Source organism: Henckelia pumila, chromosome 3, assembly GCF_033568475.1.
Source record: "Henckelia pumila isolate YLH828 chromosome 3, ASM3356847v2, whole genome shotgun sequence".
Lineage (NCBI taxonomy): Eukaryota > Viridiplantae > Streptophyta > Magnoliopsida > Lamiales > Gesneriaceae > Henckelia > Henckelia pumila.
The window spans coordinates 141,460,202-141,532,080 of NC_133122.1; the positions used below are offsets into that span (position 1 = coordinate 141,460,202).

Genomic DNA, 71,879 nt, shown 5'->3' on the forward strand with positions numbered 1-71,879 from the left:
AGTGGGAGATTGAAAGAGTGGGTGCCCGGTTAGCCAACTTGTGGCTAAAGGCTTTTATGACTCTATGTATAAACAATCTTTGTTTAATATAATTTACATTCATTAATGGCATTTTCTTTGTCTTTCTTCATATTGTTATATTGTGATATACTATTGTTGTTTTGATAAATACATTGAATATACTATAGTGTAAGTAAGATGAGATAGTGAATAAAGAGAGATCACTATTATGAAACACATCTTATAGTCACTGTATATTCTAAACAGTTTCTAGTCAATTGAGCCGTTCGCTAATAAGGGTAAGGATCGCTCGAGATTGAGACTAGCATTTGTGATGCCAAGTACCACGTTTCATTGGTAATGAACATGGAGATGTTCAAAGCATGCAAATGGATATTCATATGATGAATGATCGAACTACCCTATTCGGACTTTCCAAGTGGTTATTATTATTTGAGTGGATAAGTCCGCGGTTTTGGTTGTACACCATTAGTCCTTACTACTTGAAATATCATTGAGACTCTATATGCTAGTACTGTACTTTGACTCGTTTACCGACTCTATTGGGGTCATCAGGTGTCGGGATTGGGTACAGTTATGACACATATATGAGTCGATGCTTTGTTGTCAAGGATTCACCACATACTTGCGAGTGTGGATATCCTATGCGATCTGAGGAGATATTAGTGTGACGAATCTCTGGCCAGAGTACATGATGTGTTTTAGGTTACTCGGTTTTCCTAGTAACACATGCGATGTCACTATTTGATCTCCAAGATGTAATGCATAGTTATCGAATCTCGAACGACTCTCAATGCACCAATGGTTGTTGATTCGATCGGGATATATGGATGAAGGGACCGTACTGTACGCTAACCAAAATCTACTGGTTCTTGCAGACACTATCAGTGATACCTAGGGAATCATGGGGCGATGTTGCTAGGCACTCTTACCATGATTCGATGGGTAAGTCGGAAATTGTTGTTCCGAGTCACAAGGAGTTGTGAGCCCACGGCTAGCTGTATCCCTGAACCATTGAGGGTCACACAAGTAATGGATTACTAAACCCCGTTGAGATATTTAAATTTAAAGAGTTAAATTTAATGAAAGAGAAGTTGGACTTCTTAAGTAAAAGGGAGTGGAATTTCTTAAAATGACATAGGGATGAACATTTTTGGAAATCACTGAATTTGGATTCAGAAAAATTATCTTGACTTTAAAAGATGCAGAAATGGTTTCTGTGCACATTGGTAAAATCAGTTTATCAATTGGAGTCACGATGAATTTTATATTAATTTTTATAATAACAGGCTTGGCTTGTTGGGCTTAAGTTATGGATTATGGGCCCTAAGGAGTTAGAGTCCTAATACAATTATAATTTAATCTAGTCTAGAAATTATCTATAAATACATGTGTAGTGTTCGAAAATCATAAGCTTTCAGTCTTGCAATTTTCGAATTACACTCATATATTTTCAAGAGGTTTTTCGAAAATCCTCTACTCTTTTTTGAGATAATTCAGTCTGTAATTTTTGTGAAAAATTACATTCTGAATTGACAGATCAAATCTGTTTATTCTCTTCGATAAACATCTGATTGATTTCTAGTGCAATCAATCAGAGGGTTTTAGTTTTCTATTCGTGGACTTCATTTCGGAGGTTGATCGTGATAGTCATCGGTTCCCGGGATTTACAAGAAGAGCAGATTAAATTCTGTTGGAGTCTATAATCAAGCCTTTGCTTGAATAGGTAAAAATATTTAATTGTGAATTTATATTTTTACTTGCTAGATTTTAATCGTTAGGATTTGATACCCACGATATGAAATCGTTCCATATCGAAAAATAAAATTTTTAAACTTCCGCTGCTCCGGGTATCACATCCGTGTGATCAGAGAACGCGTGTTCCAACAGATTGACGGAGCGTGACTCCAGTGGGAGGCACAAATATGATAGATCCAAGTCAAGAAGTAAGAAAAAGAATATTTACTGCTTTAAATATGGTGGTAAAGGGCACTTCAAAAGAGAGTGTACGAAGAGCATCGAGAAGGGATCTCAAGGAAATGTGGCCAATACTTCAGGTAGTGGTGAAATATTATTCAGCGAAGCAGCAACAGTTGCGGATGACAGACACAAATTTTGTGATGCATGGAATATGGATTCAGGAGCGACATGGCACATGACATCAAGGAGAGAATGTTTCGATCATTATGAACCAGTCTCAGGAGGATCTGTATTCATGGGAAATGATCATTCCTTGGAAATCGCTGGGGTCGGTACCATCAAAATCAAAATTTTTGATGGCACTATTCGCACCATACAGGAGGTACGACATGTGAAGGGCCTGACAAAAAATCTTTTGTCTTTGGAGCAATTGGATGATATTGGGTGCAAAACCCGTATCGAAAAAGGGATCATGAAGATTGTGAAAGGCGCGCTTGTGGTTATGAAGGCGGAAAAGGTTGCTGCAAATCTGTATGTATTGTTAGGGGAAACACACAAAGAGGCGGAACTAGCTGTTGCATCAATTGGTTCGGGAGAAGAATCAACAGTGTTGTGGCATAGAAAGCTTAGGCATATGTCAGAACGAGGAATGAAGATTCTCTCAGAACGAAAGCTGTTGCCGGGGCTTACAAAAGTGACTCTACCCTTTTGTGAGCATTGTGTTACCAGTAAACAACACAGATTAAAGTTTGGCACATCTACTGCCAAAAGCAAAGGCATATTGGAGCTGATTCATTCTGATGTTTGGCAAGCATCGGTGGTATCCCTAGGAGGAGCGAGATATTTTGTCTCGTTTATTGATGATTTCTCTAGGAGATGTTGGATGTATCCAATCAAGAAGAAGTCAGATGATTTCGAAGTCTTCAAAATTTTCAAAGCGCGGGTTGAACTTGATCCTGATAAGAAAATCAAGTGTTTGAGGACTGACAATGGAGGAGAATATACCAGTGATGAATTTGATGCATTCTGTCAGCATGAGGGCATCAAAAGACAGTTCACGAAGGCTTACACACCTCAACAGAATGGAGTGGCATAGCGGATGAACAAAACTTTGTTGGACAGAACAAGGGCTATGTTGAGTACTGCGGGTCTACCAAAGTCATTTTGGGCAGAAGCAGTCAAAACCGCTTCTTATATCATCAACCGTTCTCCTTCAGTGGTGATTGATTTGAAGAGTCCAATGGAGGTGTGGACTGGCAAGCCAGCTGATTATTCTTGGTTACATACATTTGGAAGTCCGGTGTACGTGTTGTACAATGAACAAGAAAGATCAAAGTTGGATTCAAAATCCAGAAAGTGTATCTTCTTGGGTTATGCTGATGGAGTAAAGGGATTTCGCTTGTGGGATCCCACTGTCCACAAGCTTATCATCAGCAGAGATGTTATCTTCGAGAAAGATAAAGTGAAGGGAGACAAAGGCACACTGAATTCAAAAACTACTATCATTCTGGTGGAAAATAAGACAGTCGAAGATCAAGTTTCTTGTGAAGCAGTACCAGAGCACGAAGAACAAGAACCAGTTGAGTCAGAGGTTTCCAAAGTGAGGCAGTCAACTCGAGAGAGAAGACCACCAAGTTGGCTTTCAGATTATGTCACTGAAAGCAACATTGCATATTGTCTATTAACAGAGGATGGTGAGCCATCGAGTTTCCATGAGGCTACTCAAAGCTCGGATGTATCCCTGTGGATAACAGCGATGCAGGAAGAATTGGAAGCATTAGACAGAAACAAAACTTGGGATCTTGTTACACTACCATGAGGGAGGAAAGCTATCCGTAACAGATGGGTCTAAAAGCTCAAGCGTGATGGAAATAACCAAGTGGAGCGGTATCGTGCAATATTGGTTGTCAAAGGGTACGCTCAGAAAGAAGGAATCGACTTCAATGAGATATTTTCTCCTGTGGTTCGACTTTCAACAGTCAGAGTAGTATTGGCATTGTGTGCGGTGTTTGACCTACATCTAGAACAGCTAGATGTGAAAACTGCATTTCTTCATGGTGATCTTGAAGAAGAAATTTATATGCTCCAGCCAGAAGGTTTTGCAGAAAAAGGCAAAGAGAACTTGGTTTGCAGGTTGAACAAATCTCTGTACGGGCTCAAACAGGCGCCGAGGTGTTGGTACAAGAGATTTGATTCCTATATCATGAGTCTTGGGTAAAACAGACTCAGTGCAGACCCTTGTACATATTTCAAGAGGTTTGGTAATGATGATTATATCATTTTGATGTTGTACGTGGACGACATGTTGGTAGCAGGCCCCAACAAAGATCGGGTGCAAGAATTGAAGACACAGTTGGCTAGGGAATTTGATATGAAGGACTTAGGACCAGCAAACAAGATTCTAGGGATGCAAGTTCATCGAGACAGAATTAATAGGAAGATTTGGCTTTCCCAGAAAAATTATTTGAAAAAAGTCTTGCAGCGCTTCAACATGCAAGATAGTAAGCCAGTTTCAACCCATCTTCCTATTAACTTCAAGTTATCTTCTGAGATGTGTCCTAGCAGTGAAGCAGAGAGGATGGAGATGTCTCGAGTACCGTATGCATCAGCAGTGGGAAGTTTAATATTCGCTATGATTTGTACAAGACCAGACATTGCACAAGCAGTGAGAGCAGTCAGTCGGTATATGGCGAATCCTGGACAATAGCATTGGAGCACGGTTAAGAGGATCCTTAGATATATTAAGGGTACCTCGAATGCTGCATTATGTTTTGGAGGATCAGATTTTACACTCAGGGGCTATGTGGATTCAGACTACGCAGGTGATCCAGATAAGAGAAAATCTACTACTGGTTATGTGTTTACAGTTGCAGGAGGTCCAGTCAGCTGGGTTTCAAAACTGCAAACAGTTGTGGCGTTATCTACAACGGAGGCAGAATACATGGCAGCTACTCAAGATTGCAAGGAGGCAATATGGATTAAAAGGTTATTGGAGGAGCTTGGGCACAAACAAGAAAAGATTTCTCTGTTTTGTGACAGTTAGAGTGCCTTGCACATTGCAAGGAATCTAGCCTTTCATTCCAGGACTAAACACATTGGAGTTCAATTTCATTTTGTACGGGAAGCAGTAGAGGAAGAAAGTGTGGATATGTAGAAGATCCATACTAAGGATAACATAGCTGATTTTCTGACCAAGCCAGTGAGCACAAAGAATTTTGAGTGGTGTAGATCCTCAAGTGGCCTAGGAGAAACGTAAGCAGCTGGAATGACAACATTGAAAGGATGTGTGGAGATGTGCTTGATTCGCAATCAAATCTCCAAGTGGGAGAAATGTCGGCAAATGTCGGGAGAAAAGTCTTCTTTGGTGGCCCGTTGAATGATGAATGCATTAAATGCATGCAAAACAAATTCAATTGTGAATTTGCTTTGCATGTTCACATCGAGGGTTCAGACGATTATTTGCATCTATAAATAGATTCATTCTTAGCATTTACCAGTATCCCATCTCAAGTTTCTTCCTTCTGATCTTGAGTGATCTTCTTTCCTTAATTATTTCTATATATCACTACAAGAAAAATGCACAAACACAACCCCTAAAAGACAACGCTTTTAGTGAATAGTGTTGTAATTTTTTGAAAGACAACGCTTTTAGTAAAAAGCGTTGTCGTTATATGTTTTTTATTTAAGAAAGACAACGCTTTATTTACAAAGCGTTGTGGAATAGACTTTTTTTGGGTTCAAAGACAACGCTTTTAAAAGCGTTGTCTATTAGCGTTTTTTTTATGTATAACAACCCTTTTTAAATAGTGTTGTAGAAAATCTATTATTTTTATTTAAAATAAATCATAAAATAAATAATATTAACCAGATCCCCAAATCAAACGCTTCCCGATTCCTTCTCTTCTCGCGTTTGATCCCTAGCCTTTCTCCTTTTCTCTCTTTCAATTGAAAATCCCATGTCAATTTTTGCTCGATTCTTAGATGAATTTTGAAGTGATATCCGACAAGCCTTCTCCAAGAGCTCTAAATTTGCAATCGATTTCCTCGGCTTCTTTTATTTCTTGAGGGAACAACCACCAGTGGAAGAGCTCTAATTTCCTTCCAACTTGGGTTTATATGCGTATACCCTCACGGGACTCACCTCCAAGAGTCGCGAATCCTACGCAAGTGCTGGCAAGAATTTGGTGAGTAGAATGCCTTCTATCTGTTTGACAATTTTACTCTTGTCGCATTTTAATGAGTATGTTTGTTTGTTTATTTGCCATTGTTTCTCTTTGGAGAATTGGTTTCCTCAAAGTATGTGGAAACTTTTATCGTATTTTGTTCCCTTTGATTTTGTATTCTAAAATCTGGCATTTTTCAGTGAGTGTATTGCAGGCTTCGTACAAAACTATGTTATCTATTCGTCCCAAATCCCCAAATCAGACTTCTCCCCCTTCTCGATTACGATCCCTTTCTCTCCTTCTTGATTTATAAAATTTTGTGTCTCACTGTTTATGAACAATCCTGTTTCGCCTTTTTGATTTCCTTTGTTGTTGTAGAGTAGGTGTTTGTGGGTTGCAGGGAAAATAATTTATTTTCTTGATCTTTTTTAGATAAATTCTCTCGATTGTTTCATTATTTAGTGAATGCTTGTTGCAATTGATCTTCCTTCTGCAGCTAGTTCTTCCTTAAATTCCTCAAAGAGTGTCAACATGGTGGAATAAAGTGGTTTCATATACTCCGGCAGTAGATCAATCTCTTTAATATCCCACCTGAAACAACCAACATTGAATTAATTATTAAGCTAGCAATTGGGATGAATTGGTCTTAGCAACCATGAGCAATGGTTAAGTGACACAAACTATAAACATGACCATAATATTGTCAAGTAGATACGATTTATGTTTATTACTTACTAGAGCTATTTATGCTTTCTTTTACCTTTGAATTGCCTTGGTAAAGGCTTCTAATTCTTCCTTTGTACCATAAACGTCAAATGTATCATCGAGTACAGATAGCATTTTCAAGTTTTTCGTCAACATGACTCGGCCTCGAGAATACTTAGGCAAATGATATGTTCCCACATCCCAAAAGTTACACTCAACAAGTCTGTCTCTAGCATAAGGAAGTTTAGATGTAAGGTTCAATTCTTTCCACCACTTGTGAAACAAATTAAAAAATATATAATTAAACTAATGTATTTCAATTTCAAAGTTGATTTAAAATCAAACTATTGTCGTTCAGCTCCTGAACATGATTGCCAACATTTCTGATATATAATAAGAGAACTAAACACGCAGATAGCTCATAAATATGAAAATTTTCATCCGAAGGTAATCCTCTCCCACGGTTAGTTGCATGTATGCATGTGGCCAGATTTAATTTGCACTAATTGTCATTACGTTATTGAGAGCAATGTTACCTCGAGAGTTCACAGAGTTCTTTTTTGTGCAGCATTTGCAATGCATTGTAGTCCAATTTGGCAAACTTGAGAAGCGATTCATCCCTCAAGTATTCATCTTCTTCATAGACACAAATGTAATGGTACAACTCAAATCTTGGATACCCGAAATGTAAAGCTTGGACAAGGGCATGTTCTACTTGTTTCTTGAGGGGAGAATGCTTGAGGTTTGGTGCCATGGATTTGAGGCAGTTTTTAGTGAAAACAAGGGCATCTTCTAGTATGGCCAACCTCGGATGAAAGATTGTTGCTTCACACTTTGTTTTGGTACACGTTTTCATCTGCCTTTTCTTGCTGTGATAGTGTGATGTGGTTGCTGCCAATTTTTTTTTTTTTATATTTTCTCGTCAAAGTTTATGTATTTACCAAAACTTTAGCAATTTTTCGAGGAAGCTTTGATATTCCAATCATTCATGATAACCAACCTGTATAATATTTGGGAAGACAGGGCAGTGATTACAGCAAATAAACTACATAATTTTTTGTTCTTCAGAGAAATAATACAATTACTTTAAGTTGCATTGACCTCTATTTGACATTATAAGATTGTGTTTGAGATTGTTTCTAGGAAGCATTTTTTAAATTTTCCTTCACAGCATTTCAAAATTCTATAATGGAAGAACAGAAAGCAGTTCCTAGAAGCAAATCCCAGACACTACTTTAATCCAGGGAAACATGGCTGTGATTACATCAAAAATTTATTAATATAGAAATTGAGATTATGATTTTGTATTGGTATATTCTGTTGGTTTTCTTGAATCCATATGATTATAGAATCAATTTTCGTAAATAAAAAAATTAATGAAAAACTGTTGTTAACACTTGGCTTCCCAAAATTGTAGAGCCAAAGGGGCGTCCACTAGCTTTGTTGAGACCGAGTGCTCTACTTAGTATAGCATTGAATTTATTAATTCAAGGTAGTCAGTAAACTTTAGAATTGCGAGTTCTATGGAAAAATGGAGATCCCCTTAAATGGGTCCATGTCCTTCAATCATTGCATTTATTCAATCTTTTATTAGAAGCATGTGAGACTTGATTTTGTTCCATGGTAGTAGCTTGAATATCCAGTAAATTATTTACTTATTTGTGATGAATTTATCTTTTTATGAACCTGGACCATTCAAAGTGAATTCTCTTAAACTGAGTTTTCCAAATGGCTAAGAAGGAATGAGTAAACATAAATGTGACTTCTTTTTGGAATTTTTCAATCTGACTTATCACTTTAACTGTTGATTCTTTTTCTTTATTATTTCCACTCATTTATATCCATGATTTTCTGTATGAATTCTTGTCTCAAAACCATATTCTTTTTCTGCAGAAAAATCATATTTATACATCAGGAGCTTCATGTACTAATATTGCCGTAATCAGAGGAGCTCTTCGTGCTAAAAAACCAGAGCTGCTCACTGTCATATTGCCGCAGAATTTGAAAAAGCAACCCCCAGAAAGTCAAGAGTTACTGAATCTGCATTTTCTTTGGTAATAATTGAGGATTGATTGTCATTGGAATTATCAAAACCACAAGGTTTGCTGTAGCTAAAGTTTCATATACATTTTTGTTTAAAATATATGTTCCCACTATGCAAAATATCAATCTACTGCTCTAAGATGCCTTCATATGTCTCAGATTCTTCACCCTTTCATGAGTTTATGTGCCTAGAAAGATGGTCTAGGAAAACTTGTACAACAGATGATAATGATGCAATGATTTATGGATTTCCAGGTACAAAATGTGATAGAAAAACCACACAATGATCATCTTCCATTGATAGAGGCCAGCAGGTATGCTTGTTTTGCTTTTGAGGAAGCACGCTTAATTTCCCATTGTCCTGTTTCTTATTTCCATATGGAGATTAAAATTTAAAGGAGCATCATTAGAAATCAATTTTGATGATTAACTTAATGTCGTGGGTTTGATTCAAGTTGGTTTAAATTATGATTTCTTTTCCATTAACATATAATATTTTTTTGTTTGCATGGGTTGACATTAACTTTTCCATTAACTTTTGTGTTTAAGAGATCTTTCTGTTGATTTAAAATATGAAATTCAAGAAGGTACCCTTCTGTTTAGACATTTTATTTCTTCCAATATTTGGCGATTCTGTAGCCAACTCTATGAACTGCTTTATCTTGTTGCTGACCACTAAGCTGACTATTAAAATTATTTTTTAATTCTTTATTTTGTAGTTTAAATGTGGATGCTTATTTATTTTCTGGTTCATGCTGACATGATAAAAACCGTAGAATATATTATGCCTGAACATGCAAGGCAACTGTTTTAAATTGGCATAACAGCCTTTTTGTTTTTTTTTGGTGATGATCTTTGAGTTATACCTCATTTTTCTCACCAAATTACTACCAACTCCAGCTGATGGCTATTCTAGTTAATGTTTGGCTAACCTATGTAATTATTTGTTTTCTATTTAAATGAATATGCTGCTCAATTGGTGAAACAGAAGATGGATTATTTGTTATGCGTTCCCTGAAATTGCCAATGATATGTATAAAAATCAGAATCAAAAAATACTAAAGTTCTTTAAGAAGTTCCCTGAAATTGCCAATGACGTGCTTTGCGTCCCCTGAAATTGACAAAGAATGGATGTCAAAGTCTTGGTTATCATCAGCTTGAAAATATACATATTAACATTATATATTTTATTCTCTATAGTATTACTTACTAAAAGAATGGACAAAGAATGGATGTCAAAGTCTCGGTTATCAAGGGAATATGAGCATGGAGTAGAGTCTTTCTTGAAATTTGCAATAAAAAATGCCGAGGATCGGGAAGCAATATCTTGTCCATGTACAAAATGTGGTAATCTGAAGAAGAAAAAGGTAGAGACTATAAGGGCACACATGTATTCTAATGGTATAGATTTGACATATCATACTTGGATATGGCATGGTGAAAGGTCTGCGATGAAGAACTCAAATAATGATCGTGATCAAGAAAGGGAAGATGTACCAAAGTTTGACGCCGAGGAACCAATAGATATGGTACATGCTGCATTTGATAGTTATGCTGAGAATCCAACCACATTCAAAAATCTACTTGAAGATGCTGAGAAACCTTTATATCCTGGATGCAGTAAATTTACAAGGTTATCTGCAGTTGTAAAATTATTCAACTTGAAAGCCAAATATAGATGGAGTGACAAAAGTTGCACCGACCTACTCAATTTGTTAGGAGAAATGCTTCCAGATGACAACGAATTGCCTTTATCTTTCTACGATGCAAAGAAAAGCTTGTGTGCATTAGGGATTACTTATGAGAAAATCCATGCTTGCCCTAATGATTGCATCTTATACCGGAAGGAGTATGAGGATATGAACAGTTGTCCTACTTGTGGGATGTCAAGGTGGAAGATGGGCCAAAAAGATACGATAAAGGAAGGAGTTCCTGCAAAGGTTCTATGGTACTTCCCTCCAATTCCAAGATTTGTACGAATGTTTCGGAATAAGGAGTTTTTCAAGGAGCTGACTTGGCATGCTGATAAAAGACTTAATGACGGATACTTACGCCATCCAGCTGATGCACCTTCTTGGAAATTAGTAGATCACAAGTGGCCAAATTTTGCTGCTGATTCAAGAAATCTTAGATTGGCCATTTCAGCTGACGGGATCAATCCCCATGGTATGATGAGTTCTACATATAGTTGTTGGCCAGTTTTAATGATCACTTACAATCTTCCCCCGTGGTTGTGTATGAAGAGAAAATTTATGATGCTCACAATGTTGATTTCTGGTCCCAAACAACCAGGAAATGATATCGATGTTTACTTAGCACCTCTAATCGATGACTTGAAATTCCTATGGGATACAGGTGTTGAAGCATATGATGCATATAGACAAGAAACTTCTCGCTCAGAGCTGTCTTGCTGTGGACCATCAATGACTTTCCTGCATATGGAAACATGTCAGGATGTATTGTGAAAGGATATCACGCATGTCCGATTTGTGGTGAAGAAACATATTGATGAGTGCAATTTATGCACTTATATTTTATATGATTTAGCTTGGCTTTTGTTGTGTTTTGAGCGATATTATGCATTTTCCTTGTTGTTTGTGTTGTTTGCAGGAATTTAAGTGTTATTCTTTTTAATCGGCCAAAAGAAGTGAAAAGGAGGTGAAAAAGAGTTGAAGAACAAAGAAATAAAATTGTCCAGACTAGCGCCCCAGCGCTACAAGCCAAGCGCTCCAGCGCTACACGGAGCCTTCCTAAGGGTGAAAAGTCGAAGAAATAGCGCTCCAGCGCTATCAAACCAGCGCTCCAGCACTGTTGAGGAATTTGGACGGGCGCTCCAGCGCCAATGACTAGCGCGCCAGCGCTGCGCAATCCTAAAATTTGGAAAGTTTTTGATCGAGTTTAAGAAAGGATTTTAAGGCTTATTCTGAGGGATACGAGGGTTAGAGAGAATTTTTCAGAGCATAAGACGGCTATTGAGCGATTGGAAGTGCACAAGAGCTTGAGAATTCGGTACGAAGACGGAAGACGGCGGCATCCGGCGACGGAGAAGCTTCATTCTAATTCGTTCTAGTTTCTCTTTGAACTCTGTTTTTCTTAGTTTATGGATTGTTGGAAAAACATGAGTTATTTGATTTTGAATTGCGTTATGAACTAATTTCTTAGTCTAGAGGTAGACGGATGTTGACTGGAAACCATGATTGACATATTTTGATTTATATATTTAAATTTCTTCACACAGTTTATTTGTGTTTTCCTGATCTTAATGCTTTCAATTTACTGGCCATAGATTGAATGATATTTTATTTAGAATCTATCACTCGAGAGAGGAGATTTTGAATACGTCATAGGAAAATACATCTTTGGTGTTTATACTGTTCGAGAGGCATATAACTCCATAGAAGTCGTTATAAGAATTCTTGTGCTATTTAACGGATTTAATAATTGAACTTTGATAGAGATATTGAGTTTGTTATTGAATACGAATTTCTGCTTGACACTCGAGAGAGGTAGTAGAAAATAATAGGGATTCTTGGCTAATAAACTAGAAGATTTTATAATTGAACAATCATTAGAAATAAATTGTGGTGTACAGTCAAGTGAAGTCGAACCTCTAGCATTCATCACTTATTGAATTTTTTCTCGTGAACTCGTGGTTATTTAGTTTTGTTTCTTGCAAATTTTAGTTTTATAAAAATCAAATCAACTTCGTAGCTCTACATAGGATTAGGATTATATTAGTTGCAAATATTTGATATAATATCATTTATTCATTCTCCGTGGGAACGATCTGGACTTAAATTCCTGTATTATAACTTGACATCGTGCGCTTGCGAGCGAAAAACACGCAACAAGTTTTTGGCGCCGTTGCCGGGGAATGAATTTTATTTGATTTATATTAAATTGTGCTAATTAGTCTTAATTTTGATTTAGAGCATTTTATTTTATTTGTTGGTTCTAATTTTAAATTTTTTTTTATTTTTGTCTATGCAGTTTATGCGAAAAAGCCAAAGTTACGACTCACTGCTCTTTGATCCGAAAATCGAGAAAACTGCTAAAGCTTTGCGAAAAGCTAGAAGAGAAGGGTTGCAACAAATGGCTGAAGAAAGATAAAGGGAAAGAGCTGTCAATAATGCTCAGGTGCCGATCAGAGATCACTTTCGACCGGTGATCAATACACATTATTCTGGGATTGCTCGGCAGAACATCACGGCGAATAACTTTGAATTGAAGCCAGCTCTGATTAATATGGTGCAGCAGAATCAGTTCAGGGGTGCAGCTACTGAAGATCCAAATTTGCACCTGCGTACTTTTTTGGAGATTGCTGACACAGTAAAGATTCATGGTGTTACTGAGGACACCATCAAACTACGATTGTTCCCGTTCTCTCTTAGGGACAATGCTCGTAGTTGGTTGCAATCACTACCTCTTGGGAGTATCACTACATGGGATGATATGGCTTCCAAATTTCTGGCTAAGTATTTTCCACCTGCTAAGTCGGCTCAGTTGAAAATAGAGATTACTACATTCAAACAGCAAGTTTTGAGCAGTTGTATGAAGCCTAGGAGCGGTACAAGGAGTTGCTTAGAAAGTGTCCAAACCATAATTTTTCGAACTGGGAACAGATTGAATTATTCTACAATGGTTTTAATGGGCCAACTCGTATTTCTGTGGATGCTGCAGCTGGAGGTTCGATATTTTCTAAATTTCCTGAACAGGCTTATGAGATGCTTGAGCAAATGACTGTTAACAGTTATCAGTGGCCGAGTGAGAGATCTGCAATAAGGAAGCCTGCTGCTGGAATTCATGAAGTGGATGCATTCACTGCTTTGACTGCTCAAATGGCTACTATTTCTACACAGTTGGCTGCACTGACCAAAGGGAATCAAAGTTCTAATGAGACAGCATCACTGGCGACTGCCGTAAATTCTGCTGATGGATTTGAGAGTGTGGAGCAAGCTCAATATGTGAACAACAGGAATTACAACAATTATCGTGGTAATCCTGTACCCAATCAGTATCATCCTAGTTTGCGTAATCACGAGAATTTTTCTTATGCAAACAATAAGAATGTGTTGAATTCTCCACCGGGTTTAAATACTCAGAATGGTGAGGGTAAGGCATCGTTGGAAGATTTGGTGGGTAGTTTTATTGCAGAATCATTCACAAGATTTAAGAGGAATGAAAATAGGCTTGACAGTATGGAGACACACTTGACCAATGTGAGCGCTTCTATGAAAAATCTTGAAACACAAATTGGTCAACTGGCTAATGCATTGAATAATCAGCAGAGAGGTGTGTTTCCTAGCAATACTGAGGTTAATCCTAGGGAGCAATGTAAGGTTGTTACTCTTAGAAGTGGTAAAGAAATTGGGACTGATAATCCAAAGGCAGTGGATGATGAGTGTAGTAGCCCATAACCAAAATCAGTAATTGAGGGATTAATCATAATTACTTGGGTAGAGTTCGGAAGCTCCGAAGGTGAGTTCGGAAGCTCCGATCGGGATCGGAAGCTCCGAACAGGATCGGAAGCTCCGATCGATATTACGTCAGGCATGACGTGTGGTTGGATCGGAAGCTCCGATCAGGACCGGAAGCTCCGATCACCCCTATCCGGAGTCATCAAGTGATATTTTGACACGTGGCAGATAAGGATCTTTGGAAGCTCCGATGACAGGATCGGACGTTCCGATCGAGGTTCGGACGTTCCGATCAAGGATCGGAAGTTCCGATCGTTGTCTATAAATAGAAGGCCGAGACTTCACTTTCATTTGCCAATTCCGAGTTCTCCTTTCCATTCTAGTCCTTTTGGAGCTGTTCTAGTCTTCTTAGGCTTGGTCCGGAGGTCGGCGAGGCGTTCGGTAGTCGTAGCGGAGTTGTGCCCAAGTTCTGGAGGCATCGACATCAAAGGGCTAACGACGGACGAAGGTATAGCTTTTGCTTCCTATAAATATTTAGGAGTATGCAATAGCTTAGTTTAGGCTTTTAGAGCACTTTAATGATAGTAGTATCATTTGGCAGTGTAGAGCAGACTATAGGCGTGGACCTAGAGTTGGTAGAGCTTGCACTGTTTTGAGGTACGAAAGTACTGTTCGAGATATCCTGACTGAGTATGCATGTATTATGTGACTGCATGATTTATATGCCATGATATTATGCTGCATTCATTTGCATCTTGCTGTATCTCTTTCGAGATGTCTGTTAGTAGGGTTGTACCCTATCCTGTTAGTGGATGGACTTCCATCGATTTGGGTCCGGCGTATCCACGGTTATCTCGGTATGGGAGCCACCTCCTGAAGCGACGGCACAGCGTGCTACATACCAGGGCCCGATCTGTCTCTGTTATCTGATCCTTGACCTTGAGTCTATAGGAGTTCACTTTGCATGCATGTATACTCATACTCTCGCACTGAGCGTTTTATGCTCACGTCTCGTACTCTGTATTTTCTGGACACCCTATTCCATGGGGCAGGTTTGCGATTGGACGAGGAGGGTGGATCCAGGAAGGGCTAGTCAGTGGTTGGCCAGCTGGAACTTCGCTTAGGTTTTATTACTGTTGTTTTGGGTTTATACAGCTATTCAATTTGGTTGTATATTTTTGGATAAATTACAGATTCCTTTACTTGGGATTGTATAATGTTAATGGTTTCCGCAGTTTTATTCTGATATCTGTTTTATTAAGTTAATTGCATGCATAAGTTCTGTTTAGTAGGTGATCCGGGTAAGGGTCACTACATTTATGGTATCAGAGCATGCAAAAGATTTCTTGGGATTTAGTCTCATCTTGAGGTATTTTTGTAGATGTCAAATCGTGACGACCAGAGTTCTCATGGCAGTGTTGGTGGGCGTTGGGGTGATGCCGACCGGGAGCCTCGTCGAGAACGGCGTCATCGTCATCATGACGACGAGCGTTTCACTGTGCGTCGATTCTTAGCTATGGGTCCCAAGCCCTTAGTTGGAGGTGAGTCTCCGGAGGATGCGGAGAACTGGTTAGACCGCATGGAGACGACTTTTCAGACTTTCCAATGCACCGATGAGCAGAAGGTGGAGACCCTTGGCTATCTTCTGGATGGGCGTGCGCGCAGGTGGTGGAGGTTTACTTCTACACCTTTTGTTGCGGCGAGAGGAGTGGCCACCTGGGCCGAGTTCCGCACAGCTTTCCAAAAGCGGTATTTTCCTCCTGCACTCCGACAGTCGAAGGCAGGCGAGCTACTGAGTCTGCGACAGGGAGCCATGTCTATTGATGAGTATCAGCAGAGGTTCTTTGATCTGCTATCCTATTGCCCTGAGATTGCTGATAGCTCAGAGATGAAGTATAATCTGTTCCTTCAGGGCCTTAACCCTGAGATCCATGACCGTGTGGCGGTTGGTGACGACATGTCCTACGAGGGTTTGGTGAGCCGTTGTCACCAAGCGGAGGACAGCATTCGGCGGAACAGGTCTTTCCCTCAGTCGAGGCCTGCTAGTTCTTTGGGTCCCCGTGCCCAAACTTTCAAGAAGTCTGGATCTTCTTCTTCCTCTGGTTCGGGAGGTGTTGTCCGTTACGGTAAGAAGGAGAAGTGTGATCACTGTGGGAAGAACCATCCATCCGACAAGTGCCGTAGAGCTTCTGGATCTTGTTTCCGTTGTGGAGAGACTGGTCATATCCGGAGAGATTGTCCACTGTCTGGGGGAGTCGGTTCTGGATCTGGTTCAGGATCGGGTTCTCAGGCCACCGTACAGCAGAGGTCGCAGGGACAGTCTGCTGGGAGTTCTCATTTGAGGCCACGAGCTTCTGGCCAGGTGTTTGCCCTGAGACATGATCAGGCTGTGGAGGAGAATGAGAAAGTCATCGCAGGTACATTTTTGCTTTATGGTATACCTGCTCTTGTACTTATTGACACTGGTGCATCTCATTCCTTCATTTCTGCACGTTTTGTTAAGAGGCATAAATTACCATGCATTGCACTAGACGTAGTGATGTCTGTTTCTACTCCGACGGGCCAATCTGCTTTGGCTAAGCGTCTAGTGATGGGTTGCCCTTTAGAGTTCGCAGGGAACATTCTGTTAGCGAATCTCATGGTCCTGGCGATGGACGACTTTGATTGCATTCTGGGAATAGATGTGCTGACTACCTATCGAGCTTCAGTGGACTTCTATCAGAGATTAGTACGCTTTCATCCGGAAGGGAGTGAGAGTTGGTTTTTCTATGGTGAGGGAGCGACCCCCGATGCCTTTGGTATCAGATTTGAGAGCCTGTCGAGCTCTAGAGTCTGGCGGGGAAGGCTACCTTATCTATGCAGTTGATTTGTCCGCTGAGAGTATTGGGATAGAGAGCATTCCTGTTGTGGATGAATTTTCAGATGTGTTTCCTGATGAGATTCCGGGTTTTCCTCCTGCTAGGGAAGTCGAGTTTGGCATAGAGTTGATGCCGGGTACTTCGCCTATTTCTAGAGCACCGTATCGTCTGGCTCCGTCAGAGATGCGTGAGTTAAAGAATCAGCTACAGGATCTTTTGGACAAGGGGTACATTCGTCCTAGTGTATCTCCTTGGGGAGCTCCTGTTCTCTTCGTAAAGAAGAAGGATGGGTCGATGCGGCTGTGCATTGACTATCGGCAGCTGAATCGAGTCACTGTGAAGAACAAGTATCCGTTGCCTCGTGTTGATGACTTGTTTGACCAGCTGCAGGGCACATTAATTTACTCCAAGATTGACTTGAGATCTGGGTATCATCAGTTGAGAGTCCGTGATCAGGACGTAGCCAAGACTGCATTCCGTACTCGCTATGGGCATTACGAGTTCCTAGTGATGCCATTTGGTTTGACTAATGCGCCGGCTATATTCATGGATCTAATGAACCGTGTCTTCAGGGAGTATTTGGACAAGTTTTTCGTGGTCTTTATTGACGACATCCTGGTTTATTCGCGTAATATGGAAGAGCATGTTTCTCACTTGCGGTTGGTGCTGCAGACTCTTCGAGATGAGCAATTGTACGCCAAGCTGAGCAAGTGTGAGTTCTGGATGGATAGAGTGGTTTTTCTTGGCCATATCATATCCAGGGAGGGGATTTCTGTTGATCCAAGCAAGATTGAAGCGGTACTTAATTGGTCGCGTCCGACGACAGTTGCTGAGATCCGTAGTTTTCTGGGTCTAGCAGGGTATTATCGTCGCTTCATTATGAACTTCTCTCAGTTAGCTCGACAGTTGATGCAGCTTACCCGCAAGGGTGTGGATTTTGAGTGGTCCTCCGAGTGTGAGGAGAATTTCCGTGAGCTTCGACGGCGGTTGACTTCTGCGCCGGTGTTAGCATTACCGTCAGGATCTGGAGGGTATGTAGTTTACACGGATGCTTCTCTTCAGGGGTTAGGTTGTGTCCTGACTCAGAATGGGCATGTGATCGCATACGCTTCTAGACAGCTGAAGCTTCACGAGGACAACTACCCAGTCCATGATTTGGAATTGGCAGCCATTGTGTTCGCTTTGAAGATCTGGCGTCATTATCTTTATGGCGAGAAATTTGAGATCTTCACCGACCATAAGAGTTTCAAGTATTTTTTCACTCAGGCAGAATTGAACATGAGACAGAGACGTTGGATGGACTTGCTTAAGGACTATGATTGCGAGATTAAGTACCATCCGGGAGCTGCTAATCTCACCGCTGATGCTTTGAGTCGCAAGGTGCGACTATCCGCACTTCAGACTTGTTCGATGTCTAGTGCGATCAGTGACTGTTTTACTTCAGGTTTTACCTTCAAGCATAAGAAAGGTATGCAGAGTATCCAGATGTTTGCGATATTATCTGAGCCAGCCTTGTATTCGCGGATCCGAGATGCTCAGATGTCTGATTCAAAGACCCAGCGTTTAGCTCGTCTAGCTAACGAGGGTAGCTCGTCTGGATTTCATTATCAGTCAGATGGCTTTCTGTGTTTGTCTGGTAGGCTTGTGATTCCACAGGATGAAGAGTTGCGAGAGGAGATTTTATCTCAGGCACATCGCACTAAGTTGAGTATTCATCCTGGGAGCAACAAGATGTACAAGGATCTACGTACTCGTTTCTGGTGGAAGGGAATGAAACGCAGTGTTTATCAGTTTGTTTCGAGATGTTTGGTGTGTCAACAGGTCAAGGCAGAGCACCGACGACCTGGAGGATTGCTTCACAGTCTGCCTATTCCTGAATGGAAATGGGAGTTTATCACTATGGACTTTGTGACCCATTTGCCGGTATCCCTGAGGAACTGTGATGCTATCTGGGTGGTGGTGGACCGACTCACCAAGTCAGCGCATTTCATTGCCTATAGCCGAGAGTACTCTGTGGATCGCATGGCACGGATGTACATTCAGGAGATCGTCCGACTTCATGGAGTGCCTGTAAGCATTGTCAGCGATCGGGACCCCAGGTTTACTTCTAGATTCTGGGGGAGTGTTCAGCGTGCGATGGGTACTACTCTCAGTTTGAGTACAGCCTATCATCCAGAGACTGATGGTCAGTCAGAGCGCACTATCCGTACGTTAGAGGATATGCTTAGAGCGTGCGTCTTGGATTTTGGTTCAGCCTGGCAGGATCATTTGCCGTTGATCGAGTTCGGTTACAACAACAGCTATCACACTAGTATTGGGATGGCACCTTTTGAAGCGTTGTATGGGCGACGTTGTCGTACTCCACTCTTCTGGGAAGAAGTGGGGGAGAGACAGGCTGAAGGACTGGAGTTTATCCAGCAGGCGATAGACATTGTTGATCAGATCAAGAAACGGATTAAGACTGCCCAGGATCGTCAGGCCAGTTATGCTAATATCAAGCGTAGGCCTTTGCAGTTCGAGGTCGGGGAGAAAGTGTTTCTGAGAGTGTCACCTTTCCGCAAGATTCTCAGGTTTGGCCTTAAGGGCAAGTTATCTCCCAGATTTATCGGTCCGTTTGAGATCTTGGAGAGTATTGGCGATTTGGCTTATCGACTAGCATTGCCACCGCATCTATCCAGCATTCACGACGTGTTCCACGTATCTCTGTTGCGACGGTATGTGGCGGATGAATCTCATATTCTGCAGCGATCTGAGGTTCAGGTAGACAAGGATTTGACTTATGTTGAGAAACCTCTTCGCATCCTTGATTATAAGGATAAGGTTTTACGGAACAAAGTCATTCCTTTGGTTTTAGTTCAGTGGCAGCGCCGAGGCACTGAGGAAGCTACTTGGGAGCTTGAGGACAGGATGCGTAAAGAACATCCTGAGTTGTTTTGATTTCATTCTTTAAGTTGTATTCAGTTGCAAACTCTGTAAACGTTTGATTTGAATAAAGAATGTTCTGATTTCTGTATTTGCATTCGGTACTTAAGATCTGATTTCGAGGACGAAATATCTTAAGTGGGGGAGAATGTAGTAGCCCATAACCAAAATCAGTAATTGAGGGATTAATCATAATTACTTGGGTAGAGTTCGGAAGCTCCGAAGGTGAGTTCGGAAGCTCCGATCGGGATCGGAAGCTCCGAACAGGATCGGAAGCTCCGATCGATATTACGTCAGGCATGACGTGTGGTTGGATCGGAAGCTCCGATCAGGACCGGAAGCTCCGATCACCCCTATCCGGAGTCATCAAGTGATATTTTGACACGTGGCAGATCAGGATCTTCGGAAGCTCCGATGACAGGATCGGACGTTCCGATCGAGGTTCGGACGTTCCGATCAAGGATCGGAAGTTCCGATCGTTGTCTATAAATAGAAGGCCGAGACTTCACTTTCATTTGCCAATTCCGAGTTCTCCTTTCCATTCTAGTCCTTTTGGAGCTGTTCTAGTCTTCTTAGGTTTGGTCCGGAGGTCGGCGAGGCGTTTGGTAGTCGTAGCGGAGTTGTGTGCTAGTTCTGGAGGCATCGACATCAAAGGGCTAACGACGGACGAAGGTATAGCTTTTGCTTCCTATAAATATTTAGGAGTATGCAATAGCTTAGTTTAGGCTTTTAGAGCACTTTAATGATAGTAGTATCATTTGGCAGTGTAGAGCAGACTATAGGCGTGGACCTAGAGTTGGTAGAGCTTGCACTGTTTTGAGGTACGAAAGTACTGTTCGAGATATCCTGACTGAGTATGCATGTATTATGTGACTGCATGATTTATATGCCATGATATTATGCTGCATTCATTTGCATCTTGCTGTATCTCTTTCGAGATGTCTGTTAGTAGGGTTGTACCCTATTCTGTTAGTGGATGGACTTCCATCGATTTGGGTCCGGCGTATCCACGGTTATCTCGGTATGGGAGCCACCTCCTGAAGCGACGGCACAGCGTGCTACATACCAGGGCCCGGTCTGTCTCTGTTATCTGATCCTTGACCTCGAGTCTATAGGAGTTCACTTTGCATGCATGTATACTCATACTCTCGCACTGAGCGTTTTATGCTCACGTCTCGTACTCTGTATTTTCTGGACACCCTATTCCATGGGGCAGGTTTGCGATTGGACGAGGAGGGTGGATCCAGGAGGGGCTAGTCAGTGGTTGGCCAGCTGGAGCTTCGCTTAGGTTTTATTACTGTTGTTTTGGGTTTATACAGCTATTCGATTTGGTTGTATATTTTTGGATAAATTACAGATTCCTTTACTTGGGATTGTATAATGTTAATGGTTTCCGCAGTTTTATTCTGATATCTGTTTTATTAAGTTAATTGCATGCATAAGTTCTGTTTAGTAGGTTATCCGGGTAAGGGTCACTACAATGAGGAAGTTGATGAGATTGTGGTGGAGTCCGAAAATTCTGATAGCAAAAATTCCAGCAAGTCTGCAGTTGTTCCTGAGAAACCGCTTGTGTCAAAAGCTGTTCTACCATATCCTCAGCGGTTCAAGAAGAAAGCGTTAGATGAGAGGTTTTCTAAGTTTCTTGACATTTTCAAGAAAATTCATATTAATATTCCATTCGCTGATGCTTTGGAGCAGATGCCACACTATGCTAAATTCATGAAGGATGTGATGGCGAGGAAGAGAAAGCTTGAAGAGTTTGAAACAGTGAAGTTGACAGAGGAGTGCAGCGCCATCCTACAAAAGAAATTGCCACAGAAACTGAAAGACCCAGGGAGTTTCACTATTCCTTGTATTATTGGTGGTGCGACTGTTAATAGGGCATTATGTGATTTAGGTGCAAGTATTAATTTAATGCCTTTGTCTATTTTCAGGTCTTTGGAGCTTGCCGAGGTGAAACCAACCACGATTACTCTGCAATTGGCTGATCGTTCTCTTACTTATCCTAGACGAGTTGTGGAAGATGTACTGGTAAAAGTAGATAAGTTTATTTTTCCTGCTGACTTTGTAGTGCTTGATATGGAAGAAGATCAAGATGTCCCTCTAATTTTGGGGAGACCATTCTTGGCGACTGGCAGAGCGTTAATTGATGTGCAGGAGGGTGAACTAACTCTACGAGTTGGTGGTGATGCTGTCACTTTCAATATCTATAAAACCATGAAATACCAAGAGGAGGTACATTCTTGTAATCGCATTGATTTATCTAATTCTTATGAGAATAATTTTTGTGCAGGATTGGAATTGGAGGACGTTTTGGCGAGGTGCTTAATTAATTCCATAACCCAATTTGATGGGGATGATTGGGAACTTAGAGAGCAATTTCTCGCTCTTGAAAGTTTGCCAAAGGAAAAAGATGGCCAAGAAAAAATTGAATCATTGTCTTCGGAAGTCGAAAAAGAGGTATCAGTTTCTACTCCTGAATTGAAAGAACTGCCTGGTCATTTATGTTATGCATTTTTGGGAGAAAATTCGACTAACCCGGTAATTATTTCATCTTCTCTTACTCATGATGAAAAAGATAAATTATTAAGAGTTTTGAGAAAATTTAAATCTGCGTTGGGTTGGTCAATTTCTGATATCAAGGGAATTAGTCCCAATATTTGCATGCATAAGATTTTAATGGAGGAGTCATATAATCCCTATGTTGATCATCAAAGAAGGTTAAATCCTGCGATGAAAGAAGTGGTGAAAGCTGAGGTGTTGAAATTATTGAATGCGGGTATTATTTATGCTATTTCTGACAGTTCTTGGGTGTCACCAGTACAGGTTGTGCCGAAAAAGGGAGGTATGACTGTAGTTAAAAATGAGAAAAACGAGTTGATTTCAACTCGTACTGTTACTGGTTGGAGAGTTTGCATTGATTATAGAAGGTTGAATAAGGCTACTAGAAAAGATCATTTTCCTCTTCCTTTTATTGATCAGATGCTTGACAGGTTGGCAGGTTATAAACATTACTGTTTTTTAGATGGCTATTCTGGCTATAATCAAATTGCTATAGCGCCAGAGGATCAAGAGAAAACAACTTTCACATGTCCCTATGGTACTTATGCTTTTAGGAGAATGCCATTTGGTTTGTGTAATGCACCGGCTACTTTTCAGCGGTGCATGATGGCAATTTTTTCCGACATGGTGGAAGAAGTCATGGAAATTTTTATGGATGATTTTTCTGTGTTTGGGTCTTCGTTTGATCATTGTTTGCACAATCTGACCCTTGTTTTGCAGCGTTGTCAAGATAAAAATCTAGTGCTTAACTGGGAAAAATGCCACTTCATGGTGCAAGAAGGCATCGTACTTGGGCATAAAGTGTCATCTAATGGGCTTGAGGTGGATCGAGCAAAAGTGGTTGCGATTGAAAAGCTTCCACCGCCAAATAATGTGAAAGCCATTAGAAGTTTCTTGGGACACGCCGGGTTTTATCGTCGCTTTATTAAAGATTTTTCTAAAATTACTAAGCCTTTATGTAATTTGTTAGAAAAAGATACATCATTTATTTTTGATAATGCGTGTTTGCAGGCGTTCACGAAAATCAAGGAGGCACTAATTTCTGCGCCTATTATGATTGTGCCTGACTGGAAGGAGCCGTTTGAAGTAATGTGTGATGCCAGCGATTATGTTGTAGGAGCAGTTTTGGGACAACGAAAAGATAAGATGTTTCGGGCGATTTACTACGCCAGCCGCACTCTAGACGGAGCACAACAAAATTACACCACTACTGAAAAAAAGATGCTGGCTGTGGTGTTCTCCTTCGACAAATTTAGGTCGTATCTCATAGGCTCAAAAGTAATTGTTTATACTGACCATGCAGCTATTCGTTATCTCTTTGCCAAGAAGGATGCCAAGCCAAGATTGATTCGGTGGATACTCTTACTACAAGAGTTTGATTTCGAAATTAGAGACAAGAAAGGGAGTGAAAATTTAGTAGCAGATCATCTGTCTCGCTTGGAGTTGGAAGGAAAAGTTGAACATGAACTCATTAAGGAGCAATTTCCTGATGAACATCTTTTTGAGGTAAATTCTAAACTTCCTTGGTTTGCAGATTTTGCTAATTTTCTTTCGTGTGGTGTTATGCCTCCAGATCTCAATCATCACCAAAGGAAGAAATTCTTTCATGATGTCAAGTTTTATCTGTGGGATGATCCGTTTGTGTACAAGAAGTGTTCGGACCAAGTGATAAGGAGATGCGTGGATGAAGCTGAAGCAAAAGAGATTTTGGAACAATGTCATTCTGCACCGTATGGTGGTCACTTTGGAGCCACACGGACAGCCGCCAAGGTACTTCAGTCTGGTTTTTATTGGCCAAATTTATTCAAAGACAGTTATACCTTGGTAAAATCATGTGATAGATGTCAAAGGATGGGGAATATATCTAGGCGTCATGAATTACCTCTCACAAATATTTTAGAGGTTGAATTATTTGATGTGTGGGATATTGATTTTATGGGACCATTTCCTATATCCTTTGGGCAATCGTATATTTTATTGGCTGTTGATTATGTTTCGAAATGGGTGGAAGCAATCGCCACCTCCACTAATGATGCTCGTGTAGTGGTGCAGTTTGTGCAGAAAAATATTTTCACGAGGTTTGGAACACCAAGGGCCATTATCAGTGATGAAGGTACGCATTTTTGCAATAAAATCTTTAATTCATTGCTGACAAAATATGGTGTTAGGCATAAAGTGGCATGTGCATACCATCCACAAACAAATGGGCAAGCTGAAATATCCAACCGGGAAATTAAGCAAATTCTGGAAAAGACTGTCAACACGAACCGGAAGGATTGGGCAGTTAAGTTGGATGATGCACTATGGGCATACCGGACCGCGTTCAAAACTCCTATTGGCATGTCTCCATACAGGTTGGTCTTTGGTAAAGCATGCCATCTGCCAGTGGAGTTAGAGCATCGAGCGTATTGGGCGGTGAAAAAGTTGAATTTTGATATGAAAGCTGCTGGAGAAGAGCGATTGTTGCAGTTGCATGAGATTGAGGAGTTTCGTAATCATTCTTACGAAAATGCCAAGCTCTACAAAGAACAAACCAAAAAGTGGCATGACAAAATATTACTGAAGATGGAGTTCGAGCCTGGACAACATGTATTATTATTTAACTCTCGTCTCCGCTTATTTCCAGGTAAGTTGAAATCAAGATGGTCTGGTCCGTTCACCGTGGTGAAAGTGCATTCCTATGGCGCCATTGAACTGAGCTGTCAAGATGGTCAGACATTCCAAGTCAATGGGCAGAGGTTGAAACATTATTTTGGCAATGAAGTGCGGAACATGGAGAAAGTTGCTTTGATAGACCCTGCATAAACACTCCAGAAAAGTCGGGCTGACGACGATAAACCAAGCGCTCTTTGGGAGGCAACCCAAATTTTTTTTTTTTTTTAAATTTTGTTTAATTTTATTTTATTTTTTTTAGTTACTTTTATTGAATTTCAGTTATTTTACTAATTTTGGTCCTAATTCGGAGTTTTATTGCAGGTTCTGTTCTTCACAAAAATCACATTTTGGAGTATGAAATTCGAGAATATAGCGCTCCAGCGCTCTCCATATAGCGCTCCAGCGCTGTTCTTACGTTGGATTTTTTTAGAAAAGTCGAAAGTTTAGCGCTCCAGCGCTAGTATGTGAGCATCAAAGTCGAAGATATAGCACCCCAGCGCTCTCAATATAGCGCTCCAGCGCTGTTCTGTATCATCAAGGACGAAAGTTTAGCGCCCCAGCGCTCTTCATATAGCGCTCCAGCGCTGTGTCTGAAAAACAACGGGCGCTCCAGCGCCACTTATATAGCGCACCAGCGCTATCGCGAAAATTTTGAAAAATAAAAGGGGATCTCAGAATTCATTCAGTCATAATCCTTCAGATTTCCTAGCCTTGTTCGCCGCCTCCAAGAAATTGGCCCCTGCAATTCGAGAAAAAATCCCACCTGAAACTCTCGGCTACACCATACATCGCACAAATTCATCCTTTCCTCGCATCTTGTTTGAATTTTCGTCATCCGGGTTTCAATATTTTCGCAGCTAGGGATTTCAAGAAAAGGGGCGTCGATCTCTATTATTTCTATCGAAGAAGTGAGCTTCGAATTCATTGAGGGGCGAAGCCGAGTTGTTCTATATCTTGTCAAACTTTCTCTATTCCGCCGGACTCGACACCAGCCGAGGTAAATTGAACATTTTGGGGCTGAAAAATTCTGCCGATTTCTTATATTGGAAGGGCTCCGTGCTGCGTATTATTTACATGTTTATGGTGCTTTTAGAATTGATCATCCGAAATTGTTGTGAGAAATTCGTACATGGATTGGAAGTTGATCATTAGGTGGTGCATAATATTTGCTTATTTGTTATTGGAGGGGCCAATTTATGTGACATTGTTGTTCTGCTAAAGATTTGCGATTTGTGCGGTTATATCGGGTTGGTAGACTTGTTATTGTTGGTTGTGCGGCGTGGTAAATTGTTTAGATTGGTTGGAGATTAAGCGGCATAGTGGGCGGTGGTGTACTGTTGTGTTGAAGTATTGCTTGGTTCAATTGAGATTGCACTATTGTAATGGCTCCGAGAAAGAAACAAAAGCAGGGTGCATCTTTGTCCGGTACTTTTGATGCCCATCGGTTTTGGGATGAAGAGGCCGCCAAGAATTATTCTCTCATGGTGAGCAAGAGAATGGTTAGAGAAAGAGGGTTTGATCCTAATTCTCCTCTACCTTTGTGGGATGTGCGACAAGCAGCTGTTGCGCGAAGATGGACGAATTTTGTCCAACATCCCGGTGATGCTGTGATTTCTTTGGTCCGAGAATTTTATGCCAATCTAAAATGTAAGCATGAGCAATTCCATGTTCTAGTGCGAGGTAAGCGAGTGGCATTTGATGGGCACACCATTAATACCCTCTATGGTATGCCATCTATAGATGAGGATGAGTATTCGGCATTGAAGTGATGTGGACTATGATGAGATTATTGCCACTCTTTGTGAAGAAGGGGCACAATGGAAGATGAAGAATGAAGCAGTGGTATATTTTCCTTCCGGGAAAATGAAGCAAGACACGAGGTCTTGGTTTTTTCTGATAGCTGCTCGTGTGTTGCCCACTGGCCACACTTATGAGGTGACAGCGAAACGGGCTGTGCTGACTTACAGTATTGTCACAGGAAAGACGGTGAACTTGGGGAACATCATTCACGATTCCATTATTTCGGCGGTAAAGGGCACCACGACTGGTGGATTGCCGCACCCTGCTCTGATCACCGCGCTTTGTGCACATGCTGGCGTTACATGGGGTGCAGATGAAGAGCTTTTTAAGGTTCAAGGACCTATTACTGGGACTACACGAGAGAATATACCACCCCCTCCGCGAGCAGCCGCACCTCGAGATCGCCCGACGAGTAGCAGCCAGCCACCACCACTACCACTTACTGGAGCGTATGAGCATTTTGATGAGCGATTGACGCGAGTGGAGCAGCGGCTAGAACTTCATTGTCGTCGGACTGATATTTTCATGGATTATATGGTGGATTTCATGACGACTCTAGCCCAGCGATTTCCTGGCTCCAGTGAGGATCCGCAGTTTCCCCCACCTCCTACGTGGCAACCCCAGGATGATGACATGGGCGATGACCACTGATGGTCGTCGCCATAGGTACGTGTCTTCCCTTGTTCTTTTATCGATTCATTGTACATTAGGGACAATGCACGAATCTAAGTTTGGGGGGGTCTTGAACTGTTATGTTGGTTGTGATTTGGATGTACAATGTTTGATGTTTATGTGGTTGTTGAATTGTTGGGTTGGCGAAAGTGGTTGGGTTGAAACGTAGTATGAAATTTGGATAGTTGTTGTTGCATGCTGAATCAGTCACTAGTTCCTGCATTTGTGTTTTTAGTTTCTCGTTCGTATTATGTTTTTGCTTGTTTTGTTTTGTGTCAGTTTTATTGTTCAGTTGTTCGTTTTATTTTAATGTTGTCTGTGTTCGGTGGTGTGGTTGTTTATTTGAGAAAACAAAAACAAAAATATGAAAATGAGAAAAGAAAAAGAAAAATGGCCTATGACGATGAAGTTGAAAAAAAAAAAAGAAAAAAGAAAATATAATCTAGTGTTGGCGACATTGGATCTTGAGTTCTCACTTTTTCTGCACTATAGCCTTGACTGTCGATACTCCTGATAAGTAGAGAAAATTGTGTGGATTTTGTGAGAAGATTAGCTGATTTGATTCTTAACTTTGGTGATACATACTCGAAACTGAGGTAGATTTTTACAAACAGAGAAATGATTTAGGCAACTTTGTTTTTGAGCCTGCAAGCCTTTGATTTGTTAGTCTTTCATTTGTAGCCTTGCGAAAAAAAAAAAACAAAAATCCAATTGGATGAAAAAGAAAAGATAGAAAAAGATGGAGAAAGTAAGGTGAGGGGAGGCATTGAAAATGGATTGAAATTTGAGTCCAAAGAAAATGCAAAAAGGTGTAGAATGTATGGAGTAGAGGAGTCAGACAAATGTCTAACAATGCCCTGCAACTGATAAACCTAGCCTACTCAATACCGTAGAAAATTATAAATATCCAATTCTCTTTGCTTGAATCTTATATGCTTACATTGACTATGGATACTTCTCTGCTATAAAAAGTGCTTGCCCAAAAGAACCCCCTGATAAGTCCTGTTGATCTTTGGGAGTAACGGTTGAACTTGGTGGAGAGTGTGTTGAAACTAGAGAGCGGGGTTAATGACTCTTTGAGGCTTACTGATTGCATGATTTGACCGAAAGTTAGGTGGGTAGACAAGATTGGCTAATCACACACACACGAGAACTCTTGAGAAAATTAGCTACACATGGATTAATTGTTGAACATCTGAGGCCAGTTGGGTTAATAAGTTTTACTGTTTTCTTGTGTGTTTTTAATTCCCTGTGCGTCTTAGTATTTTGTTTGTGTTGTTTTGTTTTGCTCGGGACTAGCAAAAGTTCAAGTTTGGGGGGATTTGATGAGTGCAATTTATGCACTTATATTTTATATGATTTAGCTTGGCTTTTGTTGTGTTTTGAGCGATATTAGGCATTTTCCTTGTTGTTTGTGTTGTTTGCAGGAATTTAAGTGTTATTCATTTTAATCGGCCAAAAGAAGTGAAAAGGAGGTGAAAAAGAGTTGAAGAACAAAGAAATAAAATTGCCCAGACTAGCGCCCCAGCGCTACAAGCCAAGCGCTCCAGCGCTACACGGAGCCTTCCGAAGGGTGAAAAGTCGAAGAAATAGCGCTCCAGCGCTATCAAACCAGCGCTCCAGCGCTGTTGAGGAATTTGGACGGGCGCTCCAGCGCCAATGACTAGCGCTCCAGCGCTGCGCAATCCTAAAATTTGGAAAGTTTTTGATCGAGTTTAAGAAAGGATTTTAAGGCTTATTCTGAGGGATACGAGGGTTAGAGAGAATTTTTCAGAGCATAAGACGGCTATTGAGCGATTGGAAGTGCACAAGAGCTTGAGAATTCGGTACGAAGACGGAAGACGGCGGCATCCGGCGACGGAGAAGCTTCATTCTAATTCGTTCTAGTTTCTCTTTGAACTCTGTTTTTCTTAGTTTATGGATTGTTGGAAAAACATGAGTTATTTGATTTTGAATTGCGTTATGAACTAATTTCTTAGTCTAGAGGTAGACGGATGTTGACTGGAAACCATGATTGACATATTTTGATTTATATATTTAAATTTCTTCACACAGTTTATTTGTGTTTTCCTGATCTTAATGCTTTCAATTTACTGGCCATAGATTGAATGATATTTTATTTAGAATCTATCACTCGAGAGAGAAGATTTTGAATACGACATAAGAAAATACATCTTTGGTGTTTATACTGTTCGAGAGGCATATAACTCCATAGAATTCGTTATAAGAATTCTTGTGCTATTTAACGGATTTAATAATTGAACTTTGATAGAGATATTGAGTTTGTTATTGAATATGAATTTCTGCTTGACACTCGAGAGAGGTAGTAGAAAATAATAGGGATTCTTGGCTAATAAACTAGAAGATTTTATAATTGAACAATCATTAGAAATAAATTGTGGTGTACAGTCAAGTGAAGTCGAACCTCTAGCATTCATCACTTATTGAATTTTTTCTCGTGAACTCGTGGTATTTAGTTTTGTTTCTTGAAAATTTTAGTTTTATAAAAATCAAATCAACTTCGTAGCTCTACATAGGATTAGGATTATATTAGTTGCAAATATTTGATATAATATCATTTATTCATTCTCCGTGAGAACGATCTGGACTTAAATTCCTGTATTATAACTTGACATCATGCACTTGCGAGCGAAAAACACGCAACACATATTCAACAAGGTTGAAACATAGCAGGAAAATGTCGTACACAGGCCATAGAAGGTTTCTACCTGCAAATCATCCTTATCGAAGGCAAAGAAAGGCATTTAATGGGTACCAAGAGTTCAACCCTGCACCCAAACCATTGAGTGGCGATGAAGTGTTAAAAAAAGTCGATGGAATTCATTGTCATTGGGGAAAAATGAGAAAGAAGATTCAGTCCACGAAGGATGATGTAAAACCATCCTTCAAAAAGAAATCAATTTTCTTTGAACTTGAGTATTGGAAACATCTATATGTTAGACATGTTCTTGATGTGATGCATATAGAAAAGAACATCTGTGAAAGTCTTCTCGGTACGTTGCTTGACATTCCGGGAAAAACAAAGGATGGAATTGCAGCTAGATTAGACCTTGCTGAAATGAATTTGAGGACAGATTTAGCTCCAGTGATGGGGGAGAAAAAATCTTTTCTGCCAGCAGCATGTTATACATTTACAAAAGATGAGAAAAGAAAGATTTTGAATTCTTTGTGTGGAATGCAATTACCTACATGTTACTCATCCAACGTTAAAAACTTTGTTTCGATGAAGGAGTTGAAACTTGTTGGCCTTAAGTCACACGACTACCACACTTTAATGCAGCAATTACTTCCAGTGGCCATACATGGTGTCTTGCCCAAACATGTCAGAGACTCTATCACTCGTTTGTGCTTCTTCTTCAATGAGCTATGTAATAAAGTGATGGATCCCTCAAAGTTGGATGAGCTGCAGAGAGAGATTGTGATCATATTGTGTTTACTTGAAAAGTGTTTTCCACCTTCATTTTTTGACATAATGATTCATTTAACAGTTCATCTTGTGCGAGAGGTGAAATTATGTGGCCCAGTTTGGTATAGGTACATGTATCCCTTTGAAAGATACATGAAGATTTTGAAAGGTTATGTGCGAAATCGCAATAGACCGGAAGGTTGCATGGCTGAATGTTATATTGCTGAAGAGGCGGTTGAATTTTGCTCAGACTATCTTGGTAGTTTGCACACAATTGGGATCCCTACAAGTCATCAACAAATAGAACTTACTAAACCTTTGTCGGCTGCAATTGTGCAATCCATTGCTGAGGATGAGTTGCAACAAGCACATCGTTATGTATTGGAAAATGATGTTGACACTGATCGCTATATTGAGTAATTTCTTCCACTTACTAATATGTTCATTAAGTTTTCTTAAATCTACATGTTTGCTTACTCGTAATAATAATTTGAATAGGGAACACATGGCATATTTGAATGCAAGATTTCCACAAAGGGCTAAGTCCAAGAGGTGGTTACAAGATGAGCATAACCGAACGTTTAGTACCTGGTTGCTTGATCGTGTGAGTTCATTTATTATCACAATTGGCGTACATTTATTATCATGACTGTGCATAAATAATAAGTTATCACATAAATAATATAGGTTGCACGTGTTGATGATCATTCCACTTATCAAGTATCCGAAAGATTAAAGTGGATGGCGCGTGGACCTTCCAAGCAAGTCTTAAAGTACTCTAGTTATTTGATTGATGGGGTTACTTATGCTACAAGAAAGCGTGATGATATGCGAGTTGTTCAAAACTCCGGAGTCAGCTTAGTTGCAAAGACAATGCAAGTTTCTAGTGCAAAGGATAAACATCCTATCGTGTCAGATATGGTTTTTTATGGAGTAATACAAGAAATATGGGTGGTTGATTACCACAAATTTCAAATTCCGATGTTTAAATGTAATTGGGTGGAGAATAGTAATGGTATCAAGGTAGATGATCTTGGATTCACGTTGGTCAACCTCCATAGAATTGGATACAAATCTGATTCATTTATTTTAGCGAGCCAAGCGAAGCAAGTTTTTTACATTGAAGCTCCTGAAGATCCTTTATGGAGTGTTGTACTTGCGACTCCAAGTAGGGAGTACTTTGAATACACAAAGGGTGAAGAGTTGGAAGAAACTGCAATGCATTATCAGTCTTCTAGCAGAGGGTTAGCACCAATGGATGTTGATGTTGCAGATGACAATGAACCATGCATTCGTGAAGACTGTGATGGGATTTGGGTTGAAAATAATTAAGTACTTAAGTTTCACATTTGAGATGAGTTTGTAAAAAATTTACATTGAGATGTTATTTACGCTTTGAAGATGCTTGTTTGACATTGTTAGTTATGATCAGATATTTTTTGACATTCAGTAATCGAACAATGGCAAATTAGTAGTTCTTGGATATTGAGAGTACTTCTATCTTACATGAATTGTTCTTATTTTTTGTTGTTGCCTATATTTCTTTCTTATTTCTAGACAATGCATTTATTTGTGATTACATAATGCGTCTAAAAGTTGACAGGAAAGAGTTCGACAACTAGCGAATACTTATCAGTGCTTGTATTTGCTGTAGGTTTTGGCTTCTGAAAAGCTGTTGGAGAACAAATATAAAGCTGCCCAACGAAGCAAAGCAGTTACTGATTAGCGTCTGCTGTTTCAAAGTTTTTTCTGCTTTTTTGGGGCTAAATCTGGTTTGAACTGTAGAATAGCAAGCACTTATTTTCAATATATTTTAATTGATTTAACGGTTTAATTCATCTTTTAATTTCTGTCCGCTGTCTTTGATTTGAAAACAGGCCATCGACAAAGTTCCTTTACTCCCAGGTTTTCTTGAGCTCGTAGGGATAGTGTATTCATCTGTGAGTATCTTTATTTTTGTGAATGGCTTATCTATGTAGTTTATACCAATAATGTTGCATACTCGTTGGTTTTCCCTAAATTAATGTAATTTTGGTTTTTTTCTTTTAATGTGGATATCCATATATCCTTCAGGATAAGCCCTTAGATGATTGGCAAGGCCCCACAGTAATACTTTGTATATTGCATGGATCGATGTCAGCTGAGTGGAGATAAGTTGAGCAGGGAAATGTCCCAGCTCAGTTTGATCCTTTAATTCCAGTTGAGCTGAAAAACTCAACCCAGATGATACCTTGAACTTAGTTGAGGAACTCTTTAGCTCAGCTCTTTCTTTTATCCCTACGAATTTGTGATGACTAGAAAGGTGGCTTGCAATACAAAGAGTTGCACCATCAGCCAACAATTAGTATAAAAATTAGGTCTGCTTATGTTTTGTGTGCTGAACTTTTTCATCTTATATTGATGTTAAATCTATCTGTTATGTGCCATTCGTCTCATAGATTCTATTAACTTCAGTCTTGTTAAAACTTTTTGTTAGAATCACTCACTTTGCTAATGGCAGATTAAATTTTTTGCAGAATCAGATTAGTGAAGTTGGTTCTGCCCTCTACAATTGCAAACAATAAATATTAGTGAAAGAAGCAAAAATGGGAAAGGGTAAAGAGAAATTAGAATATGCTGCCACTATTTCAGACGCAAAGTTGGGCAAGGGTAAAGAAAAAGTAGAATATGCTACCACTAGAGAGAGTTGGTATGGTAACACTGGGTTGGATTCTGCTGACACCGACACCACTAGAACTCCTAGAGGTCGCACAAAAATGGATAGTCTTGCAATACAAAGAGTTAAAGGAATTAAAAAGGATGTTGCATTCAACAAACTGGGACAGCCAGTTGGAGAAGCTGCTATTGGAATGCAGAGTTACATTGGCGTGGTTGCACGGGAAAAGGTCAAGATTTCTTACAAGACATGGAAGCAAGTTCCAATAGATGTTAAAGAATTGATATGTGATTCGGTTAATGTAAGTAATTTATCATGTATTAAAATATAGGATATATTTAATATGTTTATGTTATTAATTTCTAATGTATTCTCGCTTTTGTTATTTGTAGTTGTCATATAATGTTGACGCAAAGTGGAAGAAGGGTTGTTTGAGATCAGCAAACAGTAAGTGGCGTCAATACAAAGCCCATCTTACGCAGACGTTTATTTTAGGCAAGCTTGATAAACCTGAGGAGTTGTATGAGCCACCTGCTATTCATGGTATACCAAAAGATGATTGGAGTGCGTTTGTCATCAGTCGTATGTCTGGAGACTTCATTGTAAGATTCTTTATTATTTTATAATTTGTACATAATCAACCAAAAGTCATTCTTTAACTATTATTCAAATTTGACTTGTCGCATATTTGAAATGACTAGAAACTAAGTGAGCAACAAAAAGATAGAAGAAAACAAAACGTATATCCTCATCGGCTTTCACGCAAGGGATATGCACGATTTGCGTCTGAAATAGTAAGTATTTCTTTACAAACCATCCAAATTATTCACATACAATTTATTCACATGTGTTATTGTATTTTTCTTCCTTGTAGGCGGCTGAATTAGGTGACGATGATGACATTAACAGGGCTATTATGTGGAAGAAAGGATGAGCCAACAAAGCAGGAAACTTTTAAGGGGAGGATTTGACGCAAAGAGTACAAAAGATTGTAAGTGAATTCACATTTTAGAAAATCAGCATGTTTTTTGAAATGACAATTGTTTTAGTAATTATTCTTTTAATTTGCATGACAGGATGATTATATCCAACAAAAAAGAGATGGTGTGCTGAGAATTGAAGGGACAAAAGAGGATATCCTTTCAAAAGCACTTGAGACCAAAGAATATGATGGGCGTGTGAGGGGGATTGGAGGTCATGTCACTCCAACCTTATATTTCAATGCTGGCAGAACATTGAAGAGCAGTGGAGTTCCCACAGATGTACTCGTGGAGCATGAAAGGAAGTTGATGGAAGCAAATAGAATAATTTCAGAATAAGGTGCACGCTTACAAAGACTTGAGGAAATGATGCATAACATGGGTGCACGCGACATTTTAATGGATGACAAAGGCAGTTGCTCAGTGAAAAATCAAGTTAACCAAGCCAAGATGGAAGACAATGATTATGAAGACGTGCTGATTTTGATCAAAGCCGATGCTTTACAGGTATGACAATAGTTTGAGTCATATTAAATAGATGTAATAAAACTTATTGACATGTCTATTTGTCTTTTTTAGGGTAAATCAGCTGCATTAACTTTGGAATCTAGCACAAATATTGTTGCTTATGGTACAATTATTTGTGTTGATCCTCAAAAGTTGCTTCATGGGGTTCCATTACCAAAGAATTGCTACCGAGTCTCTATTGATGTAGTAGTTGATAAATCAGCGCCTTTGCCATTTCCTATTGCAAATGAATGTGAAGTAGTGGGCGATGCTCTTGGAACCCATGTGGCTTGGCCACAACACTTGATAGTGGAGCAAGATAAGGTATATGTGATATTGCAACTTTATTCATTATTCAACCTATCTAACTTGTATGTATTTACAATTAATAGAAGCCTCGAAAGAAGGATTTGGCACCACCCAAAGAGAAACATGTTGTGTCACCTTCTGTCCCACTGTCACTACATATGATGTATTGTTATAGCAAGCATGCTTTGGGTGAAGGAAGATTTATATCACTGCGTTTAGATCGTGAGGTGTTCGATGATGATTGTGTAATTATTTTGCACTGTGAGGACATTGATGGTTTGTATCATGTTGGGCCAATATCAGGCAATTGTGTAATTGCCTATATATGGTAAGTTTTTTGGGTTTTAAGCTAAGTAATACATCAACTTCATATTTTTGCTTACATTCATTTTATTTTATTATATTTACAATGAAAGGTATCTTTACAAAAAAATGTTGGAAGATAACAAGGAAGGAAAATTCATATTTGTGAATCCACACAGAATCTCGAATATGGGAGAAACTACGCACGACAAAAAGAGTAAGCTTGAAAGGTTGAACCAAAGGGCGAGTGCTTTAGCAGATAGACTGAGTGGTGCATCGGTTGATCAACTAGTTTTGGCGCCATGTAATATCGGGTAAGTAAATATTTAAATATCAATTTGGTTGCTTTATTTCGATTATTTATTGAATTAGAAGCACTAATTATGTTTTTTTTGCGTAGCTATCATTGGATTCTCACTGTTATTCAACCATACAAGGATGTTATTTATGTGTTGGATTCCTTAAGTCACCGCATTCGTGATGATGATTGGAAATATGTAGTGGATATGTGAGTTTATATTTATTTATTTTTATCAAATATTTATTTCACTCATACAAAAACTCATATATCAAGTATATTGAAGGGCCTTGCGATTGTTTAACTCAAACAAAGGAAGGAAGGGTAGAAAGAATGCTATGTGGGTAGTAGTACAAGTATGCATAATTTATGTTTAATATATTATGTTTAAATATCTAAATTTGTCACCAAAAATTTTTCTCTACTACCATAGGGTCCTCGGCAGCCAGATGCAAAACAATGTGGTCTTTATATGATGAGATATATGAGACAAATTATTCAAGAAGTTGAGAATATCGAGAACGTTTCACTACGATCAATATTAATCTTTCTTAACTCAAATAATTACAACTAAATTGTTTTAAATTTGCAAAGTTATTGTTATATGATTTTTTATTAACATAATATATGTGACAGTTCTCAAAAGGTGAGTACTCGTTAGAAGAAATTAAAGAGGTGCTTTCAGAGTTGACAGAATGTATACAAGAACACGTTTATGAATAGGTATGCACATGTATTTTGTGTCTTGAATAATGCAACAACTATCATAATGCATGGATGCATTGAATTAATTAAAGCCTTGAGTGCATGGAGTACATGCATGAATTTGGTGGTTTGGGCACATGCAACTACTGTCCATATTTTTTTTTCAAGCAGACAGTAGGCGAGGCCTTCTGAAACTGGTTCGAATGTGTGTTGTTTACGTTATTTTCATGCTTCTTTTTCCTTTGCGTCTGTGATTCCCTTAGCGGTTCCTAGTGCGATATTATACCTATACTCCCAATTCAAATGCTTCCCAGATTGCTCCTTAGATGTGAATAGAAACTTGTCTAAAGAACTATTTCTCATAAACTCATATACTAATAGCCTATGCCTCCCTTCTGATCAGAATCCTATCAATCTCATCAGATTCAACTGGTGGGTGCTACTGATCGTCGCCACCTCCATTCTGAACTGTTTCTCGCCTTGCTCGATCCCCTCCAACTGCTTGACTGCCATAACAGTTCTATTAGCAAGAACCACTGCTATCCATTTGATCGATTAAGTAAAAATTCATATAATTAGTTGTTGCGCATGCATGATATAATTAATGTTCCAGAAAGTAGGCGAGGCCTGCAGCAGGCTTATCTTATCTTTTGAATCATCATTGATTTTCTTCTTGTTCTTGGTCATGATTGACTAAAGGGTCCAATAATATTCCCAATAATAAAATGAAAAAATCTTATTAATGTGTGATGAACTGTAAATTTACATAAAAATGAAAGCAGCCCATGTTATGAGGTTTACATTTGTTAGTCTATTTTTTGTTTCATGATGTTTGATATGCTTCCACTGTGTTGTCATTTATAAATTTATGGTTAGATTTATATGGTTTGATATGATGTTATATTTAACATGTGTTATCTAATGTTGTATTTCAGAAGTCTGGTTCTTACTGGTGGCGGAGATCGTCTGGTTCTTACTGGTGGCGGAGATCGTCGCTAACTGTGGTCGCATTTAGAAAAATTGCATTGTTAGGAACAATTTTCTTTCAATATTGCAGCACCATCTTTGTGGAGATAGCTAGCGTTAAATGCTTGTTGATACCTTGCAATTTCAATATATTGCAGCACAATGACTCTATACTTTTTTATGAGAATATTTTGCCACAGATTTGCAATTTCATGTATTTTAATAGTGTTATTTATATAGAAATTTAAATTTGAAAAAAAAAATCGAAAACAACGTTCTTAACGACAACGTTTTTTATTGGTAGCACAATGATTTTTTAAGCAACATCTGCCAAGCACAACGCTTTTTTACACGGAGAAAGCGTTGTCGTAGCTTCAATCCGCAATGCTTTATCTGCGTTGTGATTTCTACAAACAACAACGCTTTTGCAGCGTTGTCTTTTATACAATCTACAACGCTTTTTAAGCGTTGTAGATTGTATAAAAGACAACGCTGCAAAAGCGTTGTTGTTTGTAGAAATCACAACGCATATAAAGCATTGTGGATTGAAGCTACGACAACGCTTCCTCAGTGTACTAAAGCGTTGTAATATCAAAATACCACAACGCTTTTTAAGCGTTGTCGTATCCAAATACCACAACGCTTTTTAAGCGTTGTGTTTTCCGAAAATCACAACGCTTTTTCCGCGTTGTCTTTGAGCGTGGTCTTTTACAACACAGGCTACGACAATGCTTTTTTGGGGTCATTAACAACGCGGAAAAAGCGTTGTCGTAGGCCATTTTTCTTGTAGTGTATATTTGTGAGATAGGTTTTCTTCTGTATTAAGAGAGTGAGTGTCTCTTTGGAAACACAGAGAGAGGTTGTAATTTTCCAAATATTATAGTGGAATCTTTTGGTTTTGCCCGTAGTTTTTACCCTAATAATTATTGGGGGTTTTCCACGTAAATCTTGGTGTCTATTTATTCTTCAATTTTCATAGTTTCTATCTCGTGATGCCGCACTTGGGACCAACAGGCTTAACTCTATGATATTCGACAGTTTTAATTACATCCCTCAGTGATGGGTCAATATTGTTTGAAGTTCAAGTAATTTGACAGCCCTTGAGCTGAAAATGTCCATGCAAAGCCTACAGAAAAAAATTGGCGAGAGATATTTAATGGATTGAATTTTTTGACGGGGAATTCATTCGTAAACTTACAATAATTAAAAATCTAGGAGAAATTACAACTTGTGAAATTTGTTTGTCATCCACTACTGGGATTTTTTTCCCTTTTTTTTACCCGAAATCTCTAAACCTACCAAATATTGCTTATTTGACACTAATATAATATATAATACTTTATGTTTTTTGGTAATACATAAGCACAATTATTTATATATATATATATATATAAAATGTGAGAATCCGCTATCAGTCTAACACTATCATTCGATGTCGAACTAATAAACTAACGCATTAACCAAGTAAAACAAACTCAGCAAATTCTGTGCAACATAATCGCCCAAGAAGAATTTGACAAGGAAAACCGAAACTTCTTCCATTTGTAAAAAATTTACTTATTTCATCAATTCAGTCACCTCTTGGAGCATACATAAACATAATTATTATCCCATGCGTGTAGGGTAGCCTCAACGTGGGACAATGGGATTTTTTGAGAAGAAAGTTGTAATCCAAATAATGTATTTCGTAACTTTAATTAATATAATATTTTCCGTTCATCAAAATTCGTAATTTTGCACTCAATCGGAGTCAAAATAATCAATTAGGTACAACAAATTAATGATTCTTAAAATCAAAGACGTGTATGGATGGGTCTCTTAACTAATTTGACATCAACGAATCAATTTTTGTTTGTGAAACACAAATATTGCTTCACAATTATCTCTGTTTTCACAATATTACAACTTCAATTCGATTCATTTAGGAAATTTAGGCAAATAATTTATAAAATTTTATCTTTCTTTTTTGAAATTATAAAGTTTTATCTTAATAATATATCATAAAATGTGTTATCAAAATATATATATATATATATATATATATATGTCATGATTGATTGATCGTTTTATTTTATACTGAAGATACTTATAATAAATATATCATAAAATGTGTTATCAATATATATATATATATATATATATATATGTCATGATTGATTGATCGTTTTATTTTATACTGAAGATACTTATAAAAAAAATTATATTTCAAAATATAGTTGAATTTAAATGGTAATATAATGAATTTTTCACACATGCATTTATAATTTGATATATGTTTATTAATAATATCTAATACATATATAATAGAGAAGATATATTTGATTGACAATATTAATTAATACGCAATATAATATATATCTTACTATATTATTATAGTAGACACATTCTAATTAACTAACTTTCAATTAATTGATGAAATATGATTTGAAATTACCATTATATCCTAACATGATTTTTAATTAAACCAAAATTATTAGATAAATTAGACATTTTATATGACTTTCTCTTTTAAAGCCATTATATGTTTTATTATTGACCAAAATAACGCTCACTTCCACTTTGTGTCATTTAATTTTTTTATTTACGAAAATAACACTCATTTTTTAAAATGGATATATATATATTGCGTTTTTTTTATTATTTGTTTAGGAAAATAGTATATTTTCTTGTATTTTTTAAATTTTTAAATTTATTTTTATTTTTTGTTTTTTTTAAAAAAAAAACGATTATATGAGCACGCAACGCTTGCAGCGGATACTAATGATTAATTAATGGTGGGGGGTAATGAAGTAGAAAATGAAGAGTACCAAAATAAATTCACAATTCAAAGTGGTATATTTATATGTAATAATAATAATAATAATAATAAATATGTTAGATCGAAGCTCAATATTCACTCACGGGTCAAAACTGTTGAAGTTGATTGTGATTTTGAATGAAAAAAATTATAAAATATTGTTTAATTTCTTGTAATAAAGTAAATGGCACTATAAAATAGGCCCTGATGTGTAAAATATTAAAGCACACCATTGATCCGATCCCTCTCATGATCAACAAGAAAAGCATATATTTTTTTCCTTTCCTATCTCAAACTCACAATGAACATGGAAAACCAGCTTGAAGCTCTCTATTTGGCAAACTTGCTTTTCCGATCCCAAGAACAATTCGCCAGGCCAAACATGTTGTTCCAAACCCAAGAATCGCGCAGGTGCGGATATATATATATATATATCGCAAAACACGATAATTATACTGATACATATATATTCCTATTAACTAAGTTTCTTGACGAGATTGATTCTGTTCGATTGTTGTTGTAGTCACGTCCATGAATTCGGTGCCGCGGCGTGTTACGACTCGGGAGCTTCCGATCCAACTCAGGAAGCATTGGCTTCAAGGAACGTTGCTTTAGAACGGAATAGGAGGGAGAAACTCAACCAAAAGATATGTGCACTTAGAGCTGCGGTGCCTATCATTACCAAGGTGCTTGTTAAACACATGATCATTCTTCATGTAAAATTTCTTTCTAGGGATAAAATTGCATACACTACCCATTTGCAATCACGAGACTGCCGACGTGTTTTCAAATTTTGAGACTCGTATAAACGAGGGAGTCTGTGCTCAAAATTTAAAAACATAAGATGTATATACCCAAGATTTGACAATATATACGATGAAATAATTATTATTTTTTTTTCTCGAGATTTCACATTGGTATATATATAGTGTGTCAATAGATACAAATAATGTATGCCATGCTTTAATTTATAGTTTTTTTTACCTGATATATAATTTGACAAATGGTGAAACAAATTTGATGTAGATGGACAAAGCATCAACCATCAAAGATGCAATTGAGTACATTCGATCCCTTCATGAACAAGAGAGGATAATCCTAGCAGAAATTTCAGATTTGGAAAACTCCAAGCCATCAAATGGTCACGAATTCGATCATCAAGACGCCGCCGCCGCCGCATCGTCTTGTTATAGACCAAATGCACCAACAATGGACCAAGATTGCTTTAATTTTGCGGGATCAGCAATTATTTCATCCCCTATTGAAGTTTTTCAGGTGGGTTTTTTGATGGTTTTGTTATATATAGTTGACTCGACTCGGTTCTAAGTATAGTTCTTGGCCCGTCACGCGCTTTGGTTCATGGCCCGGGTGGAGCTCGAACTTGAAATTACTGATAAAAATTTACTTAGATTTATGAAGGGGCTGGGCCATATGCCCATATAATATATATACATACTTTTAATATTCAACAATTATTTAAATAATTAGTGAGTACGTAACTAAATAAGTAGATTGATCGAGTTCGGGTTCGAGTTGGGATGAACATGTATGTAATTGTTGGTGTGCAGTTAAAAGTAGTGAACATGGGAGAGAAGACAGTAGTAGTAACCTTGGAGTGCAATAAAGGAAGAGACACGATTGTAAAGCTATGTGAAGTGTTTGAATCGTTGAAGCTCAAAATCACTACTGCCAGTATTTCTTCTTTTCCGGGAAGGCTTCTGAAGACTGTGATCTTTGAGGTACTTTATTCTTTTCACTTCTTCCACTCTCCTTTACACTTCTTCCACTCCTGGATTCTCATGAATATGATTTAAAATCAAACTCTTCAATCAATCAATATAAAATCTTTTAATTGAATTTTTATCTCTTCAATCAATCATTATAAAATCTTTTAATTGAATTTATATATATATATATATATATATATATATATATAAACAAGGAAACAAATAATTAATTCATATTATTGGCAATTATTGATATATTGGGGGGTCCACAAATTTACGTTATCATAGATTATTCTAATAAAGACATGAGCTTATGAACAACAAGAATAATGCATTTCTTTTGACAAGGGTAATGATACCGCAAAAAATATTAGTAATATATTAATCTCCCTAAATATCGGAGATATTGAAGTTTGCGAAACGTGATTCATACATGTATTTCCAAAGAGTCCAATTTCATGAATTTATATTCATGATATGAATCGATTTGATCTATATCTATCGTAAAAAATAATATTTTTTTATGAGTCGATGTCAAAGATCAGTCTGACAAAATTCATTTGTGAGATGATCTCATAATAGTTTTTGTTGTTTTCAAAATTTCTAGGACATTGTTTGGCAATGAGAAAAGTAGTCGTGTGAATTGACTCCTTTCTTTAGGTTTCCATCTTTTTGTGGTCCGTCGTCCACTGAAGATCCCACAATAGTAATTCCAGTATCGTCACCATAAATTATGATAATCTTTACTACAATGTGATTTAGGCCGCATATAGTAAAGTAAATTATTATACTATCTATATTTCACCGATTACAAAATCCCTATTTTTATTTTTATTTCAAATATCATATTAATATACATTTAAATAAATTTCCTCTGTAACTATAATATCTTTTCCACTCTAGCAAAATTTGTTCAATAATCAAATCATATTTTAATTTACAAAATATTATATACGGGTTACCAAATGTAAATAAAAACTAATTAAGAGACAAGATTTGTAGTCCAATTGATCTCATTATTTTTTTAACTGGCTGTGATTCGAGTTTGAGTCATCTTCACCCTTAGCTTGTACTTCAAAATAAATAAATAAACTTACATTTTATAATGACGACATTATGCTAATTATCGTTACACGATGTCACAATGGAATTTCATATATATAGATGGACAATATAATATTCTTCTCTTTTGTATTTATTTGTTTGGTTTTTTCAGGCCGACGCTGAGGAAAAAACAGTTATAAGAGCAAAGATAGAGGCTGCCATATATAACATCTCTGAACTATCCACACAGCCCTAGGGGCGATCAAGATGTGGTTTTTTCATAAAATTATCATCGAATTATTGTGTTCGGTTTAAAAAAGATTTTTGAAAATTATAGTTTTAATTTAATAAAATTAGATTTGCTGTTTAACGGTTTCGGGCGGTATTTAGAGTTTTTTTTTTTTAAAAAAAAATTCTCTTGATCGTTGTTACTAGATCAAATATGGTGACACGTTGATTGATAGGTGGTGTCTATTTAACACAAATTGCATAATACAATAGAAGCTAAAATAGAAAAGTAATATTTTTGATATAAAAAAATAGTTTTTTCATGAGTCGATCATAGAGATTCATTTCACAAAATTAATTAGTTAGACGGTTTTGTAAAAGTTTTTATGTAAATATAATTATAGAATAATTAATTAAGCGACCCGGCTGGTGTGATTTTAAAAAAATGGCACCGCAAAATATAATACGGTTCTGTCTAGTTTTTATTTTTTAATCACGGTTTTTTTAAAAAAAAATAGCAGAATATCGATGCGACGCAATTCGGTTCAGACAGTTTTCAAAAACACAAACTCACGTAAGACGATTTCACCGATCAATTGTGTGAGACGGATTTCTTATTTGGGTTATTCATAAAAAAATTTATTATTTTTATTGTAAATATAGATAGAATTAACATGTCACGGATAAAATCCATTGCAACTATTTTTTTTTTAAAAAAATACTTGATCTCCACTTCACATCCCTAGGAGCACTTCAAAATGGCAAGATTTTTTTTTTTTTTTGAAGGTAAAGCAAGAATATTATTAATATGAAATCGCATCATTCGAAACAAGCTCTACCATCCAAGTAGGAAAATTTTCTAGTTCCCAAACAATCAGGACTGGAAAAGAAATAGCAAAAGAAGCAATGGAGTGAGCCACTAAGTTTGCCGATCTTCGAATGTGAGTTAACTTAGTACCCTGAAAATGACTCAGTTGATTTCTAACTTCTCCGGCCTTAGCACCATTATAACTGATGTCTGTCTCTAAGCTTGTGACCGCTTGCACCGCTAAGAGAGAATCTGAAGAAACTTGATATATCGGAAAGCCTCGAATATGGGCTAATCTCAAGCCATCTTTTATCGCCTCTAATTCGACAAAAACAACAGAGGGAGGCTTCTCAATTCTTCGTCCAAAAGCAAATATCAGTTGCCCTTGATGGTCCCGTATCACCCCGCCAATTGCAAAAGAGTTTGATTTATAATTTACTGTCGCATCAATATCAAGCCTGAGGCAATAAGGTGGTGGAGCATACCAGTGCGTAAGGGCCGAGAGACTCGAAGAAGGTGGAGTAATCTGTACTGCTCGGCGTGCATTATGGAACTCTTGTAGCAAGGGAACGCACCAGTCCACTGAGATCCCCGAGCCATCTTGTTTGTGTTTATGAATGATCCGATTTCTTTCACTCCAACAAGCCCATGTACGAATTGCAAAGAATTCAAATTCATGAATCTCCAGCTTTTCCATCAGCCATAAAAACACATCCAAGATCTGAAGATGTCTAACCTGCTGCAGTAAAGGCCAAAAATGAGTTTTCTTCCAGCAATTTTTCATCAGAGTGCACCAGAATAATGCATGGACTGTAGTGTCTTGGCCAAATTGACATAAAGGGCTTCCGCCACTCACCGGTACATGGTGTAATGACAAATTATATCCCGTCGGGATTATGTTATGAAGAACTCTCCACCAGAAAACACGGACTTTAGGAGGGAGAAGTCTCGGAGATTCGAATTACGGTCCGGAATCCACTTATCCTCGTAAATCCTAATATTTTCCCAATTTCCCACCCTCCACTTCAGGCCCTTTTCCACCAGAGATCGGCCCCAAAGAAGCGATCTCCAAATGGCTGATGGCTTACTACCTGCTCCAGCTTCCATGATATCTGTGTGTCGAAAGTATCTAGCCTTTAAAACTCGAGCAACTAGTGATGTCGGTTTAATTAGGATACGACATATTGTTTCGCCAGTAGTGCCCTATTAAAAGAAATTAGATTTCGAAACCCCATACCTCCCATACATTTAGGGCGACAAAGAGCTTTCCACGATTTTCAGTGTATTTTCTTTTTGCCTTCATCTGAACCCCACCAGAAATTTGCACACTCTTTTTCTATTTCCTCACAAGTTGAAACAGGTAACCGAAAGCAGGACATAGAATAAGTTGGTATTGATTGGAGAACTTCTTTAATGAGGATTTCCTTCCCGCCCACTGAATAAAATCGACTGTTCCAGCCCCTTATCCTCTTTGTAACACTGTCTACTAAGTAATGGAATTGGCCTTTCTTGTGTTTGGTAGTGAGAGTCGGCAGCCCAAGATAGACTTCATGCCCCTGAACTATCGGAATTGAGAGTGTCTTTTTAATCCACTGAGCTATGACTTCTTCAGTTTTTGGGCTAAAAGAAAGAGATGATTTATCATAATTGATGAGTTGCCCCGATGCTCGTTCGTATAGGGATAAGCAGTTGTGAACTCCCCTACACCCCTCTTGGGTAGATCGGAAAACAATAAGGCTGTCATCTGCAAAAAATAGATGTGAAATCGACGGACATGAGGGGGCAATGCGGACACCTGAAAATCTCTTTTGGGCTTCATGCGCAATGAGGAGGGAAGACAAACCTTGGGCACAGATAACAAATAAATATGGTGACAGAGGATCTCCCTGGCGGATACCTCGAAAAGGAGTCACACTTCCCACCAACTCACCATTTAAAGAGTACGAATATCGAACCGATCGAACACAGCCCATAGCTCGGTTCACCCAAATAGAATCAAATCCCAATTTAAGCATCATACTTTCCAGGAAACCCCATTCCACCCTATCGTATGCCTTACTCATATCCAATTTAAGCGTTGCATAGCTCTTACCTCCCATTTTTTTGTTCCGTATCCAGTGATTAACCTCATAACCCAAAATGATGTTGTCAGAAATTAGACGGTTAGGAATAAAAGCGCTCTGAAAATCATTAACGATGCTTTTAAGAACAGGTCTTAGCCTATTTGTCAGAGCTCGTGCGACAATCCTATAGCAAACATTGCACAAACTGATAGGCCGGAATTCCTTGATCATCAATGGGTTTTTAACTTTTGGAATCAAAGTAACCACAATGTCATTCCACTCTGCCAGATATTTTCCTTGATTTAGAATCTCCAATACAGCGGTTGTAACTTCAGCGCCAATTACCTGCCAGAATTTCTGATAAAAGAAAGCAGACATACCATCAGGGCCCGAAGCTTTATCTGGGTGTAGATCAAAGAGCGCATTTTTAACTTCTTCTGAAGTAAAAGGTGCACACAACAAATTGTTCATCCTACTGTCAACCACCGTCTCTACACAATCCAAGACCCTATTCATATCTAACTCTGACGGTTTTTGCGAAGTGAAAAGAGTTGAAAAATAGTTCATCAAGATTTCAGACATGATCCCCTGATCAGTGCACCAATCTCCATGCACAGACACCAATCCACTAATTAGATTTCTGGCTCTCCTAATTGATGCTTGACGATGAAAAAACTTAGTGTTTCTGTCTCCATTAGTGAGCCAATTAGCTCTGCTTCGTTGTTTCCAGTACATCTCTTCTTTGGTAACGAGTTTCTCTAACTCCTTCTCAATCTTGGAAATCTCCAGCTTTGCATTCTGCCAACTATCAAAAGTTTTTAATTTATTCAAGGCAGCACGTTTGTTCTTGATTTGGCTAGGAAAATTTCTGAATCTGTCACCAGCCCACGCTTGGATAGTGGCCTTACACAAATTAATTCGTTCAGATAGAGACATTGAGTTATTTTCCTTTGACCAACCTCGATCAATTATATCAAAATAGTCTGTTTCCGTAGCCCACATTGGTTCAAAACGGAATTGAGAGCTGCGTTTTAAGCTTGAATGATGGTGCGAGCCCAGTTCCATAAATAAAGGCCGATGATCGGAATGATAGAATTCAAGAGATTGAGCTCTCGCAGTTGGAAACATAATACGCCACTCAAAGTTACCTGTATAGCGGTCCAGTCTTTCAAAAATTAGGTCCTCGTTGGATCGGCGATTAGCCCATGTAAAGAACTCCCCATTCCTATAGAGATCCTGTAAAGAGCAATCATCCAAAGCATTTCTAAAAGCTTGGATCTGGCTGTGCTGCCGAAGATTTCCCCCCTGTTTTTCTACATCCGAACAAATTTCATTGAAATCCCCACCGACCAACCAAGGAAGATCTTGCAATTCCCGAATGCCATGAAGACGCCTAAGCAATTCCCATGAAAAGTGCCGATAACTAGCATCGGGATTACCATAGAACCCGGTAAAACGCCATAATTTGTCCAGGTACTTTATAGAACAATCAATATGTCCTGACGAGAATGACCGAATCGTAACATCAAAAGGATCCTTCCATAATAAAATAAGCCCATCGTTGCGCCCTCTACAGTCAACCACAAACATCCCACTGAAACCAAGTAACGGTTTCCAAGACTTGCAATTAAACTCCCGCATTTTCGTCTCGGATAAAAAAAGGAGAGCTGGGTCCTTTTCGGTTATGAGCCATTTAAGTTCACGGAACGCGCGTTGGTTCCCAAGCCCACGTGCGTTCCAAACAATACAACTCATATTTTTCGGCGGGGTTGCTTAGCAACCTCCGCCGTTTCTCCATATGTGAATATGCCGTCCAGCTCATCAATCTGACGTTTCTTTGAAGGACTGAGCAGTCCCTGATTTATTCCCACGTCCATCATCTTCTCCCCCCGATCTTCCTCATCAATTCCAGGAGCTTTTGAATCCAAGTTTCCAGCCTCTCGGTCTATCCTCTGCCATTTCTTTGGCATATAGTTATTTAACTTATCATTACCAGCTAGCGGCTCAGTACAAGAATCTTGATAATAAGCTATCCCTTTGCCCTTATCTGTAGAGGTTGAAAGTTCACGAGGAGTCATTTCTGTATCCAGAGGCTGCTCGTTCTCAACAAGATCCCAGCTTGCAATATGGGTATTTTTCACCTGCCCTGCTACTCCAGATTTTTCAGGACAATCCACTGTACTTTGCTCACCATTTTTAACAGTTTCTAAATCTTGGATTATACGGGTAGAGCCCACCTCCAGCTCTAAGGTTTTTAGTGGTTGAACAAGAGCATTTTCCTTACTAATCTCGAGCATAGGATCCAAACAAGAAATACCAGCGGACTCTAATTGAGCATTCTCCAATTGCTGCTTTTTACTACTTTTTAGAGTAAGGGCTGCACCTTGCGCAGCTTTCGAAGCTGATTCTCTGCTGCTCTCCGCCCTACCTCCCTCATTAAGATCTTTTGAATGGCTGCTCATCTCCCGAGTTTTGTTAGGAGATGAGGCCCTGGCTTTTGCTCCTCCTCGAGAAATAGCTGCCCTAAGCCAGTCACCAAAAGGTAGTCTACTGCCTTCTCCAATCGGCTCTTCACAATCTCTGAAGGTATGGCCAATACAACCACATTTATAACAGAAATCTGTTAGACGTTCATAGGCCAATGTTGGGCTTTGGCCCAACTACTTCTATTATTCCCAGCCCATTTAATTGGGCCCTTGTATAAAGCCTACTCCCCAAAACCTTATCTGCTGATCGAGAGAGAGTGTGAGATCGAGAGAGGGAGAGCTTGAGCAGCCGAAGAAAAACCTTGTGCGTTTTTGGCTTTCTTCGTGAGCGTTCCATCTTCCTCTCAAGTGACCTTGTGTCCTTCATTTTCTCCTTGAGCCTTGTGTTGCTCTGTGTGAGTCTCTCTCTTGTTCCTCCCTGGTGTCATTGGGTGTTCTCCTACTTAGTAGGGGGTTCAAGCGTGAACAGCAGGGTCATGGGAATCCTTGTGTGCCTTGCCTTGGCTTGCTGGTTTATTGAGAGAGACGGTTCTAGTTATCTAAGCCTGAGCTCGCTGATTTCTTCCCATTATTTTTCCTGTTCGTTCTTTTGGTTTTCTTTATTGTCTGGTTTCTGCTGCTGGCTTTGGTTTGTAATTGTGCAGGTGATAGGTACATATAGGATGGCTAATCGGCTCAAGCTCAAGGTGGATACCTAACAGTGGTATCAGAGCCACTGATTCGCCGAGCCACCGCCGCCCAAAGGACAGCAGCCGTTCGTCGTCGTTTCTGGGTGCCATCGCCGCCAGCCTCTGCCCGTCGCTGCCCCTGCCCGCTGTCCATCGAGCCACTGGTTAGTCATCAAGCCAGCCGAGCCGCCTGGACAGCAACCGCAGCCAAGACGCCTGGACTTTCGCCGTCGCTGGATAGCCCACGTTCCGTCACTGCCGTGAGCTTGATGGCTGTGGAATCGAAACTCTAAGTAAGGGAGTTTCGCGCTGGTATATTGGCTTGACCTTGAACTTTTTTTTATCGCATTAGTAGCCGCTAGCCGTGGTTTAGGTTCTGGGATTACGTGCTGGTAGAAACTAGGACTTACGTGCTTACTAGTTGCTTTCGCTGTGTTTGTTGAAATCTCTGTGGTTTACTGCTTTTCTGTGTGAAAAAGTTTCTGTGATTTTTCTGTGTGAAAAAATGTCGTTCACTGGTTTTAATCTTGAACCTTTTAATGGGAAAACTGATTTCTCAATTTGGCAGCAGAAAATGAAAGGAATTTTAATACAACAAAAATTTTTCAAAGCAATAGATTTATCGTATCCTGCTGCCGAAACGGCTGAGAAAAAAGCTGAAATGGATGAATTTGCTTAATCCTCTATTATCTTGAATTTATCTGATTTTGTGCTAAGAAAAGTGGGTAAACTGAAATCGGCCAAAGAACTTTGGGAAAAATTAGAAGAGCTCTATACGGAGACTTCACTACCGAGTAAATTGTTTTTACTTGAAAAATTTTTCCGTTTCAAACTCGATTTGAACAAGGACATTGATGAAAATATTGATGTGTTTACCAAACTAATTCAAGATATTAAGCAAACAGGAGATAAACACATTGATGATTACACACCTATTGTTCTCTTGAATGTTATTCCTGATTCTTACAGCGATGTTAAATCTGCTATTAAGTATGGTAGAGACAATATAACATTAGAAACTGTTGTGAATGGTCTGAAAAGTAAAGAGATTGATTTGAAAACGAATAGGGGTGGTAATAATTCCGGTGAGGCTATGTTTGTTAGGAGAAGGTCTAAAACTCGTTTTCAAAGACACTCAAACAACCATAACCAATCTTCTGTGAAAAATAGAGGTAAGAGTAAGCAAAGATCTCAGTCGAGGCCTAAAAATAGAAAATGTTTTAATTGCGGTGAAACAGGTCATTACATTAAAGATTGTTCAAGGCCTAAACAAAAACAAAACCAGAATTACAAAAATCAGCATGATGATATTGCTAATATGGATTCTTCTAGTGAAAACATGGGTGATGTTTTTATGGTGACTGAAGTATGTGATGTGCCTCTGTGAATTCTGTGCATTCAAGTGTTTTGTGTGAAAATGAATGGCTTGTAGATTCTGCGTGCACTTTTCATATGTCTCCATTCAAAAATCTATTTTCTACTTATAAAGAAGTTAAGCATGGGTCTGTTTCTATGGCTAATGAAAAGATGCGTCAAGTTGCTGGTCTTTGTGATGTATGCTTGAAATTTGATTCAGGCTATGTGCTGACTTTGAAAAATGTTAGACATGTTCCTGATTTATATAATAATTTGATTTCCTGTGCATCTTTGGAAGATGACGGTCTACATGGTAGATGGGGTAATGGGGTAATGAAAATCTTGAAAGGTTCTTTGGTGATTTTCAAAGCTGAAAAATTGAGAAACTTGTATGTTTGCCATGCTGAACCTGAATCTTGTATGCAAAACTTTGTGAATGCTGTCTTGAGTGATAAAACTGATTTGTGGCACAAAAGACTTGGTCACATGAGTTCTAAAGGTTTAGAAATTTTGCATAAAGATGGTTACTTTGGTACTGAAAAATTGTCTTGTGTGCCATTTTGTGATGCATGAACATCTAGGCAAACAATATAGAGTCAAGTTTTCACATTTCCCAAGTACCAAACAATATGTCACTTCTGAAATTCTTGAATATTTGGATGCTGATGTTTGGGGTCCTGCTAGTGTGCCCACACATGGTGGAAATCAATATTTCTTATCTGTGATTGATGATTTTTCAAGGAAAGTTTGGGTGTTTTTATTGAAAAAAAAATCTGATGTGTTTGAGAAGTTTAAAAACTGGAAAAACTTGATTGAAAATCAAACTGGTAAGAAAATTAAAATTCTAAGAACCGATAATGGTCTTGAATTTTGTAACAAATTGTTTGACAACCTGTGTACTGAATCTAGTATTCAAAGACACAAAACTGTCCCTTATACGCCTCAGCAAAATGGTGTTGCTGAACGTATGAATAGAACTTTACTTGAAAGGGTGAGGTGTATGCTTGCATGTTCTGGACTTTCAAAAAAGTTCTGGGGTGAAGTTGTTTGTACAGCAGCTTATTTGATAAATAGATCCCCTTCTGTGCCTTTGAATGGTAAGTGTCCAGAATTTGTATGGTCTGGTACACAAACTGATTTGTCAAACTTGAAAGTTTTTGGTTGTTCTGCTTTTGTGCATCAGAAACAAGATAAACTTGAACCTAGATCAATAAAATGTGTTTTTCTTGGCTATCCTGATGGGTTAGGGTTATAGATTGTGGTTAAGGGATCAAGCTGGTTTTAAAGTGTTAATCAGTAGGGATGTTGTTTTCAATGAATCTGATTTTCCATGTTTATCTGCTCCCTTACCCATTCCCCAAGCTGCCACTGCTCCAAACAAGGTGGAGCATTTGCCTGGTCCAAGTCTTGTTTCTGAAAATATGCAGAATGTGCCTGTTGTGGATGAAGTGTCTGATAATCTGTCTGAAAATGCTATTGATGAATCTGATGTGCATGAGAAAACTGCTGAAAATGTACATGAAAATGAATTGAATGATTATCAATTAGCTAGAGATAGATCTAGAAGGAATATTAGGCCTCCACAACACTTTGATAACTTTCACATGACTTCTTATGCATTCAGTGTATTTGAATCTATTGATAATGTTGAACCTAAGTCGTATGACGAAGCTTTAAAATCTGAAAATTCTGGGAAAAGGTTAAATGCGATGAAAGAAGAAATTAATTCTTTGCATGTTAACAATACTAGGATTCTTGTGCCTAAACTTAAAAATTGTTCTATTGTGGACTGTAATTGGTTGTTTAAGGTCAAGAATGAGTGTGAATCTGTCAGATTTAAAGCTAGGTTAGTAGCTAAGGGTTTTACTCAAAAAGAAGGGATAGTGTAAGGCCCGTAAATATTAAGTTCTTAATGACGGGATTTAAAATTTAAATTCCGGATATGAGAAAATATTTATTTGAAGAATTTAAGAAATGTGGAATTGCAATTTCGGGTCAGAAATATTTAATTTGAGGATTTTCTGATTTTAAGAAGTTTATTATCCGGAATTCTTAAATTAAAAGATTAAAAATATTTGCAATTGATATTTATGGAATTTAAAATGTGAATTCCAAGATGAGAAATATCAAGAATGAAGTTTGAGGATAAAATCCGAGAAAGGGTCAATTTGCAAATATTGAGCAATTCAGGGACTAAATTGCGATAATGTCCGAAATGATTTAATTTTAATCCAAGAATATTTAATTGGAGAATATTTAGAGTTTAGACTTGAATTCTAATATTTTTAAATTATTTAGGATTGAAATTGAATTAAATCGCTTGTCCGGGGACTGAATTGCAATTAGGCTAAAGTACAGGGACCAAAATGCAATTATCATGCAAGTGGCCATAAAAACGTGTAAAGGGAAGAAAATCTATCAGAACATTCAGCCAAGGGACCGAGAGAAAGAGGAAAAGGGTTCCAAGTTCAATTTTCAACCTTTCAACTCCGATATCTTTTGATTCGCCCGGTAGAATTTCCGATTAAGCATATATTTGCGATCACAGCTCCGAGTGCTACGTTTTGACGTAAGTTTTATGAAGTTCTACCATGTTTGAATTTTATATTGTTGGTAGAATTAAGATTTGATTGTATAAACATGTTCTAGCATATACGACGATAGTATATCTAAGACGGATCGAGAAAAGATCGTCGTTTGAACATGTTTCCGATTTTTGAAAGACTTATTCAGAATCTGAAAATTATCAGCTGCTATGTACGTGAAGTATGTAATGAAATGGTGATGATTATTGGTTTATAGGATTGTAATATTGATGTTTAAGCTTTTGGAACAATTGAAATCGTATCGTTACGCCGCCGGTTTAAGATTTTGAATTGATATGTATTATCAATGTCTAGAGCTCATCTTCAAGAGTAATTGTAGATGAATGGACTATAATATTATGTTTAGAATGAAGCTAGAATGATATTTGAATCGAAAGAATTATCGAACTCGAATAGTTGCGACGTCGGTTTGAATTTCGATTGTATTAGTCAGATTTGAAATGTATCAGCTTTAAAGAAACATCGATTCAGATTGGAAATTGATGTTTAGCTATGTTATACATTATTTCAGATTGGAATTGAAGCTTATCGAAGTTGAATCGACGAGTTCGAGTTCAAATGACTTGAAGTTTTTGAAGTTGAATCAAGAATACCTTCAAGTAGCACTGATTGAAATAAGCAGAATTTGATGTCAGATTTTGACAGCTTGTTGTTGAGCAAGAATGGACAGAGCGTCAACTAGTTGAATCAGAAATGCAGGTATGAATAGACATTATAAGTTGGGCAGAATAACTCGAGATAGTTTTTGCTTATCGAGTTGCTTAAAATCACATACTTGTCTATTTTTATATATGTTATGGTTTATGTTTACATAAATGGGATAGATTATTCAGGATAGCTATTTTCTTGAATTTCCCAGAACATTTATGTAAATGTTTACCTGTTTAAGCTGATTTGTATTAATTGCTGTATTGAACATGTTTTACATGTTTTATGAAATGCTTGCAGATTTGTTGCTATCTTTATGTGATTAGCTGCTTTGTTTTGTTTTGTTGGTTATTTGAGCAAGTGTTCAAGGTGTGTTATAGCTTTTAATGCATACAGCTTATGTTGCATTCATCTTGAACTCCAGCCTTAATAGCACAGAGGGCAGCCATCGCCTAGAGTGCAAATGATGTTTGGAGAGCTGTAATGGGTGGCATGGAATATAGATTTATTTCTAGAGTCAGCTTGACTCATGGCACAGATTGTGATTTATATTCAAAGCCAGAAGACTCACTATAGTTGCACCAAAGTCAGAGGAGTAAAATACTTGATGCTGCCTCGAATGGGAGTGTCGGTAGTTTAAGAGCTATTTTATTCCTCGGGATCCCAAAGAACCAAGCTTTATTGGTATCAGCTTTGCTAGCCTATTCCTTGGCACATGCATTGCATTTATGCATTAACCTAGAGACTTCTATGGTTTAGATTATGCGTTTATAAATGCTAGCATGTTATGTTATTATATGTTAATTCCAGATGTGAATTAGTTTATAAGTTTAAATGATATATATGCATGCTATTTATACTGAGATTTATTCTCATCGGAGCTATCCGGTTGTTGCTTTGTTTGTATGTGTGCATTGCATCAGGTTGGGGGCATGAACAAGCTAGAGTTGGCTTGGATAGCAGCAAGAAGAGTCTTAGCAAGTGAGGACACGGGTTTAGCAGCAAGTCTTGTTATTGTGTTATTGATTCATGCTAGTTGATGTATATCATGTTTAGAAGTTTATAACAGTTTATAAGATAGCTTGTAGTTGTTGTTATAGCATGTATGCAAAAATAGGTTTGGTTTTACAAGGCTTGACAGGAGTTTTTGACAGCAGAAGTTGTTGTAACCTGTGCTCGCTCGATCGGTAGAAATGCAGGCAAGTTTTACCGATCGAGCGAGGGGCTCATTTTAAAAAAAAAAAATTTTTTTTTTTTGTTTAGCTCTTGGTTTGCATATGTTTTTATGCTATGATTAATTGTTTATTAATCGTTTATTGCCCTAAGATGAGTTTAGCAACCCGGGTCCCCACAACAGGTGGTATCAGAGCATAAAGTCTTGGAACATAAAGTCTTGGAGCGTAAAGTCTTGGACTAAGATATAAGTTGAGCGGGGTAGATTGAGTCGCATGTATTTATAGTATTGCATGATTATGCTTTACTTGCTTTTGCTTCTTTGTATGCGACTATGATTATTTGATTGAACACTACTTGCTTTATTGAGATAAGAATTACATGCTTATATGCTGATATGTATGCCTGATTTCTTGAATTCATTAGCATAAATGAATTCGTTGCAAGCATGTATTATTTGAAAAAGCATGATACTTTGCAAGTATGTGTTCTAGTCAGAAGCATGAGATTATATGTACTGTATACGGCAATTGTATTTTATAATCTCTGCTATATATATTGCTTCTGTTATCAAATCAGACAGGTTGTGCAGATAGCATAAGAACCTCAGATAGAACAGAATAGCAGATAGCACAGAACAGTGTTGAGGTAAGTATTTGAATTCAGTACACTGAGGAGTATGTTAGTTGAACAACTCCAAAGCTATTGATCACCAACCAGAAAGATACAGCATAAGCTATGTCTAGAAAGGGGTTGAATTGACGAGCGGGATCAGCTGTTCAAGAGAAGCATATTCAGATGAACATAGAATCAGCTTGCTTTTATATCAACTCCGGGACTTAGCTAGAAGTTGGTGAAGCCAGCAAAAAGTACTGAAATTGTTTAGCAAATAAGTAAACAGAATTGTTTATTTCTGTATATGCTATAGAAGATAGAACAGTAGATTTTGCAGAATAGAAGTACAAGTTGATGTCAAGCCAGAAAAATAAAATAAAATAAATCATGAACCGGTAGTATGAGGCAGAGTTGAATTCTTATTCACGCCTCATAATTATGATCATCACCAGATATTCCATAGCAGTATAGATATGCAGCAAGAACAGCAAGAAATAGTGGCAACATCAGCAAAGATTGATTCCATCTCAACGTCAGCAAATGAATAACTATAAGCATAAGTCCCCTAGCTGAAACAGAGCAAAAGAACATTTGAATGATAGATAATTGCTTAGGCAATAAGCAAGTACAGAAAATGCGGCTCAAGTTGTATCAGATAAGAATCTTACAGGTAAGTGAGTTAATTCTAGTTAACCACTTGTATATTGATTATATAGCATACATTCATAGATCAGTGATTTGTTATGCTATAATCTGTATCTGATGAGCCTTTATTTATTGTATTTGCTGAGATTTTGTCTTTAAGTAGATGGAATGCATGTGCAAGATTAGTTATAAACGATGCAATACAGAATTGAGGAAATAAGATTGAATGTACTGATATCAGATATGGGATATTAAGCTAGAAATTTGTGCAATGGTAAAGCAATAGAAATGTATAGACATAAGATTTTGTTATTTCGGTACTGATTAGATCATGTTGACTGTAGAAGAATGTCAGTAGAAGTCTAGTCGATATACTGAACTAGTACAGCATTAACCTAGAATTGACAGCTATGTCAGTGGTTAGAATGTACAGAAATAGTTCAAGCCTATTTTGACTTTTCTATGACATGAATGCAATTCTTTTTAGAGTGGTGTCTAGTACGAAAGGATTATGACAACTTGTATAGAAGAGCATTACTTGATCTGAAGAACTTCAGAAACAGCTAGCAGATTGAGTAGAAAAGAATTATGTAGTACCGAAATGATTCTATGACGATAAGTTATGTCGAAAAGATTATATTCGACTATTGTCAGCTCAGAATTAATAAATAAACTCATATCATTAGAGAATCAGAAAAATCAGTTGCAGTTGAGTTATATCTTCAATTTTGCTGAAGCTATTACATCATAGAAATCATGATTCTTGAATTTCTTGCTATCGATTCTGAGGTTTTTGCATTCGACCTCGATCGAGTTTGATGGACTCTTCTTTCTTTGCTAGAGTCTGATTTGATTCATTCTTCTTGATTGTTGCCGCAAGTGATATGGTGTCACTTAGCAGATTTTATCATTCAGAATACGTAATTTTGAATGATTTTGATTTGAGCAAGATTCTTTGCGCTGAGATTTGAGAATTTTTGATGATTTGATGTATTTATTCAGTGTATTTTGAAGTATTTGGCTCGTAACTGATAGAAATTATGATTTAGAATATCAGCAAGATTTTTGGATTTTAGCTAATTGTTGGAATTATTGGGTACATATCTGTATTTGTTGTAAGTTTGTGCTTGACAGATATTTAAAAGATCAGAATTGTTGCGATCCAAACTAAACTCGATTGTTTTGGAAAGATAAAAACAACATTGATCTTAAAGCAATCAATAGAATATTGATTGAAAATGCACGATTAAGATAAGAGATAAGACAGCAGAGCAGAACAGATGAATTTTTGCATTGACTAATTGTTGGATTATGCCAGATATTCTAGATATGGAATATCAGATTCTGAAAGAGGCATATGCCAACAGATGAATATCCATTCAGTTGTCTAAACATGTATGATTTACATGTAGTATTTCTTGGAAATAAGTATTGGTGAAAGAAATGAAAGCAGATACGACAGAATTGACGTTACCAATAGTAGAATTCCAGTAAAAGAAGCAGAAAAGAAGAACTCTAGTGATTTATGTAACAGATTAGTTACATAAAAGTTGAAAGAAGATCAACTTTACGAACAACTTTAGTTCAAATCTACTTGAATCATCATGATTGTGCAAATTTAGATTGTATTCGATTTCGACAGATTCAAGAATATGGTGTATTAGATATGATACAACCATAAAAGATAATGGTTATGCATTTAGCAAGATGATCAGATTACAGGAATGCGTGAAATCTATTGTCCAGATAGAGACTTTAGATTGGTTTTCTAGATTGTGGCAGTGATTGTCAGAGGTTTTGAGTGTTTGGTTGTATAAGATTTCAGTATACCATCCTCTGATTAGTGGACTATCAGATGTGATTATCCAGATTTTCGAGGATATGCTCAGAACTAGAGTACTAGATTTGGTACTAATTGATTGATTATTTGCCACTTGATTACTATGATTCCTGTAAGAGCTCATGAATAGCTATAAAGGCAGTATTTTGATGATTGATTGACCAGAAATACAGAAATGTCTTTATATAGAAATGATCTTTCAGAACTATCAGCTATTTGACCAGCTATGGGTCAAGAAACGATAGAGAATGGAAAGATTGTTTTGAACAGAGTAAGAACAGAACAGCACAGACAGAGCTAGAAAATGGGCAACAGATATAGAGATTTGAAGCCTGAGCATAATGATCAATTCAGAAATTGTTTATCGAGCATCAGTAGATTCATAAAGAGATTTCAGAATTGATTTCTATGAGTATTTGATCTAGCTTATTGATTAATACTCAAGCATGAAGTATCAGATAGATGAATTGTTATCCGTATGCATTGGCTGAAGAATATTAGCTAGAACATGTATGTGTATTCAATTCAGATGCAACAGAAGTCAATAAGAGTGTAAGCAAGACAAAGTAATTGATGCAGAGTTAGATCACAAGAAAGAGCAACTTAGATCTGAGTTGACTCGATGATTGTAGTGCAAGAGAATAGATATGATTGTAGAAACAATCAGAAAGAAGATTAAGCTATGATAGAAGAGAAGATATCAGACTAGATATCGATAGCTCAGAGAATTGAAGTTAGTATTACTTCAGTCAGTTGCACAGCTTATGAGAATTAGCAGTAATATCGAATGCGATTTCGAGGACGAAATCATTCCTTAGAGGGGAGGAAATGTAAGGCCCGTAAATATTAAGTTCTTAATGACGGGATTTAAAATTTAAATTCTGGATATGAGAAAATATTTATTTGAAGAATTTAAGAAATGTGGAATTGCAATTTCGGGTCAGAAATATTTAATTTGAGGATTTTCGGATTTTAAGAAGTTTATTATCCGGAATTCTTAAATTAAAAGATTAAAAATATTTGCAATTGATATTTATGGAATTTAAAATGTGAATTCCAAGATGAGAAATATCAAGAATGAAGTTTGAGGATAAAATCTGAGAAAGGGTCAATTTGCAAATATTGAGCAATTCAGGGACTAAATTGCGATAATGTCCGAAATGATTTAATTTTAATCCAAGAATATTTAATTGGAGAATATTTAGAGTTTAGACTTGAATTCTAATATTTTTAAATTATTTAGGATTGAAATTGAATTAAATCGCTTGTCCGGGGATTGAATTGCAATTAGGCTAAAGTACAGGGACCAAAATGCAATTATCATGCAAGTGGCCATAAAAACGTGTAAAGGGAAGAAAATCTATCAGAACATTCAGCCAAGGGACCGAGAGAAAGAGGAAAATGGTTCCAAGTTCAATTTTCAACCTTTCAACTCCGATATCTTTTGATTCGCCCGGTAGAATTTCCGATTAAGCATATATTTGCGATCACAGCTCCGAGTGCTACGTTTTGACGTAAGTTTTATGAAGTTCTACCATGTTTGAATTTTATATTGTTGGTAGAATTAAGATTTGATTGTATAAACATGTTCTAGCATATACGACGATAGTATATCTAAGACGGATCGAGAAAAGATCGTCGTTTGAACATGTTTCCGATTTTTGAAAGACTTATTCAGAATCTGAAAATTATCAGCTGCTATGTACGTGAATTATGTAATGAAATGGTGATGATTATTGGTTTATAGGATTGTAATATTGATGTTTAAGCTTTTGGAACAATTGAAATCGTATCGTTACGCCGCCGGTTTAAGATTTTGAATTGATATGTATTATCAATGTCTAGAGCTCATCTTCAAGAGTAATTGTAGATGAATGGACTATAAGATTATGTTTAGAATGAAGCTAGAATGATATTTGAATCGAAAGAATTATCGAACTCGAATAGTTGCGACGTCGGTTTGAATTTCGATTGTATTAGTCAGATTTGAAATGTATCAGCTTTAAAGAAACATCGATTCAGATTGGAAATTGATGTTTAGCTGTGTTATACATTATTTCAGATTGGAATTGAAGCTTATCAAAGTTGAATCGACGAGTTCGAGTTCAAATGACTTGAAGTTTTTGAAGTTGAATCAAGAATACCTTCAAGTAGCACTGATTGAAATAAGCAGAATTTGATGTCAGATTTTGACAGCTTGTTGTTGAGCAAGAATGGACAGAGTGTCAGCTAGTTGAATCAGAAATGCAGGTATGAATAGACATTATAAGTTGGGCAGAATAACTCGAGATAGTTTTTGCTTATCGAGTTGCTTAAAATCACATACTTGTCTATTTTTATATATGTTATGGTTTATGTTTACATAAATGGGATAGATTATTCAGGATAGCTATTTTCTTGAATTTCCCAGAACATTTATGTAAATGTTTACCTGTTTAAGCTGATTTGTATTAATTGCTGTATTGAACATGTTTTACATGTTTTATGAAATGCTTGCAGATTTGTTGCTATCTTTATGTGATTAGCTGCTTTGTTTTGTTTTGTTGGTTATTTGAGCAAGTGTTCAAGGTGTGTTATAGCTGTTAATGCATACAGCTTATGTTGCATTCATCTTGAACTCCAGCCTTAATAGCACAGAGGGCAGCCATCGCCTAGAGTGCAAATGACGTTTGGAGAGCTGTAATGGGTGGCATGGAATATAGATTTATTTCTAGAGTCAGCTTGACTCATGGCACAGATTGTGATTTATATTCAAAGCCAGAAGACTCACTATAGTTGCACCAAAGTCAGAGGAGTAAAATACTTGATGCTGCCTCGAATGGGAGTGTCGGTAGTTTAAGAGCTATTTTATTCCTCGGGATCCCAAAGAACCAAGCTTTATTGGTATCAGCTTTGCTAGCCTATTTCTTGGCACATGCATTGCATTTATGCATTAACCTAGAGACTTCTATGGTTTAGATTATGCATTTATAAATGCTAGCATGTTATGTTATTATATGTTAATTCCAGATGTGAATTAGTTTATAAGTTTAAATGATATATATGCATGCTATTTATACTGAGATTTATTCTCACCGGAGCTATCCGACTGTTGCTTTGTTTGTATGTGTGCATTGCATCAGGTTGGGGGCATGAACAAGCTAGAGTTGGCTTGGATAGCAGCAAGAAGAGTCTTAGCAAGTGAGGACAAGGGTTTAGCAGCAAGTCTTGTTATTGTGTTATTGATTCATGCTAGTTGATGTATATCATGTTTAGAAGTTTATAACAGTTTATAAGATAGCTTGTAGTTGTTGTTATAGCATGTATGCAAAAATAGGTTTGGTTTTACAAGGCTTGACAGGAGTTTTTGACAGCAGAAGTTGTTGTAACCTGTGCTCGCTCGATCGGTAGAAATGCAGGCAAGTTTTACCGATCGAGCGAGGGGCTCATTTTAAAAAAAAAAAAATTTTTTTTTTGTTTAGCTCTTGGTTTGCATATGTTTTTATGCTATGATTAATTGTTTATTAATCGTTTATTGCCCTAAGATGAGTTTAGCAACCCGGGTCCCCACAGATAGACTATAACGAAATATTTGCTCCTGTTGTGAAATTTACTACTGTTAGAATTATGCTTGCTCTTGTTGCTCAGTTTGATTGGGAGTTGAAACAGTTGGATGTTAAAACTGCTTTTTTACATGGTGAACTAAATGAGAAAATTTTTATGAGGCAACCTGAAGGCTTTGTGAACTCTAAGTATCCTGATCATGTTTGTTTGCTCAAGAAATCTTTGTATGGCTTGAAGCAATCTCGTAGGCAATGGAATAAAAAGTTTGATGAATGCATGCTCTCTTTGGGATTTACTAGAAGTAATTATGACCATTGCTTGTATTTCAAACAAAATGCTAAAGTTCCAGTTTTCTTGCTTATCTATGTGGATGATATGCTATTAATTAGTTCTTGTGTGAAAACTGTTGAGCATGTCAAAAATTGCTTGAGTGCTAAATTTGATATGAAATTCCTAGGAGATGCTAAACGGATTCTTGGCATGAATATTTATAGGGATAGAAAACGGTCTATCATTTTATTGAATCAGGATACTTATGTTAAGAAAGTTTTGAGTAAATTTTCCATGTCAAATGCCAAACCTGTCAATGTGCCTCTTGCTGGTCATTTTGTTCTATGTAAAGAGCAATCTCCTAAAACTGAACATGATATTAAATGCATGAAGAATGTGCCTTATTCTAATGCTATTGGTTCTGTCATGTATTTAATGGTTAGCACAAGACCTGACATTGCATATTCTGTGAGCTGCTTGAGTCGATACATATGATCCTGGAGTTTCTCATTAGGAAGCTCTCAAATTTCTGTTGAGATATTTGAATGGCTCTGTTAATCATGGTTTAAAATTTTCCAGATCTGAAACTGGTGTTAAATTGGTAGGATATGTGGATTCTAACTATGCCAATGATAGGGACAATAGAAAATCTACAACTTCCTATGTGTTTACATTGTATGGTGCTTGTATTAGCTGGAAATCTCAATTACAACACATTGTTGCCCTTTCAACCACCGAATCTGAGTATGTAGCTGTAACTGAAGCATTAAAAGAAGCTATTTGGTTGAAAGGTCTCATTTCTGAAATTGGTTTTCTTGAAGGTGAAGTTGTTGTATTTTTTGATAGTCAATCTGGCATTCAACTGTGTAAAAATCCTGTTTTTCATGATAGAACTAAACATATTGATGTTAGATTCCACATTCGTGATGTGGTTGCTAAAGGTATTGTCTATCTTGAAAAAATTCCGTCTGAATTTAATCCTGATGATATGGAAACTAAGTGTTTATCTGCTGAAAAATTTAGATCGTGTTTGAAAATTTTAAACTTTGATTCTTCCGACTGATACTGACTTTGTGTTTTTTGTTGTGGGGCGATGATGATAACTGTAGGTGACTCTCCAAAACCAGTGAACCGGCGTTGGGTCAAAAGGTGGAGATTTGTTGGGCTTTGGCCCAACTACTTCTATTATTCCCAGCCCATTTAATTAGGCCCTTGTATAAAGCCTACTCCCCAAAACCTTATCTGCTGATCGAGAGAGAGTGTGAGATTGAGAGAGGGAGAGCTTGAGCAGCCGCAGAAAGAACTTGTGCGTTCTTGGCTTTCTTCGTGAGCGTTTCATCTTCCTCTCAGGTGACCTTGTGTCCTTCGTTTTCTCCTTGAGCCTTGTGTTGCTCTGTGTGAGTCTCTCTCTCGTTCCTCCCTGGTGTCGTTGGGTGTTCTCCTACTGAGTAGGGGGTTCAAGCGTGAACAGCAGGGTCGTGGGAATCCTTGTGTGCCTTGCCTTGGCTTGCTGGTTTATTGAAGAGACGGTTCTAGTTATCTGAGCCCGAGCTCGCTGATTTCTTCTCATTATTTTTCCTGTTCGTTCTTTTGGTTTTCTTTATTGTTTGGTTTTTGCTGCTGGCTTTGGTTTGTAATTGTGCAGGTGATAGGTACATATAGGATGGCTAATCGGCTCAAGCTCAAGGTGGATACCTAACAGCCAAGATAATGAATATATCATCCTTGTCTCCATTTACTTGAACACGGACAGATGTTTTTAAAGGTTTTGAAACATCTATCCGAATCCTCACTCTAGCATAAGAACCCATGATAAAACCACTTTCCAGGGTATCAATCTCCTCTACCTCTCCCACTTTTTCTCCAACTTTACAAAGAATATTTTTATGCATAAAAGCCAATGGAAGATTGTAAAATTGTACCCAAATAGCTATTTTGTCAAACCTCATTGCAGTAGGATTCTCAAGGCCCTGCGGCTCTATGAAGATCACCGGATTACGAAAGAAATTCCACGGTCCGTCTTGAAGCGCCCTCTTACGGTCAATTTTTGATGAGAAATCCAGAAGAAATATATTATCTCCATACGATCCAATCTCCACCAGTTTATTCACTTGTAGGATTTTGGGCATCTGTTGTTTGAAGGCCTCAGTATTTATCCTAATCATATATATCCTAAATCACAAAGTAGTTCAAAATTTGTAAACAATAAGGTTAATTTCGTACACTAGCTATGCGAAATATTGAGATTGTTAAAAGTTTATCGTGAAAAAATGATCTATCAACTCTTTAATTTTTCAAGGCTTGAACACACATACCCAAATACCCCCGAAAATAGGTCAAGAGTGTGTGCCCACAAAATTTGAGAACACAAGGAGTTCAATGAATAACTTTTCATACAAAATTTTTACTTATCTTCATATTTCACAGGAGTTGTATACACAACTATGCCAAAAGATAATCAAAGATGATCCTTAAAAGATTTTCATATGTTGTTAAAAAGCAAAAATTATGTGCTCGCACAAAATTTTTTTTATGAGAACTTGCATCTTTTTAACTCGTCTTCTTGAGTTCAATGAGCTAGACGAATGACCCTTTTCTTCTTGTTCATTGATAAGCATCTCACAACTAAAACAATTGCAAGGTAAAGTCCATACATATATCAATTTCTATAAAATCACCAAGCTTTCCATTTCGAATATTTTGAGTCATCGAAAATAAGTGAAATAAAAATATAAAACCCCAAAATACACGAGGTCACCGGTTGGCCTATGAGGCGTAATTCGACTCTTTGTTTATGATCCAACCCATCCCCATACGCCTGATTAGCGACACCAAGATTGGTCGAGCCAACATGACGATGTCAAGCTCATGTGTAGTCAGTCGGATGCAGAAACAATCCAACAATCCCTGGCTGCTGCTCCGGATAGAAGCCGCGGGGGCAATGGGGTGATCAACACATTTTTCATACGAAATACTATTTTGGGTAAGTTTCCTAAACAAGTAAGTTGAACAATACAACTAAAAGAAGAAAAAGAAAAGGATAACATAATCTTTTTTAAAATAAGAAGAAGAAGAAGAAGAAGAAAGCATCTGTTTATACGAGACAGAATGAACAACAAACAGACAAATCTACTTATGTTTTAAGGTTTCAAGAAAAAGATATAGTTGAACACTGACTTAAAGAGACAATTTAACATGGAGATGAGAAAGTAAGAGAAATTTTGTTCGCCCGTAATACAACCAATGCACCGGGATTGGGTTTTTTGTACTCCAGAAGGGCGAACTTCAGTTTCTCGACACATTCTTTGTGCAGTATAGAATTTACTCTCTTCAAAAAGTAGAGCCGTTGAATCCAAAGAAAGAGCCCTGCAGGAGGACAGTGAAAGAAAAGGATGAGCAATTAACAAGCTTGCGGTTTGGGAACTTTACACAAATTATTTCTGGCGAAACTGATTCAAGAAGATAAACAGGAGCATAAATTATTTGCAAGAAACTACCATGGGGTTTCGCAAATTATCGATGATATCATATCGAGAGTATACACGCATAGAAGTGTTTAATCCATCAAATAAAGCTAAGTGTCGTTTGCAAGACACTACCGTGGGGTTTCACAAATTATCAATGATATCAAAACGAGTGTATACACGAATAGAAGTGTTTAATTCATCAAATAAAGCCAAGTGCCAGAGCAAAACAATATTTCCAATGCTATTAATTTGTTTACCTTGACGTCGTAAAACTTTATGTAGAATCGAGAGCTATCGATGGAAAGCTTGGTTTCCAGAATCTCAGCTATGGTGGCACTGAGTTTGCCATTGACACTCGAGCCAAGACCACCAATGGAAGTCAGTTCCCCATAAGCAGCTGGCTCTTCAGTCCCGCTAAATGAAATGGGGACTCCCCCATTCAACATTATCATCACATACTGTACAGCCAAGAAATCAATTCTCTTAAACAAAAAAAGTATGTCAAAGCAAAATAGAACAGGAAGATTAAAACATTATAGGGTTGCAAGTGGCTTAATCTTAACTCAACTATATCTCGGTCAAATCAAGTTTTTGCCGAGTTCAAATAGCAGCTCAAGTAGGTTCCAAGTAGCATCATCGAAAAATCGATTTTTAATCTTGTTTAAATTACTACTCTGTATCTAATGTTTTTCTCTTTTTCATTAACCACGCGCTTTGACAACTAGTTTCACAAAATTTGAGGTATGTTTACATCAATAGACGAGCTTAATTGATACTCGAAAAAACAGAGCTGGAAATCAAATAGCTCAATAATCGAGTCCAGCTCGACCTTTAGTATTGATTATTTTCCCCTTTCTTTTTGAGTCCAGCCTGAACAAGGTTCCATTCGAAATCGAATGCAATCATACCATAGCCTGGATGGAAAAATTTCCAGATAATTTACATACAACAAATAAATGAAATCTTTTTGTACATTTTGTTAAATTGAATCCTGAAACTAGACACTGTTAAATTATAGCACACTTTTTTATCAGAGTATCCAAACGCTCTTACTGCATCCGAAATTCACTAAACAACGAAACACCAACTGGACCAACACAAACCGGTCAAAGTTCGGTACTCGTTAATTATAGCTAAATTATTAGGAAACAAAATTTTATAAATGATAATTCAGATGCAGCCCAAAACATCCATTCTTCAGAGGAGTATTGTCAAACACATTGCAGCCGCGAACAAATTTGCACGAGCCAATCCAAATCAGTTAATCTAAACTACAGTGAAACAGATTACACGAAAAGGGGGGGGGACTATACCGATTCAGGCTTGCCAATTATCTTGGCAACGGCTTTGGTGGCATCTTTGAGGATATCCGAAGCCACCACTGCGTCAACTGGGGCATTCACGTACAAATTCAACGAGGGCATGCTTCAAGTTTCCTTGTTTCAATGAATTTTAGCAATGGCTACCAACAAATTTCTGGATAAAATAGTTCGAGAATTTTAAGGGTCAAGCAACCCAGCTGGGGGAAATTAGGAAAAAGACACAGCACAACTTTGTATTTTAGAAAACTAGTATTTAATCGTTATATGCACGGAACATTATTTTATACTCATCGTCGTGGCACACGCGATACGTGTATAAAATATAAAAATGACAAAAATTAGACATTTAAAGATATTTATATCTTTAATTTAGAAATAATACAAAACAGAAATAAAAATAAATTCATAAAAATATATTGTAAATAGTGGATAGGAAATTCGGATGATGGAGGTTGTTGGAAGTAGTGAGAAGTGGGAAGGAAGTTGAGAAAGAGAGTGACGAGGGGTATAAAAGTAATAAATTGGTGAAAATGCACCATGACACCATAATCAGTTTGTATAAGGTGTTTAGATTTAATAATATAGTAAGAGATAATTAACTATTGATATTAGTAAGTATTTTGAACGATTAAATTAAATAAAAATTGGTTAAATGGATTATATATTGTACAATTAGAAAAAAAAATTGTTCACATAAAGTATATGGTAACTTATTGTTCCTGACAAAAAATAAATATAGATAAAAAAAAGCTCACCATAAATGAAATGAGAAATTTAAGAAAACTTAAATTAACACTAAATCTTCAATGACAAAATTAATAAGTTTCATAGCACGATATTAATTTATCTATTTTGGAGGGAGTCTTTTGATACCATTTTGTCAATGACGTCTAAAAAATTAAAATGATAAAAAATGTGTCAGATTAATAAAACATAAGTAAAAAATTAAAGGTAATAAAAAATTAATAATTAAACAAAAAAGATATAAAATGATATATATTCATAAAGCAAGAAGAAGAGAAATAAACGTAACAAAAAATTTTGTTGAATTAATAACATTCACATTTTTCAGATATCTAAAGTTTTTGAATTCAAATATTTTTGAAAGAAAAAGTATAATTAAAAATCTCGCATACATTTTGCTTTAGTTATAAATTTGATTTTATATTTCAATATATTTTATGTAATAATTATGTTTTTAATATCAAAATGATGATTTTTTTTATGATTGGTTTCACTTCTCTATGAAATCATATTTTATTGTTGTATGTACGTGAACCCTATAAAATAGTCATATTTTATTATTGTACGTATGCGTGAACTCAATAAAATAAAGAAAAATGTAAATTACACTCACATTTATAAATAGATAAATATCAATAAGAAAATATATATATACACACCAAAATCATTAAATATGCATTATAACCTGGAATCTACCTTGTTTTCATACGAAGGTAGATTGTAATAACGAACTAATCATAGGTTAAATACCAAATGCAAGATTGAAGTGTCTATCAAGGAGAACTCTAATCTTATCAAAATAAATGATTCATATGTGTATCTTGATTGACTTATTATATCATGATTTTGTATTTGAACACTACTTATATATTTCGTGTGTGTTCAAATAAAATGATATTTTTCTTGTATATATGGTAGAGTTTTCAAATTTTCATCAGTAAAAACGGTAAATTGTGATATGATACACACACATAAAAATTATTGAATATTTCACACACATATATATGATAATGTTGTCCACATATTGTGCCACCTAATGTGTCCACACACACACATATAATATTATTTGATTGAATTATTATTTTATGGTTTTGTATTTGCATTGTTTATATATTTCAATTGTGTTCAATTTGAAATAGTAATTTTTATGTATATATGGTAAATCTAATAAATTTGAACCGAAACAAACTTTTAAGCGTTTATTGCTCCGTATAAAATGTGTATATAATTAATATTGATATATTTCTATTTTATAACATGATTATTTTTTAAACAAATTATACTTTCTAATTTATGTCAATGACACATCAAATTTTTAATCGAAATTTGCTATATTATTATATTTACAATATTAATTATTATCTATTTTTTATTATTAATTTTTTGGCAAATCAAATTTCTATTAAGCAAGTAAATCTAAAATCAGTATTTTTGTACGATATATATATATATATATATATATATATATATATATATATATATCATTCATAGTAAATTTTACATATACATGGATAAAAAAATAAATTACAAATTCGTACATAATCATATATATCATTTATGGAAAATTTACATATAGATAGATTAAAAAATTAAAATTCATTAAATTTAGTGATAACATCGGATTAAATTTCAAATAAATTAGTGATTACGTATAATTAAATTTCAAATTTTGCACTGAACGTTAGTACTTTTATGTATAGTATTTGCGGAAATTTTCACAAATATATGAACAAAAAATATTAACTGAAATGCCATAAAAAATTAAATGAAATTAAAAATGGTGATAACATGATATAAAATTTAAAAGTAGAACAAAATATTGTTATATTATTATATATAGTGTTTATGGAAATTTTCACACATATATGGACAACAAAATTAACTAAAATAAAAATACTGATAACATCCGATTAAATTTAAAATTTTTAACAAAAAATTGATATATTATCATATATTGTATTTATGATAATTTTTAGATATAAAAAAAATTTAACTGAAATTTTAGACAACATTATATATATAACATTTAATTTTCACATATATTTTGAGAAACAAAAATTAATTGAATTTTTTTAAAAAATATAAATTTTATCAAATTTTGAATCGAAAATTGGTATATTATCATATATAGTATTTATGTATTTTTTACACTCAAAACAACTAATTGAAATTTAAAATAATGATAATATCATATTAAATTTCAAATTTTGACTAAAAAATCATCATCATTATCCTCATTATTAATTATTAATATATAAAACATTAATTAACATGGTTTCTTGTTTTACTAATTACATTTTTGCGGAAAACTACTATATTTAGTAAAAACTCTGCTTTTATATATACTAGTATTTCATCTGTGCGATGCACAGAGTGTTATTTTTGTGTAATTTAAAGTAAATTAGTAAATATGATTGCTTGAATATATATATAGATAACTCTCAGTGTTGAAAAGTCCATTCTACCCCTTTTAAATCTTTTTTAGTTTTATTCTTTTTTTCTTTTACCCTAAAATTAACGTTAGTTCTCCTTTTTTTTTTTTTTTTTTAATTATCATTCTCCCTCTTTACAGTGTGTTTGGATACCCAAAAATAAAATTTGGAATTGGATTTGAAATTGAATTTGGAATTCAAATTTCATTTTGGTGTTTGGAAAAAAGTTAAAATACATATTGAAATTTGTTAGCATAAATTTTAGGAAAGTGATATTTTTTTAAAAAAAATGTTTGGAAAACTTAAATTTATAACTAAAATTTATAAATTTATTATTAGAAATAATTTTATTATTTTTATACACCCAAATCCCATGAAATCCGACCAATTTTGTAAGGATTTCAGTTAGTTAAATGAAATCCTATCAAATCCCATCAAATATCAATCCCGTTTTAAAATTTTTTGCCAAACACCAAAACAGTATTTACAAATTCAAATCCCACCAAATCCTGTCCACCAAACACACTGTTAGACTCCAAATCGTTGGAGAGACTTCGGGCAAAAAATTTTGAAAAAGACTTTCAAATGCTTACAACGCCAATCTTATCCGAGATCACCTTTCATTCCCTTGATTTCTTCTTAGGTGTTCAAGAATCAACGGTAACATTGATTAATTTGTTTTCTTCCTACTCCAGTATTTTCTTCTTCGAGTTATTTTGAATAGGATTTTTTTGTTGTTTCTTCTCTTACTTTACATGATTGGTAAAAGGGTTGGAAGGGGTGGGGTGGTTCTTATTTGTTCTTGGTTGAATGCTAGATAACACAAAATAAAATGCTAATAACTATCTTTGCCTCTGTTTTTTTTTTTTTTGAACACCATTACTGTGCAAATACGAAACTTTAGGTTTTTCATTATTCCCGTTTTCATGGTTTTCGCTTTCCCATTTAATCTTGCTAATCATTCTCTGGGTTTGTTGTTTATCCCTCGTAAAAATCCCGTTGAAATATTGAATAAATTGTTTTTTTTATATAATCCTTTCTTTCATCGAACATAATTCTTTTTCATATGTTTCTAAAGAATATATGATATGCATATCCATATATACTTTTTTTTCTTATTTTGGTGGAGATGTAGTTTTTAATATACTTCGGGTCTGACTAGAGAATTGAGACGGGTTAGGATAAAGCTAACTCAATAATGTTTTGATGGAATTTACATTTTTAAATATTGTACTTCAAATTATTTGTGTGTTCTTCTGTAGAGAACATAAATGATGAAATAAACGAAAATGGTCTAATTTGACCGACTTTAATATATACTTTCTTGGGAATTCTTAAGAACGAATGTAAAGTTGGTTTCTTTGTTTCCCATAAAAAAAAGCCATGTTTTGTTTCGCAAAATTTACTTGAAAGTTTTGTCCTTTTTTATTTCTTTTGATGTGAATCTTTAAACAGTTCAACCATTTTTATTTTCGAGAATAAATTTTTGGGCGTTGATATATCATTAA

The 71,879-nt window shown here is 36.9% G+C and overlaps 5 protein-coding genes, 1 long non-coding RNA gene and 1 other non-coding gene across 7 annotated transcripts; 3 read left to right on the forward strand and 4 right to left on the reverse strand.

Moving 5' to 3' along the window:
• Positions 1–6,562: 6,562 nt before the first annotated feature.
• LOC140889643 (germacrene A synthase-like) lies at positions 6,563–7,563 on the reverse strand. Its single transcript, XM_073297362.1, has 3 exons — positions 7,346–7,563; positions 6,865–7,038; positions 6,563–6,695 (listed from the first exon to the last, which is right to left on the reverse strand). The coding sequence occupies exons 1-3, from the start codon at positions 7,561–7,563 to the stop codon at positions 6,563–6,565; spliced, it is 525 nt and encodes a 174-aa protein (XP_073153463.1).
• A 1,144-nt stretch (positions 7,564–8,707) lies between these two features.
• LOC140886861 (uncharacterized) lies at positions 8,708–10,312 on the forward strand. The gene is made up of 3 exons (XR_012151716.1): positions 8,708–8,863; positions 9,108–9,166; positions 10,260–10,312. It is a non-coding gene; the product is annotated as an uncharacterized lncRNA (long non-coding RNA).
• Positions 10,313–13,353: 3,041 nt separating this feature from the next.
• LOC140894114 (small nucleolar RNA R71) lies at positions 13,354–13,458 on the reverse strand. The gene has a single exon (XR_012153664.1). It is a non-coding gene; the product is annotated as a small nucleolar RNA R71 (small nucleolar RNA).
• Positions 13,459–33,750: 20,292 nt separating this feature from the next.
• LOC140889644 (uncharacterized) lies at positions 33,751–35,140 on the forward strand. Its single transcript, XM_073297363.1, has 4 exons — positions 33,751–34,122; positions 34,214–34,423; positions 34,523–34,615; positions 34,898–35,140. Exons 1-4 carry the CDS (start codon positions 33,751–33,753, stop codon positions 35,138–35,140), a joined length of 918 nt encoding a protein of 305 aa, XP_073153464.1.
• A 5,787-nt stretch (positions 35,141–40,927) lies between these two features.
• LOC140886609 (transcription factor bHLH35) lies at positions 40,928–43,827 on the forward strand. The gene is made up of 5 exons (XM_073293279.1): positions 40,928–41,097; positions 41,210–41,372; positions 41,713–41,961; positions 42,255–42,425; positions 43,630–43,827. Exons 1-5 carry the CDS (start codon positions 40,988–40,990, stop codon positions 43,711–43,713), a joined length of 777 nt encoding a protein of 258 aa, XP_073149380.1. The 5' UTR covers positions 40,928–40,987; the 3' UTR covers positions 43,714–43,827.
• A 661-nt stretch (positions 43,828–44,488) lies between these two features.
• Positions 44,489–45,600, reverse strand: LOC140889645 (uncharacterized). Its single transcript, XM_073297365.1, has 2 exons — positions 45,421–45,600; positions 44,489–45,229 (listed from the first exon to the last, which is right to left on the reverse strand). Exons 1-2 carry the CDS (start codon positions 45,598–45,600, stop codon positions 44,489–44,491), a joined length of 921 nt encoding a protein of 306 aa, XP_073153466.1.
• Positions 45,601–65,097: 19,497 nt separating this feature from the next.
• Positions 65,098–67,409, reverse strand: LOC140886610 (uncharacterized). The gene is made up of 3 exons (XM_073293280.1): positions 67,187–67,409; positions 66,131–66,331; positions 65,098–65,772 (listed from the first exon to the last, which is right to left on the reverse strand). The coding sequence occupies exons 1-3, from the start codon at positions 67,295–67,297 to the stop codon at positions 65,737–65,739; spliced, it is 348 nt and encodes a 115-aa protein (XP_073149381.1). The 5' UTR covers positions 67,298–67,409; the 3' UTR covers positions 65,098–65,736.
• Between the last annotated feature and the right edge of the window lie 4,470 nt (positions 67,410–71,879).

Coding starts and splice junctions, on each gene's coding strand:
- LOC140886609 (XM_073293279.1), top strand. CDS start 40,988: ATGAACATGGAAAACCAGCTTGAAGCTCTCTATTTGGCAAACTTGCTT. Junction 41,098..41,209: donor CAAACCCAAGAATCGCGCAG/GTGCGGATATAT, acceptor TTGTTGTTGTAG/TCACGTCCATGAATTCGGTG. Junction 41,962..42,254: donor CCCCTATTGAAGTTTTTCAG/GTGGGTTTTTTG, acceptor GTTGGTGTGCAG/TTAAAAGTAGTGAACATGGG.
- LOC140889643 (XM_073297362.1), bottom strand. CDS start 7,563: ATGGCACCAAACCTCAAGCATTCTCCCCTCAAGAAACAAGTAGAACAT. Junction 7,039..7,345: donor GAACTCTGTGAACTCTCGAG/GTAACATTGCTC, acceptor TCCTTATGCTAG/AGACAGACTTGTTGAGTGTA. Junction 6,696..6,864: donor TTTACCAAGGCAATTCAAAG/GTAAAAGAAAGC, acceptor TGGTTGTTTCAG/GTGGGATATTAAAGAGATTG.
- LOC140889644 (XM_073297363.1), top strand. CDS start 33,751: ATGGGAAAGGGTAAAGAGAAATTAGAATATGCTGCCACTATTTCAGAC. Junction 34,123..34,213: donor TGATATGTGATTCGGTTAAT/GTAAGTAATTTA, acceptor TGTTATTTGTAG/TTGTCATATAATGTTGACGC. Junction 34,616..34,897: donor CACGATTTGCGTCTGAAATA/GTAAGTATTTCT, acceptor TTTGCATGACAG/GATGATTATATCCAACAAAA.
- LOC140886610 (XM_073293280.1), bottom strand. CDS start 67,297: ATGCCCTCGTTGAATTTGTACGTGAATGCCCCAGTTGACGCAGTGGTG. Junction 66,332..67,186: donor TAATTGGCAAGCCTGAATCG/GTATAGTCCCCC, acceptor TTGGCTGTACAG/TATGTGATGATAATGTTGAA. Junction 65,773..66,130: donor TAAAGTTTTACGACGTCAAG/GTAAACAAATTA, acceptor GTCCTCCTGCAG/GGCTCTTTCTTTGGATTCAA.
- LOC140889645 (XM_073297365.1), bottom strand. CDS start 45,600: ATGGAAGCTGGAGCAGGTAGTAAGCCATCAGCCATTTGGAGATCGCTT. Junction 45,230..45,420: donor ACTTCTCCCTCCTAAAGTCC/GTGTTTTCTGGT, acceptor TTACTGCAGCAG/GTTAGACATCTTCAGATCTT.